Below are 72,089 nucleotides of genomic sequence, written 5' to 3' on the forward strand. Positions count from 1 at the left end.
TTCAGAGATCGAGCATCGCTGTCCACTCATCTAGCATAGTAGAAACAACCTGAACCTAGCTTCCTTACTAATAGTTCTATCAGGTTAGGTATTGATTATTTTTTTTTTCAGATCCCATAATTAGATCTTGTATATAATATGTAAATATTTATTAAATAAATAGTGTTAGAAAAATAAAAAAAATTTGCCGATAAAATACATTTGGACTAAGACTAATAATTATTTCCCCTTATTTCCTGATGGACGAATGTAAGTAAAAGTTATTAGCACAATTTTTCCCTTAATTTTTTGATCCCCTCTTCCTGCATTTTTTGGTTCACTTTGTGGTCTAACATTGGAGAAAAGGGTAATACTGATGATATTACAGCGGAGGGATAGGGGTGTAAAGTGTCTTTCTGCGGAAGTGAGATTTGGACCCCAGTCAACATCAAATCCACGTAGCAAAAAATCTAAATTATGATGAGGAGATTGCCCAATCTGGTCCCCATTGTGCCTATAAAGATTGGAACCAACGGAATGTTGAGAAAAAATCTACAGACTGTAACATTGAAGTCAATGGGAAAACAATTACTAGTTGCATCAGGTGGCGTGGTATTCCTCATGTGGCGGGATTCTAAGTAATGTGCTAAAATATTTCTTACTTATGTTTTTATGATAATTGCATGTGTTAAAAATTAAAAAGGCTATTGTAAGGAGTTTCTTTGTGTGGCGTTGTGCCTGGTGTTCCATTCACCGTAGTCATGTTCGATTGAGCGATTTCTACTGCAAAGAACATCGCTGAAGCGAATCGCATGGCACTGGCCCCCGAGTGCGGCAACCTCTGGCCGTGTGAAGCGCAATATGTCAGCTACGCGATTTCATGACTCTCAATGCAGAATATTCCAAATTTAATTTGCGCCCAGAGTTAGGACACATTTCTACGTATTTGTATGGAATTGGTGGAGGTAAAGTGTTAAATGGTCGCCATTGCAGGCGGGGGAGAAATCTAAATATGGATTTGGTACATGACATGGTAGGTAGGATGGTAGCCCTATTAAGCATGTGGGTGACACGTTACCGTTTGCAAAATATTACGTGTTGTAAATTAATGTCACGTTCATCGGTACGCCACATATTACAATTCCATGGTGCATGAATGCAATATCTATTTAAAGGAGTGCTTTACTGAATTTCCAACACCGCCAACACCCACCTACCTACCCAATCATTTGTTCTATGATGGAGTTCATTTCAATGATGTTGGTTAAAAGTTGTAGTATAGGTGTATTCGGGGTGCCATAATACGCATGTTAGCTTAGGTAAGCATCTACTGTTATTACATTGTTGAGATGAGTTTGGTAGTTGACTTACACTAGGTACATGTAATAAGGGTCCAGGTTGAGGTAAGTCAAAGTGAGTTTGGTGGCTTACTCACAGACACTGAAAGCGATTTTGGGGGGTGACTCACAAATAAAGGGAGTTTGGTGGTTGACGCGCACAGTTAATTGTGGTTAATTCGCATATAGTCTCGGTCACCCAGAACCTCCTAGTCTTCAACGTACGGAGTGTCTGGGACCGTTGTCAATATTTGACGTAAAGCCCATTGCCCATGCGTAACTGGAAGTTTGGTTTTTAATGTGGTTGATTATCCAGTACATTTGACCAAGTGAAGAAAGAGTTGCACCCTTCCCTAAATAAATCCCATAATTCTTGCATTAATATGTTATAAACAAACATGAATCGTGACGACGAATTAGGATTAATTAAAAAAAAAACAACATAGATATGGCCCATGAAAAGAGAAATTTTACAATACAAAAAAATTAAGATTGTTGGATATTGAACTGGCATGCAATCAAATGGATTTTTTGAAATGGCATTCTTAAATTAATTTCATGGGCGTCAACATCTTGTTTTTGGGTGAGTTGCCTCCCTTAGACGTTTTTTATGATAATGTAAAAGACTGGATAACCTAGTCAATGACCTATTATTCTCAAATGTTGACAACGCATCCAGATTAATATTCGTAGAATATTTTTTCTGGATGATAGAGACTGATTCACATATATAAAGCGAGTTTGGTGGTTGACCCATATATGCAAAGCAAGAGTGGTGGGTGATTCACACTAAACAGCAAAAAAAAAAAAACTTCAGTACGATTTCAAAATCAGAGAGGCACTTTAATAAAATCATTCTAGAAAACGACTTACTAAATGGATCAAAACATTTTTTGTGAACAGTATGTTGACACATTAGTGATTAATTCATCACAATTCCAAGACATTATGAGAAGGTTTAGAGTCTGTACACAGTCTATACATCGGTATCTTGTATGTCCACCGCGAGTGTCAATAACAGCAGCGCGGCGTCTGTTCATGGAGTGGACCAGAGGATTGATGAACGCCATTGGCACCTGGAACCACACTCTCAGAAAAGCCTGGCGCAATCCATTGGCTGTGTTTGGTCTCGGTACGGCGTTATTAAGTCTCCTCTGAATTTCATCCCAACGATGTTCAATCGGGTTTAAGTCCGGACTAAGGGCTGACCAGTGCATAACGTTGACACCATTCGGCTGTAGAAAGTCCCGAGTAACTCTGGTGGTGTGAGCACGGGCGTTGTCATGCTGGAAAATGTTGTTTCGATGACGTGCGAAATGTAGTATGACGTGGGGTCTGAGAGCTTGATCGGTGTAGCGCACTGTTGTGATGCTGCCTCCTCTCGCTGGACCAAGATTTTGGAACACCACAGGAACTCTCTTGTTCAGGCCGATTTCACCCCAAACCATTATGCTTGGACCTCCCCATGAGTCTCATTCCATGACACATTGGTCAGAATAACGCTAGCCACGTCGACGCCATATTCTGGTCCTGCCATCTGCAGTTGATACGCAATACCGACTCTAATCTATGAACAGAACAGTTCTCCATTGTCTGTGTCGCCAGTTCTGGTGTTGTTGGGCAAACTATAGACGTTCACGTCGATGGCGAGGGGTGAGGATCGGTCCACGGTAAGGTCTACGGCAATGGACGTTCTCTCTGGTGAGACGTCGGCGCACTGTATCGGTACTGATGGGTCTTCCGTGTGTTCTCACCTCACTGTCTGACGTGCTGTCTCAGATGCCTGTGTAAAGGGATTCTGCACGTTCTGTCGCACAACATACGTCTATTCAGAGTAACATACCAACCTGATGTTTCTTTTGCTGCTTAGTATATATAAAGCGAGATTGGTGGTTGACTCGCACAGTAAATTCTGGTCATTTCACATATATCAAGCGAATTTCGTGGTTGACTCGTAATGCAGAGTAAGAGTGGTGGGTGACTCACATATATAAAGATAATTATATCATACCCTCCTCAGTCAATATTGTAGCGTGTCTCATTCAGACAGCAGCGTCTCTAATTAACCAATACCAAATATTTGCAACCTGATAGATGTTGTCCTAGCATGGCGTGTTGTTGTAAGAGTGCTCTACCAGCAGATGCACTCCCTGCTATTGAAATTGGTACGTTATATATTTCGGAAATATATAGTAAATTTATTTCCATCGGTGACGCATTAGCGGAGGCAGTGCGAGTTGAAGTCTGTAAGCTACTGCATCAGATAGCCGTAAAATGTGATGGGGAAGATAACCTTGGGCCCGATGTCAAGGAAATGATAGCTTCTCTAAATAAAAAAAATCAACTTCGGAATTGAGCCCATTGGAATATAACTAATTGTAACCCCCGAATTCACATGCCAGTTGCAGAAATGGCATTGCGGTAAAAATGCTCTTCAGGAATATGACGCTATCGAGTTATCTCCCCGTCCACTGAACATTGGTAAATCAAGTATGTTTGATATTAAAAATTGGCAGAGACCCTTTATTAAAGTCATGTTAAATAACTTGGATTTTGTTATCGACATTTATGCACTATTTGCATGGATTACTGAGCTAGTTTAAATATTAAATACCGTGACTAGATTTCTATAGACATTATTTTTCAAATGTAGTAATGTGTTTTTATTTGGCAACATTTCTTTCGACTGTTTTGCCAGATTGGGACGCAAGGCTAAAACGTTAATAATACAACTATCTAGAATTAATCTTTTCATGTCGGAGTTCTTCAATATTGACGCCCACAAAGAAAATGTTTTTTTTTTAATTAATTGCTCTCTCTATTTGAGCACCTACGCTAACGGATCAATCAGAAAACACAACAACAGTTGGAGTTTTCTTTTATCGATACGATCTATTTTCAGATACAAAAACCAAACTGATTATGATAGTCCGGGTGGTGTGTACATGTGTTTTAACTATTGATTGTCACAAATGTAAAGGAAACGATTAAAGACAACAGGGTATTAATTGTATGCGGACTATAATACTTTGTCAATAGTTGGGCACGAGTAGGAATTAATAGTTATCGATTACAGCGATGATTTCCTTGAGATACAGGTCGTTAATTCGCCGTGAAGAACTACTTATCTGCTGATCATCGGAAATGTAATGTGATTATTGATATTTGATGACAATTCGATTTATTGCTTGTCATAGTTAGCACATTCCTTCCTATATTTGAAAAGAAAAAGAAAGTGTGTATACGTGTAGCCCATTTATAGTTATTATCAGTAATAACATTTAAGGGGGCGTTAGTACCATATACACATGTGGACATGGAATAAAATATATCGAAAACCTATAGCTGGTTCCTGTTATAGTTTGTCCGAAGCTATTATAGCAAAGGGACATTCTTCCGATCCTTTCTTATGATCAATAAAAATGATACGTATTCATTTATAGGTTACATAGGACCGATTCTTATATATCTTTGTTATATTTAATCTTGTGTTATTTAACAGCGATCAAGGCATAAGGTTATATCGGATATATCATAAGTTAGAAAAATAATGCAAAGTTGGTAAACGTCTTTGGATAACGGTTGATTATTTTAGGCCTGCATCACATAATGGCTAAAATCAACCAAGACACAGTAAATGAGAGAGAGAGAGAGAGAGAGAGAGAGAGATGGGGTTTAACGTCCACTCGATACAAACTAGGTCATTTCGGAACTAACATATGGTTTAATTTTATTTCAATAATTCGCTTGCGCGTAGGGGTCTTCAGCAGTGGGAGGAAACAGGAGGACCCGGAGAAAACCCACGAGGTTGGACAGGGGACCCTACTCCTTGTCACGTACAACCGGGGATTCGAAACCAAGTACGCCAGTTGACGCAATGACAAGCCTTGTGATACAGCGCGCACGTGCTAACCATTCGCCCCCCCCCCCTCTTTCGATGAATTTCGAGAAATGTTTTTGGAGAAATGTTATTGACGAAATGTTTTTGAAGAAATGTTTTGCAAGATTTGTATTTGGAGATTTGTATTTAGAAATTTATTGTTGAGATTTGTTTTTCGTTGTATGTCTATGATGAAATGTGAATGTAGATTATTTTTTTGATTTACTAAAATAAATGTTATCTTTATATTAAAATAAAATTAAATTAAACAAAAATACATTTTACAAATCTGATATGACAAATGTCTGATTTGTAAAACAAATATTGATTTTAAGCTACAAATGTTAATTTCAGTGTACAAATGTCGAAATACGACAACAAATGAAGAAATAAGAATTAAGGACTATGAATTAAGAACTAAGAATTAAGAACACTGAATAAAGAGCTGTTGGTCTTCCATACCGTTCTCGCTATATTATTTCAAAAATAGATATAGCAAAATGAATATATTTAAAATTTCATGTTGTAAATATACTTTATTTTGAGCGAAGTTATCAACGATTGTAGTTTTGGCAAGATGTGTGAATTGATCGTAACCACCGTACTGGTCATCCGAATCTTAGCCTCTCTTCTCCATTTTTAAATTAAATTATTAAATGGACGAACCGTTCTAATCTACTTAAAATCGGAGCTATCCGATGGCATCGATTAATAATTAATTATATAACATTTAAGGCCCAAAGAAAGACTTGCATAATACCTGTTTAAGTGACGATGAATGGCCCTTCTTTGATATAAGTGTAACCAGGAAATACCCAGTTTTCTAATAAAAACCAGAACAGATTTGTAAGTGGCTTTGTCAAACTGGCGTAACATGATTTAAGAATTTTGTGATTAATACAACTTAGTCCTAAAGCTGTACCTATGTTAAAATGGGTGGTGGGTCGTTTGACTTTTCCAAATTGGAATGCGTAGTAAAATAATCATCTCCAGCATTAGTCCTATAAACAGGCCCGTAACTAAGGGGGTGGGGGGGGGGGGGCTTTTTGCAGGAGTGAAAATTTTTTCGAACAATAAAAAAATAGATATCCATTGTCCGTCAATATTACAGCACCCCCGAGAACACTTCCCGCCCCCTAGTTGCTCTGAGCTAGTCACGGCCCTGCTTATAAATAATATCATATACCACCTTCTTAGCTGCTTCCTCATAAGGCGTTTCGTGCATGTTAAATTGTTTTTTTAGTTGTTTGGTATTTCAGGCATTTAGTGGAGCCATTACGTTGACTGTCTGTACAGTTTACGCATAATGTAGGGGCTGTACGATACTGTTCTGTATCTGGGCGGCTTTACGATCGCCGCATTTCCCACATACTGAGTCACCTCTTCCGCAGTGATTTGTTAGGTGTCCCACCCGTTGATGTTGAAATTGGCGCATCTTTTGACCGTACCGACCTACTGCCCTGCACCGCCTGGGATAATGAACACGGGCTACGACCTACGCTTATTTCGAATTGCAATTATCAAGGGTTCTTTTCCGTGCATGCAAATGTGTACACAGTACTTCAGTATTTACGTCCAACCCGACCGAGCCGGGTTAATCTTGTGGCGGGGGGGGGGGGGGGGTGGACAAGCCAGTGGGGTAGGGGGTTGAATTGAGAATAAAGCGTAGGGTCCAGTGCGACACGGAGCCCCCGACGGGGCAGAAAATTTGAAAAATACATTCGATTTGGTTCGTTTTGAGGGGTAATATAAATGTGATATGTATAGAAGAAAACTTCAATCAATGTACGCATTCATGCCAGTTCTTTTTCAAAACAAACAGTCACAAATAAAAGGCTATTTGAGAAACCGTTTGCCAAATTTAAAAATTCCAATGGTTCTTGTTCGTTCTCTGAGTGGAACAATAAATCAAATTTCAGAGCAAAGTTTGAAAAATTCGCATTTGCCCTATTAATTTACAGATGTCAAGCCAAAGTCAAAATTACCTACGGAACCCTTTCTGGTGGAAAAGTGGCCATCTCGCAAGCAACAGCCAGGAGGGCCCAAAGAATGACCATCATATTTTCAAATCTAAATAAAAATTCTTGGATATCCAATGTAACTTTTGAGCTTGTACTTAACCCAAAATGTGGGGGCCCCGGGGCGTCCCGCGTTGCCCTCCCTAGATCTGGTACTGCGTTTTTCAAATACTGAGTGGTGTTTAAAATTTCGTCCTTTTCATAATTTGTTGGTATATGGTGGAAATATATCTTTGCGTTTGACTTAAAGGACAATATTGGTGCATGTCATTATCACATGTGATAGAACTGGTTAAACACGTTCCAAATATTATTTTATCACTGAATGACTTATGTAAATAAAGTATATATTTCTAATTCATTTACACTTAATTGTATTATCAAAATCTGTAGTACGTTTGGCTGATTTCAAATTCTATGTTTGACTTTTGTTATTATTATTACTATTCGTTCTTAGTTTGAAATGTTTCATTCTGTTATGTTTATTATCATTGAACTTATACTTGGCAATTTAATTCACAATAACTTGTCTACGATATTACATGGATGTAAAACTCCGGGAACGAACGAATGATTCTCAGTAAAACTCTTGAACCTATGTATATATAAACGTCCGGTCTTCATTAATATAATTGTATCTAATTTGTTGTTAATAAATACGCACTTAGAATAATTTGAACTTCTCTCATGTAGGCTAACTCCTAACCTTGTCCGAGGAGTGCTACTTCCCTTTACAATTAACGATTTATGGGATTGGTCGATAAAAATAGCACAATCATTAAGGGCGGATAACTTGACCCCCCCCCACGCCCATAGATTAACCCAGGGGTTAGTGGAGTAGAACGGAATAACACACTACTGGGGATACCGAGGATGCCTGTTGACCATTATCGAAAAACATATTTTTCACCAAATCTCATTCACAAACACGTCACAGTGACAAATAATAATAATTATAATAATTTTTCTGTATCAAAGGCCTCCGGCCCAAAGTACACGTATAATATAATATAATTTAATAAAGTTAAAAGTTAATCATATAAAATAGTTTAAATAAGAATAAAGACATCAAATATCATCAATATAATACAAACAATCAGCGGTAATATAGGTTGTTAAATATAAATAATATACAGAAATTTTTGACATAACATTTGACATAACATATTTAAATTCACTAATATTATCTTTTCGGTTGTTGCAAATTTCTGGTAAAAGTTAAGTTCTTAGCTTTGAGTATAAAGGACAGTTAACAATATGGCAGTGACAAATATGGCTTAATACCCATTTGAGGGTCATAAACCCAGTGTAAATGAACTTAATGAGCACCATACTCTGTAGGGCTGCTATCCCCGAAAACAGCCATCGAAGTTCCAAATGTCTGTAACCATACACTTTGACCATTGATTGCTCTGGATGCAAAATATCATGCACGTTGCCTGTCTTCTTTCTATAACAGACATTCTACCCAGCAAGACAGAAAAAAGTGGCATGATATGCCCTGATATAGGGTTTGCAGAACTTGTGTCTTCCATAGAACATCCCCATGCACATGAAGACATAGCGCAAATCGTAAAGCACAGATATTTGAACTAAATTTACGCCACTGGTCTAGAGCAACAAACATCCGGAACCCACAGTACAAAAATAAAAATTCACAGATATGAGTGATTATAAAAAGAGCTGAGCTATACTATTAGCATTCAACAAGATCACCAGATTCGCATTGTAAGAATCACATAAGAGCTTCAGATGAACTCCAATTCAAAGGTTCCAAAGGCATTGTTGGCGTTCGTAGGCATGATCCTCAATGGCGTAGACATCAAAAGCTTGTCCGCTGGTACAATATATCCCAAGCGGAACCCAGCACAGTGTAACAGTCTCAGTTATACTACAGTATAACAGCCACATTTATACTACAGTATAACAGCCGACGCTGCACTTGCGAGGACGTATTCTTTGTGTATAGAAATGGTTATTATTATTATTATTATTATTATATATATAGCTATTAACTAATAATGAATATATCGACAATTGGCTGGCACCATTTGTATTTATGTACTTATAGAGAATAGTTTGGGATATCAAGTATTACGGGGTTATCCAAATTACCGGTAAATGCGCTAATTGCTTAGGTCGTCTTCAGTTGTCACGGGGCCTATTTAAACAATGGCACCTTAAATGGATCTACGGCATGATACGGCATTTTAAATTCACTCTAAAATATTCCAATCACAAATGTCTAATCTATAACAACGCAAAACGATAATTCGGTGATTATGATTATGCCAGTCACATGTTAATTGGACCGACACGTACACACTTGTCAACTGGTGGTGTGTATTGTATAGATAATGTATATAGTATGTGTAGTGCCTGTGACGTCACCAGCCTATCAACCTGATTAAGGTTGTTATTGGAAATTTGAAAACCGTTTTTGGCTTTCGGATACTTAAACCTCAATAGCTCAAAGAGGCTGATTGGGCTAACTTCCGTGTAGGCTGCCTTGGGTGGAAAGAAGAAGACATCATCGATGTCAACATCGACGTGTACGCAGCCAACATCACGAGTGCTATTATAGGTGCCGCAGACGACTCCATTCCCAAGACTTCTGGAGGGAAATCAAGGATTAGAAAACCTTGGTGGTCACCAGAATGTCAGAAGGCGGTTAACGAAAGAAAAAAGGCACTACGCCTACGGAAACGCCACTACAATGAAGTCAATCACCAAAACTACCTGAAGTAGAAATACGCCGCAAGAGACACCATCCGGAAGGCACAAAGCGGGCACTGGATGAATCAAAACACGCAAACAGGTGCCGTCTGGAAGAAGCTGAACGCCATGAACGGGAAGTGCAGATCATTCAACATACCAAACCTAAAGAATGGAGATGAGTACGTTACCAACGGCAATGAAAAGGCAGATCTACTTGCAAAAGCTTTCGCTGACGCAAGCAGGGACGAAAACCAATCACCAGAGTTTCTGAAGAGAAAGGAAATCTTTTACTCACAGCACCCTTCATTAGAAATTGAACCTAATGAAGGGGCTAAACCAATCAATCTACCCTTCTCTGAGGAGTAGTTAAATAAGGCTCAGTCCCTCAAGAAGGATAGTGCGGCTGGTGAGGACAAAGTAAAGTACTCGATGCTCAAACATCTGCCTAGAAATGCCAAAGGGATACTACTAAACTTCTTCAACACATCCTGGCTGGCAGGAAAGGTACCTAAAGAATGGCGGAAAGCCAACGTCATCCCTCTTCCAAAACCAGGTAAAGAGAGAACAAAGGCAGAGTCCTATCGACCAGTAAGTTTGACATCCACACTGTGCAAAACCTTGGAAACAATGGTTAACATACGACTACAGTTCTATCTGGAGAGCAACCGACTGATCGACGAAAATCAAAGCGGGTTCAGGAAAGGGCGTTCAACAACGGACCACTTGGTGAGACTACAGCAAGTCATGTTCCTCTTTGGGAACCTGTTATGTGTCGTGTTCGTAGATTTAATTAAGGCTTTCGATTTAGTCTGGCTAGACGGGCTGCTCTTCAAGTTAGGACGTATTGGTATAACGGGCATAATGTTTCGGTGGATCAAAAGCTTTCTGAGCGATAGAAGGATACAGGTGAATGTTGGCAGATTCCTGAGTGCCGAGCAAACATTAGAAAATGGCACGCCTCAGGGGTCGGTTATCAGTCCCACTCTCTTCAATATCATGATCAACGACATACAGAAATCTTCCTACCTCGACGCCAAAACTGAGTTAGCTAAATTTGCTGATGACAGTATCATATGGAGGAAAGGGAGGAACTTCTGTGAACTACAAAAGAAAATGCAGAAGGCCTTAGACAAATTCATGGCATGGGCAAACGATTGGGAATTCAAAGTCTCCGAGAAGAAAACAGTCGGCATGCTTGTAAGTAGGGATAGAGGGATAAGCAGAATGACTCTGTGTATGAACGGGAAAACCATCGAGTTTAAAGACCAAACCAAGTTCCTTGGCGTAATCTTTGACCGAAGGCTGACCTGGAAACCGCACATCGACGAGACTCTAGATAGATGCACCAAAATCCTAAACTTAATGAGGAAAATAACGGGCAGCACTTGGGGGGGCCAACAGAGTCACACTAATGATGGTGTATCGTGCTCTAATACGATCTGTATTAGACTACGGCTCTCTGGCCTTCATGAACTGCGCGCCATTACTCTTAAGGAAGCTTGACACCATCCAATACAAAGCTCTGTGTATTGCGACTGGCGTAGGGCAAGGGACTGAGAGAGAGGCACTACTACAGGAAGTCGGGGAGTTGCCCCTATCCCTAAGAAGAAAAGAACTAGCGACAAGGTACTGGGCTAAGATCTCGCAACTGGGCGAAAGATCCCCAACCTTTGTCAGTCTACAAAATACAAGATATGTGAGAGATCCTAGAAAGAAAAGCTTCGGCCAGGGTATCAGGGAAACAATCAAGGAACTGCGACTGGTTGAGCTCGTGATAAATGAACACGACCCCCCAGTGATCGCCCCTTGGACGCTCCCTATACCGCCGGTTAATCTAGATCTACTACAGAAAACCGACAAGAAAAAGAACCCCACTGCTGCACGTGCTTTCTCTCTAGAACACATGGAAGACAACTGGCCGTCTGATGACTGGGACCATGTGTACACGGATGGCTCACGCAATCCCGAAAGGGGCACCAGCTCGTTTGGAATATACCTGCCAAACGGGGTACAGGGAATAAGCAGGAAACTGCCCAATAACTGTTCGGTGTACACTGCAGAGCTTGTGGCCATTCGTGACGCTATATCATGGATTTCCCATCAAAAGACTAGTAAGTTCGTCATTCCAAGCGACTCTCTGAACAGTCTGATTTCAATCCAAAATGACAACTCGGACTCAAGACCAGAAGTCATTTTGGAAATCAGGCAGCTGTACCAGAGGGTTTTAGAGAAGGGAAGCAAAGAAGAACTCGTGTGGATTCCATCACATGTCAACATTAGAGGAAGCGAGGAGGCAGATCGACTCGCCAATGAAGGTCTCAAGGACACAGCACCACTCCGCACCATAGACTACAGCACCACGGAAATCTACAGTATGGTCAAAAGACAGGTCAATTCAATCTGGGAATTAAATCTCGTTGAACTTGACACATACAGATTCCGACTGGATGACAAGATCTACACAAAGACAACACTCAATCACCCTAGAAGAGATATTTGTACACTTATATCGAAGCTAAGGGTGAAAGAGCGGCTGCGAGACTACAAACACCTAGTCATCATCTGTGAGTGCGGAGAAGAATGTACCACCAACCATGTCCTGGTAGACTGCGAGGTATACAAGGAGGAGAGAAGGGAACTAGTGCGAACAATGGAGACCAACAACATACCATTCAACACTAAGAACCTACTCTTCCCGAGACCAGATCTGAAACTGCAAATCTTCGAACAAATCCACGCTCTAATGGACACAGTTGGACTAAGTAGAATAGTGAAGTAAGAGGGGGTCACGGTTAGACGGGCCCGGCATCTAAACTACATAGGGGATTTATACCAAACTGGCAGGATAGTGGAGTAAGGGGGAGTCACGATAAGACGGACTCGACATCTAAACACTATTCCACCAAAAACAGACACTAAACCTACAGAGTGGGATAGTGGAGTAAGGGGAGGTCACGATAAGACGGGCCTGGCACCTTAACACAAACCCCACAAAGATGACATCTACCAAACTAGCAGGATAGTGGAGTAAGGGGGAGTTACGGTCAGACGAACTTGGCACCTAAACACTATTCCGCAAATAAAACTGATACCAAACCCAGAGAGTGGGAAAGTGGAGTAAGGGGAGGCCACGATAAGACGGGCCCCAAACGATGACATCTACCAATCCAGAAGCAGACGAGATCATCTACCAAACGATATGTTTTATATTATATAAAGGGAAGAACTTCCCACTAAACCAAATCCATGGCCTAAGGCCAAATGGAAAGATTGCAAAATCATATTCTAAAAAACAGGAATCAGCTTCGGCTCTCCTATGTCTTGTCTGCGATATCACTTATGTGGAAGCAGAGGTTAAACACCAAGAACGAACGAACGAATTAATTTTAATCAGATTGGTTTGAACTTGCCGTAGAATGGATATAGTAACCATTGGCTATAAGTACATTCAATTAAGATTTTTAACCGTATGTGGTCTTTAAGTAATTCAGCTAGTTATTGTGGATAACAAATTTTAGGCTTTTAAAATCTTGTTCAAGCAAAAACTGATGTCAGATATTAAGACGGTCGCCTGCGCTTTTCTGACACCTTGCGCAAAGACTGTCTACATAAAATTGCAAAGAACACAATTCGTCAGCATCATACAGGGCACGAGTTGGATCCTTTCAATAATGGATTTACAGAAAAGAATAAGTATTATAAGCCACATTATCTTTTCCAGGAAGTGGGTCGAGAAGAAGAGAGTGTTTCGTGATACCTTTGCATTTCAGGTGTTGACAGCAGAATAATACAAGTCAGATAGAAGCCATGACACTACTTTAATAACTACTTGACTTATCGATTGCGTACAAAGTTACACAGGCCTACAGAAAATAATAACATAACAGGCAGCGCAGAGTATGTCGAGAGTGGCCATCCAGATGTTCGTACGGTGTTTATACAGCAGACAATTTGTCTGACATGGGGTATTTTTTACTCACAGGAGTTTAATTGTTCATTTTAACTTTGTTTCATGCGGCACCTCCAATCTTAAATCTAGCCTAAAATTTGGGACCCTTGTGTTCCGTCAAGCTCATTTCCAACACAATATCCTCGGGGCACAACATTTGGGGTGTCTAGTAGGACTTTTACAGCAGACAATGTCTCTGGCATTGTGTAGCGTCTGGGGATACATATATAAAGGAAAATTTGTCTGGCAGAGCCTGTTTTGTACTCAGGGAGATGTACCCAACAACCGGACCCCGGCAGACATACATATTTGAATAAGTTACGTTACACAGTAAACGTTTGGATGCTCAGATATAGATGAAAGTGCCCTGGGCTGCTGATCCAGTAGTCTACGTTGAGACAATTTAGACTTTGTAATTGTGACGAAATAAAAACGTCAATATTTCATCGCGATGAAGGAATGATTGAATTTCGATTTATTGTTCGAATAATAACATTTAAATTTTGTTCGCACATAATTTGCACCCACAGATTCGGTTTTAATTTACCATACCTCAAAGATAAATCGATGTTTTCGTTTTTATCTAAGTAACCTTGAATGCGACCCACAGAAATAAGATTATGAACAGTAGACATTAATAAGTAATTTATAACTATCGAACCCGATTACGATCTGTTATTATAGTGTTTTAATTTGGGCAATTATGACTCCATAATCATTCTCTGATGGTGAATCAGTAATATAGTTTTCTGATTATATAACTAACAAGCCAACAGTGAGGCTGATGTCCCCCGCCGAAATTGCAAAATAAATAGATGACACATATTAATTAATCGCACATTTATTTTTTTCACTAAGTTTCATCACTCTCTATCAGATAGAATCAAGATTATCTTGTCCCAAACCATCGACAAATGAAATCGATTAGCTCTGCTTAACTTCAGCTCGAAATGTTAATTATTGAACTCAGTCAAGACATTCACCTAATGAACATCTACATATACATCAAGTTTAAACATTCACCTAATAGACACCTATGCCAAGTTTGAACATTCTACCTCAATTAGAAGGAGAGTTATTGTGTTCCAAAGTTTCTACCAATCAAATTGCTTATCACTCTGCTTACCCTCAGCAAAAAATGTTCATTATCGAACTTAGTTAAGGTATTCATATAATAAATCTATACACCAAGTTTCATCAATCTCACTTAATTAGAACTAAAGTTATCGTGTCCCAAAGCATCAACCAATCAAATTGCTTATCTCTGCTTACCCTAAGCGGAAAATGCTCATCTTCGAACTCCATCAAGGCATTGACCTAATCAACACATACACCAGGTTTGAACATTCTAGCTCAATTAGGAAGAGAGTTATCGTGCCCCAAAGTATCAACCAATCAAATTGCTTATCTCTGCTTACCCTAAGCGGAAAATGCTCATCTTCGAACTCCATCAAGGCATTGACCTAATAAACACATACACCAAGTTTGAACATTCTAGCTCAATTAAAAGTTATCGTGTCCCAAAGTATCAACCAATCAAATTGCTTATCTCTGCTTACCCTAAGCGGAAAATGCTCATCTTCGAACTCCATCAAGGCATTGACCTAATCAACACATACACCAAGTTTGAACATTCTAGCCCAATTAGGAAGAGAGTTATCGTGTCCCAAAGCATCAACCAATCAAATTGCTTATCTCTGCTTACCCTAAGCGGAAAATGCTCATCTTCGAACTCCATCAAGGCATTGACCTAATAAACACATACACCAAGTTTGAACATTCTAGCTCAATTAGGAAGAGAGTTATTGTGTCCCAAAAAGTGTGACGGACAGACAGACGGACGGACGGACGGACAGACAGACGGACGAACCCATTTTAATAGTCCCCTGCTTTCTTCGAAAGGCGGGGGACAAAAAACAGTTCGTTCTGTAGCGGTAAGGGGGAAATTATGGACGACAATATACATCCATATCGACAGTGGGCGTATATAGAATATCTAACATTGAACGAGAACATCGGTTATTAAACTCTTCGGTATCCTAAACGGAAAATTGGTCGGTGAACTTAGCAATAATGTTGATATACTTCCAATTTACAACTACTTTGTTTTCAGATTTATTCTAAATATAATTTTGTAATTCCATTCAAGTTGACTTACGTGGTAATTATGCTGAATTTCTTCAGGATAGTGACTTTGGAATTCGCGTTATAAAGGGTGAAATAGCTAGTATTAAGCAATATTATCTCAATTAACTGTTTTGGTCGTCTAGATCTTTGAACCAAGCAATCATTACCCACATAAAAATATGAAATGAACTTATTTGTAATCGGAGAGTTAATCATAAAGGGTCATTAGACCGGCTTTTTGTGAAATAAAATCTCGGTTAGTTTTTTTTTTGTGTAAGCTAGGGTTCAATGTCAGTTATAGATTTAACTCATTTGCGCCCATTGTTTCCTGTGTATGCCAAACAAACACAAGATGTTCAAGGAAAGGTCTTGACATTTACGAGCAGAATTTATGTGTTCGTATTCGCCTTTAGTTGACTACTGCGGTTGGAGAACTGTAAACACAAAATTTCTCAAAAATATAACGCAAGCGAAGTGTTCGTATTGCCCTTTTCAATTACTTTCGGGTCTTTAATTAAAATCTGGTAAAAGCTTTTTTATATACTTTCGATGGCCTACACTACATGAAAATCTGACCAGTTGTAGTGGAAGGTCGCGTCAGGTGTCAAACGAGCGGCTTTTGACCTTATGACGTCAGACATTGATTAATCAATCAGCGTTGACTTTTCTAGTGGTTTACCCACAGTTCCGTGCACCTCATGTCAAAAACTCGCCATAACAGACCGTTTCATTGGCTAATCCCTTACATCACGCAGAATGCTGGTTATATAACAACTCTTCCAGATCCTAGTGTAGCAAAGACAAGTAAAACGGTTATTAAGGCAGAGCAACATTGACACTTCTTTCACTATCCCCACATCCCTAAAACAGATCTTAAAAGTCAAAGCAAAACGTCAACCAACCATTCCCACACAACCAAAAGGATCCATCTACGAAATCGACTGCTCCAGTGAAAAAAACCTATATCGGGGAAACCAAAAGACCAGTTGAAAAAAAAAAGAATCCTAGAACACAAGTCAAGAGCCCAACTAAAACATAAGCCATGGCAAAACGTGTGAAGGACCACCCACGGCCCAAAATTGAGAGAGAGAGAGAAAAAAATGGGGTTTAACGTCCACTCGACACAAACCAGGCCATTTTGGGACCAACATACGGTTCAATTATATTTCAATAATTCGCTTGCGCGTAGGGATGTTTAAAAGTGGGTGGAAAACGGGGGAACCTGACAAAAACCCACTAGGTTGGGAGGCCTGATAACGAGGATACTTATTGAAACTTCGTGCTCGTGTAAAATAAACCAGTGATTGATGTTCCATATAACCGTGTTAGTTCTCAAATAAAAGCAGCATGACAATTATGCAAAATGGCCGAACTAGCATTTTTGAAATACTTCCTACATCTCATAGCAGCACCGGTGCTGGTAATAAAGATTCATAACATAATCTATGTTTAGGAAAGTAGTCTTCCTAAACTTAACTCAGGCTAAGAATAATTTATTTTAATATTTTTGGAACAATATACTTTGCCTAAGTCCTTATTGCCTTTTCAGTCTATAATGTTTGGGATTTAATGGGCTACAATAGCAACATAGACCAGAATATGATATATTTTTACTAGTACACTACTTGAAATATAAAATAATGTAGTTAGCAGATATCCAAAGAAGTATACACAAAAGATTATATTATAAGAAAATATTAAGCTTTGACCCATTACCAGACAATAGAAACTCAAAATGAACAAATGTTACCCCAGTTGTTACTTGTATATTTTTTACTTACTAAAAACTGTCAAATGCCACTAGACAAGATCCTTGTATACAAATTTATGGCTTTGGGTGAGTTAAAGGTAAATTAATGATCATTCATACATGTAAATTGGAAAATTACAAAACTCTTTTTTTATTGGAAATAAAGAAAAAAAAAATCTTATGTATAAATTCTTTTATAAAGAATAAAATAGACAAAAAATCTAGGCGTGATGGACAAAAAGGTATAACAATTGAAAACATTAACAGACTTGAAAGACTTTGATATTTCAGTAAATTAGTGGTCATCAATGAATCGGAAAATAACAAAGCAACAAAGTAATTTTTATGAAAATACCCCCTCCCCAATGTATGAATTCTTTAATTTCGAATAAAATAGAAAAACCTAGACATGAATTGAAAAAGAAAATAAAAGCATAACAATTGGAAGCATTAACAAACTGTGCAAACTTTTGTAGTAACTTCTGTTTCATTAATTCAGAAAGCCCTTGGGCAGTCAAATAACATGTTAAGAATCTTCTTTAATTTCTAAAGCTCCTTAAATCAATATCTGGCTATCTTTACTTTACTAACTATATAGACATGTTCTTTGTGTTCTTTCAACGAAATTTTTATTAAACAATACTTTTGATTCATAAAAACTCCATATACTCTTCAAGTTGCATTTCTAAATGCCTTAAATCGGCCCTTCCTGTGTAGTCATCTTCTGGTTCCTCTCCAAGTAATTCTTTAAAAGGGTGACAATCTTCATAAAGAACCTGTGGACTTAATAAGCCTCCAGACAAAACCGTTCCACAACCCTGAAAAACAGAAATTGATTGACATGCCACTTGTAAAATACATCATGTCAGCTTTATATAGGATCGCTGTCAACCTGGTTCCAATAAAAAAAAAGGTGGCAATGACAGTGGGATGGGTTGAGTGGCAGTGGGGCTGTTGGAAAAGAAATGGGGTTTAATGTCAGGTCAACACTAAGAACTAGGTCATTTTGGCACAGTGGCTCAATGAGTAAGATGACAACTTGTTAACCGCTGTTCACAGAGAAAGTTCCTCAGGATTTTCCAGCGTGGTTTCCCCTTGTTAGTGGTGCGGCACAGAGGGCCTGGAAAGGACAGTTACTAATTGTTAGGATGGAACGGGAAAGCACCAAGGTCCTGTGTACACAGTGGCATGCATTTTAAAGAGCCCTAGACAATTGGAATTCGAAATAGAGTAGGCCGTAGACAGGGCTCTATAAAAGTTGAGTGTGCCTGCGCACACACTTGAAAATGTGCCTACAGGGTCATACTGAAACACAGGGATGTAGCCAGGATTTGGTGAGTGGTGTAAAAATATATTTGGCGAGCGGAGCGAGGCAAAAACAATTTTGGGAGGGGGGCGTGGTCTTTTATGAAAATTAAACCCTTCTTGGTGTATTTTCAGAGCATCTGCTGCCTTTTGTATTTGGTTCAGTGCAAATCAAATTTCCATTTATATATTCAAATTTTACCAAATTCACTTAATTTTCATCAATGATACAGGGATCTAAAAACTTTTTGACACCACCCGACCGAGCATAAAATTGTCCCGCCCCACTCTGTTTCTCTGGATAGATAAGTTGAGGACCTTTCGGTATTTGTTGTTTTGTTGGGTTTTTTTTTCAAATATTACTTTATTACTTTGAGATTAAAAATTAAAACGATTCTTAAAACGGTGTTTGTGTTTAATTTGAGTACAACGAATTATGACAACAGGTAGATATTGATAATTAAAACACGTTGTATTATTTGACTTGTTTGTAAAGTTGTTGTACGTGACTCACGAATATTATTATTATTACGGTGGAATGAGAATCAGGTCAGGCAGAAACTAAGAAAGCTCTCATCGTCCTCCTAGTCCTACTCTCGGGCCGTAGCAAATCCACGGTCAACACAGGTAAGAAATAAAATAAGAAACATCGTGAAAATTTGCAGGCACGTGTTGGACAATTACGACATTCAAACCTTTAACATTGGAGTGCCGTAAATTGGTCTGGGTGAACCATTTACGGCAAATAAACAAATATAAAGACCGTAGAATAATTGTAAAATGAATAGACCTAGGCCTACACATCTTCTAAGTATAAATAAACAAAATACCAATACATCTTTCTTTAAACTAATTTGGGATGATAGGATCTACTACGGCACACAAAAATAAATTATGCCGTGACAGACATGGTTTGCGTACGTCGACTTTTACCATGGCTTTGCCGTTTAATTCAAATAATTGCCGTGGTAAATTTCGAGCGCCGAGTTTGTGTACAGAGAAGGACGAAGGGGTTTAAATACGACTGGGCGGCTTTCTTCGTTTTTTTCTTTGTGCTGGGCGACAAAAAATAGTGCCGGGCGCAGGCGCCGCCGGTGTGGCTACATCTTTAAAAATGTGCCTGCAAAAAAGTTTTTTTAAAGCAAATGTGCCTGCACACGCCGTGCACATGTGCGCGGAAATATCGATGCCTAGCCGTAGAACAGCTTCCAGGCAAAATACCCCTCATAGCACACTGCATGGTGTATGGCTGTCTTTATTAGCACAGTCAGTGCAGAAAAATAGGACGTTAAACCCCATTTCATTTCAACACAAATATTTGGTGTATTTTTGTTTCGATAATTCCTTTGCACACTGGGATCTTTTTAAACTCTATGAAGGAAGCTGGAGTACGTGGAGACCTTACCCCTAGTCAGTATAAACCCGGGAACAAACCCATGACTTGTAATGAAAACAAGCCACCCCACACAACTCCTGTTGTTGTCATTCTAAACTGTAGCACAATTAGAAGTGGTATCAGGTTTCCAAAAGAGTTGACCAATACCATAATTACAAACCAGAGATTCCAAGTAAGTTAAAGTAATGTCTGGCAGTGAAAGTCATAGGTCTGAGTGTTTCTTACCAATTTAACAGTTTCTTTTTGTAAGGTGAAAACTTTTGGTTGAAATTCTGCTCCAGACACATGACATTTAAAGGGTGTTTTCTTTTCTTTTAGAACTTCACTTAATACAGGCGTTTCAAACTTCATCTAAATAAAATACAAAGTAAGTATTGAGCTATTGTACTTAAAGGGGCATTAGGTAAGATCAGATAATGAGCTGATAGTTCTCACTATAATAGTTAAAAAAAAACCAGATAATGAAAAGAGAACATGCTGAACATTTAAGTCAAATTGCTTTACTCTGAACCTAGATATTAGCGATACAAATTTTTGGCTAGCCTCGAGTGTCATTATTACCATTGTTATCCATTTGTACGGTTATTTCATCCAGCACAAAACGTATTCAAATCCACTAATCATCGCAGGTATCCGATGGCGTCAAGAGTTGATTATGGTCTTGGTAAGTATATTAATGTCTTATTAATAATTAGATAACATTTAAGACCTAAAGAAAGACCTGCAATAGGCAGATTTAGATCTTGGATAATGTATGTTTAATCAAATAACAGGTCACTAACACATGGTTGAATTTGTCACGAACAACCGGGGAATCGAAACCACGCCAGTTGACTCAATGACATCCAACGCCCCTCATTAGAAAAAATGAAACATGATAAGACTTCTAGTTCTTCCTCCTGCTAACATAAACAAAACATGTACCGATAATCAGATAATAATTTTATCTGTTAAATATAAATAAGAATTTTCGTCTAGTGAACAGAAACAATGTATAAATTTCAAATCAAAAGTGAAATGACATGAAATGGGGTTTAACGTGATACTGTTTTGCTCCTAACCTTTGCTAATGAAGACGGGCATACGCCATACAGTGTGCTATGAGGGAAATTTTGCCCGGGCAGCGGCACTACGGCCTTCTCTTATATCAAATTCCAACTGCCAAGGGATCATTTACATTCACGCCCATGTGTACACGGGACCTCGGTTTTTCGTCCCATCCAAACGACTAGACAGCTGTTTATGTCAGGCTATCCGTCCTGCATCACTGACAAGGGGAAACCACGCCGGAAAATCTGGATGAACTTTCTCGGCCAATGCAGGGATCGAACACCTGACCTCCAGGCCAGCAAACCAGCGTCTTACCCACTTAGCCACGTGATCCCCTCAAATCTAAAGGGGTGAACACAATACAATATAAAACCACAGTATAGTGAGGTTTATGTAAGTTGTTGGTTTTTTTATTGAAATTTTTTTTTTTTTGGTGGGGGGGGGGGGGTGTTCTCAAGTTTCAAGGTTTTTTTTATTATCAAATTTATTTTAAAATTTCTTATGATTACAATGGCGTAATTACATGTTACATTGCACTTACTCCTGATTCTTTGAGTATTTTAACAATAACTGGAGACAGTTGTAGAGCTTGTTTAGCTCGTGTTATGGCTACGTACAGTAGATTACTCTCATCATATGGTATAGGTCCTGGTCCTAGTACTACACCTTTAAATAAAACATATTATATGAAAGAAAAGTACAACACCTGATAATAGAACATTATATTATGACAAAAGAATACTCAAATCATTTTATCAGTAAAAGACCGAACTTAAAAATAAATGAACATAACATTGATATTTCAAAAATGACATTTTCAAAGTTCATTCACAAACTATTCAATCAGATCTGATCTACTTTTTCAGTTCCTGGTACAAAATATTGAAACATTACCATCATCATTAAAGGAACCTTGAAATAGACAAATGTGGTTCTAAAAGCACATAATAATGCAATATGAATGTATGTAAAGGGATTTATATTGAAATTTTGAAAAACATATTGTAATTTCTAATCAATTATTTTTGGTGAAATATGTGAACAGTTCAAATTGAATGACAGTAATTTACGCCTGCTTAGTCCATTCTACATGTTTTTTTTTTATTATTTCTTTGTCGTTTTTGAATCAGCCTTTACTAATTACCTCCACATAGTCTTGCAGTTTGTATTTGTTCATTAGAAAATAACACCTGAAACTACAGATTACACGACTCATGTACTGATTATACAAAAGCATCGCTACCGCTGCAATATACGTCCACATTCCTGCTTTGATTGATATGGTACTAGAGGCAAAGAAGGCTCCGCGTCGGATTTGTTTTACCAAGACTAAATATTAAAAAAAAGTGGGTGTGACACCACCCCTGTGGGTCGGGGCATGCACCAAAATAAATAGTTGTGGTTCTTAAATATGCCGAGTTTCAAGGTGATCCATTCAGAATTCAAGCCTATAGACAAAAACCACAAAAATTGGCGGTGGCTCTGCCCTTGAAGGTCGGGACATGCACCAAAATCAACAGTTGCTGTCCTTAGGCTACAAGGAATACATATTCCAAGTTTCAAGATGATCCATTCAGAATTGCGCTCTGTATACGATAAACCGAAAATAGGGCATGGCTCTGCCCCTGGGGCCGGGACATGCACTAAAATCAATAGTTGCCGTCATTAGCCTATAACCAATACATATAAGATGTTCCAAGATGATACATTAAGAAATGTGGCCGTGGGCAACACACCAAAAAAGGGTGCCTCTCTACACCTGGGGGTCGGGCATTCATCAAAAAACTTTAGCCTCTAGAGCGTCCACAATATATTTGAAACTGATTAAAGTTAAACATACATTATGGCAGATTCGATAACAAGTTGTCAGTTCTCACTATAATAGTTAAAAACTAGATAATGTAAAGCCAATTTGCTGAAAATTTCATTCAAATTGATCCACTATGAACCAAGAACAAAGTGTTTGAATTTCCGCCTTGCCTTGATCATTTTTACTAAAGTCAGTACGATAAAGAGCATAGTCTCGATTATACAATTAATCGTTAAATCGTGAAGGAAAGTTATGCAGTAAATCGGCTCACAATCCACTACAGATCGCAGGCTAGCGATGCCATCTAGAGTTGATTATGGTCTGGATAGGTTAATTAATGTCTAATTAATAATTTAGATAACATTTCAGGCCTAAAGAAAGACCTGCAACAGACAGATTTAGCTCTTGCATAATGTATGTTTAAAGGCCATAACTGTGGTAGGAATTATTGGAAATCATTGAAAATCAATAGGCTTCTTCGTCTCATGACCTTAAACACTGTGTATAAATTTAAAGTCTTTCGGATATTAAAGGATGGACGGATGGGGGCGATGACAATATACGACCACATTTCAATGTTGGTGTATAAAAATGTTACTTGTGTCTTAAATATTGGATATTAGGATCCTATATTGTCCCTGCAAGATAACAACATTAATATTGATTGAAATTGATCAAAATTGAGTTAGAGATTAAGCCTCCTTCAAGTGAATATATCGAGCCATTATCATCATCATAAAACGAATATATATAAACATTACATGTAGGTGTTCCTAAGTACTATCTAAGAAATTCTTATTCTCAATTTTCCCAGCTATAATAGATATAATTTGAATGACTTACTGGATCCGGGTCCTAGATAGGTATAATCATCCGTGACTTTAACTGTTGAAAATTCTAATCCTTTAGCTTTATGAGCTGTACTAAATACTACATCTGTAAAAGATCATATAATTATAAGCCATTTACTTTATGAGCTATAATACATGTATATACTACATCATTAAAAGAACATATAATTATAAACATTTAGCTCTATGAGCTGTGCTTAAACAATACATAAAAGTTACAGTATATCATCACAGTGCTTCACATATAAATAACCAGTTTTATTACATTAAAACTATGTGGTAAATTGTTTAAGCGACATTTAGTAACTGAATTAGAATAACACATAACACAATTATATTAAATACTGTAAACCATGATAATGACTAGAGAACCTTCATGGAAAAGGCACCAGAAATAAACTTTTAAAAAGTAACTTGTATTCCATATAACCGTGTCATGTGTTTATCAGGTAAAACTCTTTGATATATACTATTCAAAAAAAGTAGGGGATATTTGATTTTGGGGGCATAATACTAAAATATGCAAATGACTACGAAAAAAGTCACTATAGAACCTAACAGAAGAAACATTTCCAGTTACATGTGACGCCCAAACGCACCAATAGCTACCGCATGGAATGCAGGTGATGCTTGGGATCATCATGGGGGTCCAACCCAAGATTTGCACGACTCTGACTTTGAATGTTACAGTCATTGTGGCATTGAATTCCAGGGTGGAAACATCAGTTTAATTGTTTTAGTGACCAGAAAACAAATTTTGATATGCGTCGGCTTACCCAAAATGAAAGGTTTACGTGCCCTTGGCATGCTACAGATCGGCACAACACAGGCGGTTGTGGCGCGGACGATGAATGTTTCTCAGTCTGTCATTAGCAGGCTATGGTCCAGATACCGTGATACACAATCTGTACAGGACAGACCACGCTCAGGTCGACCAAGGGCGACAACTCAAGCCCAGGATCGATTTATCCGTACCTTGGCCTTGAGAAAAAGTCATCACAGCAAATCAGATCAGCGCTCGTCTTCAAACAGACACTGGTGTGAGAGTGAGTGGCCAGACGATTCGGAATCGACTGCATAGGGGTCACCTTCGCGCCCGACGTCCTCGCGTGATCCCTTGTTTGAGAGATCATCACATTCAGGCAAGACGTCGTTGGTGTAGGGATTGTCAACACTGGGATAATCGACGCTGGAGCAATGTGATGTTTTCAGATGAGTCAAGGTTCACTGTTGATTTTTTGGACAGACGTAGGAGGGTGTGGCGTCGTCGAAACGAGCGCTTCCAAGACGTTAATGTCATCAGACATGATCGATTTGGGGGTGGTTCTGTTATGGTGTGGGGAGGCATCACTGTTGCTGGAAGAACGGCTTTACATGTTGTTGCAGGGCGTGTTACAGGCCAGTACTACCGGGACAACATCTTGGCAGTCCATGTTGTGCCGTTCGCACGACGTCATGGCCGCCATTTCATCTTCCAGGATGACAACGCAAGATGTCACAGGGCCAGGATCGTTACAGGTTACCTCCAACAACAGAACATCACCACATTACCTTGGCCAGCACTGAGTCCCGACCTCTCCCCCATCGAGCATGTCTGGGACATGTTTGGACAGAGGTTACGTCAACGTCAACAACGACCTGCCAATGTCCAAGAACTTGCTGCTGCGTTGCAACAGGAATGGGACAATCTGGACCAAAATGACCTTAGACGTCTCATTAGGAGTATGCCACGTCGGATCAATGCTTGTTTGGCAAACAGAGGAGGATTTACCCGTTACTGACTTGGTTGTGATGCTGTGGTAACTTTGCTGTTTGACCCCGGGTATCATTTTACCCTTATAATGGTCAGTCTGTGCCTTACTTAGTCTAACGATCATTTGGAATAAATCGATGAACGTGAACTTCATTTCATTTTGTCATTTGTTTCTTCGTCAGTTTCATTAGGTGACTTTAATAACACTTAAAAATCAAATATCCCCTACTTTTTTTGAATAGTATAGAAATAACCAGTTTTATTCCATAGAATATATTATTATTATTTACCTGCAACAGAAATATCTTTAATAGTTTTACTTAGTATCTTATCTATATGACCAGGTAAATTGTGATTATACGTCTTCACTATCTTAATTTTTCCTAACAGTTCTGGATCCATAGCTTTAGTAGCATATTTCTCCAAATCCCCTATTGTTTTGAAGCGAGCAATAAAACTGTTTCTTATTTCTCGTTTTGCTGAAAGAAAAATAACAAATATTACAAGAATTTAAAGGAACAATCTCTGATTCCCCAGAGTATACCATACCTTGAAAAAAGTTAGTCTAAGTATGCCAATCGTCAATCAAATGCCAAAATGTAAATAAATAACCCAACAGCCGTCTGTCCAGAAATAATCACTAGATTTGCTTTAACAGGGTTACATAGCTCATAAGAATTTTGCATTGCTATAAATTCTGTTTGGAAAGTGAAAGTGTGTATTTTTTCAAAATGGTATCACCAAGCATTCAGAAGTTGAACAGGACTATAAAAAAGGTTTCCAATAGTACCGTAAGTGCAAACCAAGACATAATGTAAACCAAACCAAAAGACAAACCTGCAGACAAGACATAAACAACACAGAAATTGCAAGCAATACACAACAGTCATGGGCCTGTAATGATAAGGCTTCACCTAGTTTTTCACATTTAGAATTTATGGCTTTCACGCTCCTTTAAATGTCTCGTCAACATTTTAAAGTAGACAAGCATTACAAGAACTAAACTGGTCTTCAAGTTATGAAATCAATTCTAACCTGAACAAAAATTAATATTACCTGCTATTCTTTCATGGCTTGGCATCATCAAAGTATAGATATCTTGTATGATAGGAAAGCCAAACCCATCTGTTCCCTATATATTTAGTAGAAAATTAAACATAACTTAATTTGTTGTTTTGAAAAAAAAAACCCAAAAGAATATGATTTGTATTAAAAAAGTTTTTGTTTTCGTGGTCTTTAACTACATATTTTCCATTAATTGTGGAATAATGAGCCTTTAAACATACATTATGCAAGCTCTAAATCTGCCTATTGCAAGTCTTTCTTTAGTACTGAAATGTTATCTAAATTATTAATTAGACATTAATTAACTTATCCAGACCATAATCAACTCTCGATGTCAACACTAGCCTGCGATATTTATTGGATTAGGATTCGATTTGCTGCTCAACTTTCATTATGATTTAATCATAAACTAAAATCTGGGTTCAGAGTGGATCAATTTGACTGAAATTTTCAGCAATATATTTTCAAAATGGTTTACAAATCCGAAATCACCAAATTTTACGAACGAAGAAATTTACCTACATACTTATAAATTTGTGATTTTTGAACTATTTTACTAATTCTTTTTTCTTTGAGTACCTTGAAACATTTACTTCAAATCTGCTATTTCCGATTTTCGAATTTAAAAAAATTATGTCATTGACATTTCATCCCTGAAGTAAAACCAAATTGACGACTTCTTTAATATTAGTACGATTTTCATGAAATTTGGAATGTAAGTAAATCTCATTGACCCAACTACAACGATATCATTAGAAATATTCTAATTTAACTGCAGAAATTAAGGGACAAATTTTTGAAAAATTCGAAAAAAATAGGTCAGATTCGCTTGAAATTTTTTTTCTGTACTAGCTAAGACATTACTGATGCCTACACAAAATATGGAGCTTATTGATCGAACCGGAAGTGCCACCATCTTGAAATGTGAAAAATCCCTAAGGCTTTTGCGATATTTTATTTACAGACATTAGAGTTAGATTTTCTGAATCCTTGAAGAAATGACAAAAAAAGGTCAGAGCAGAATTTTGATTTAGGTCAACAGATGGTCACCATTTTGAATTGAATATGAAAAATAGTGAAAAATCTACATAAACGGGCTTGTAAATAAACACAATAGGCCATAGTTTGTTGAATTCCGTCTACTATTTCTGAAATTAATACATTTCTGGATAGCCTGGCTCAACGTCAAATTTTTGGTATTTGAAAATTTTGACATTTGACGTTTTTAGTACCGACAAAGTTGCTTACGAGGGAAAGATACGAATTAATGGTTTGGAAATACTTGGAATAGGCCGTTTCTGGTTAGCCTCCTTTCAAGAATGGTTGTTGGCTTTAGAAACAGTATAATTTCTTAATGTTTTATGAATCCAAAATCACCAAAATTTACTGATGAAGAAATTGAACTACATGTACATAGCTGTAATTTTTTGATCTATTTTACTAATTGTTTCTTCTATGAGTACCTTAGTACATTTACTTTAAATCTGCTATTTCTGATTTTCGAATATTATGTCATCGACATCTCATCCCGGAAGTAAAAACCAACATGACGATTTTCATGAAATTGGGAATGTAAATAGATCTGGTTGATCCAACTTTAACGATGTCATTAGAAATTTTCTAAGTTATCTCCCATTGGAGAAATAAAGGATCAAAGTTTTCAAAAAAATCGACAAAAAGTAGGTCAGATAGCCTTCAAAATTTATTTGTTCACATCTTGAAATGTGAAAAATCCCTAAGGCTTTTGTAATATTTTACTTACAGACATGAGAGTTACATTTTCTGAATACTTGCAGGAATGCCTAAAAATCATTCAGAGCAGAATTTTAATTTCGGTCAACTGATGGTGACCATTTTGAGTTGAATATAAAAAACATTTAAAAATCCACCTCAACGTATGTGAAAATAAACACAAAAGGCAGACACAATAGGCTGAATACATTTCTGGTTAGCCGGGATCAGGGTCAAATTTTGCTATTTGAAAATTTCAAAATTTCACCTTTGACCTTTTATGCCAACAAAGTTGTTTACAGGACAATTTATGTTCTTAATTTTCAAAATTTACAAATTTAACCTAAATATTCGAAAAGCTGAGGTCAGTCCGATATGATTCCAAAAATATAAGTTCCATTCAAAGTTATCTCATTTAATATTTCGATATTTTCCCTAATTTTTTAGTTCTTTCACGCCATTTTCATTTCATTTTTTCATCTGTCCCATTTTTAAATGGCTTGATCCATTTTTCTGAAACTTCTAGAACCGGAAGTCAATCCGATTACAGCAATACAAGTGTCAGTTATTTCCATTTATTTTTCAGCCCGGGTGCATTATTTCTCATTATATTTACACTTATAACTTCCCAAGTTTTTAACCAATGTTGATAATTACTTTTTCTTGTCCTTTTTTCTTTTAAAAATCTTGATATAATCCATGACATATGACTATGAATATGAAAGCTTTCATATCTGCATGGGACAGTAGCAGATCTATTTATCTTTATTTCTATTCTGGACTTTGTATGCAACTTAAAAATGGATTAATGCTTAAGACAACACCTTATCTATTATTCGTCAGTTCAGTGCTATTAATTTACATTTATCTTGTACTAAAATTATGCCGATCTGATTAAAACACTAGGATCTGGAAGAGTTGTTATATAACAGACCTTCTAGTTGTTGGAGGAATTAGTCAATGAAACAGTCTGTTACGGAATTGTGGGTAAAGCCCTAGAAAGTTAACACTGATTGATTAATCAATGTCTGACCTCATAGGGTCAAAAGCCGCTCTATAACCCCTGACACGACCTCCCAGTACAACTGGTCAGATCTTCATGTAGTGTAGGCCATCGAAAATATAAAAAAAACAAAACGAAATATAGATCTGTATTTTAATCAGATTTCAATTATCAGATTTCAATTTATTTACGTATAACAGTAGAATCACATTATATACGCATGTTGAAATGTATATATAAAGATCCACCCACAGCAGCTAAGACTTCCAAGTAGTCCACAAACGTGGCACATTCTTATTCTTTGGATATAATCAAAATATTAACAATACACTATAAAAACTGACCAAAGGCAATGATACATAAAGTAATTATCAGAAATAGGCACCTTCTTCTTCCTAAGAGCAACAAAGATAGATTGCCAGGCAACGAAACATACGCAGCAGCTAAATCGTCAAGCGATAGACAAGGGTTGTCGCATATTTTTTTCTTTTGTAAGTAATTGGTGGCATATACAAGACAATTTTTGTCATTTGAACGTTCACAAGGTTCAACATAGTAAAACAAGGGCCACAAATCTAGAAAGAATTGACGGAAATTGTTGAAATTCAATAGGCTTCTTCGTTTCAGTAATTTAAATGATGTATATAAATTTCATTCAGATCGGATGATAACTTTCGTCATTCGAGTGTTCACACGTTTCAACAAAGTGAAACAAGGACCATAACTCTAGAAATAATGATTGGAAATTGCTGAAATTCAACAGGCTTCTTTGTTTCACTAATTCAAATGATGCATATAAATTTCATACAGATCGGATGATAATTATTGTCGTTAGAGTGTTCTCAAGGTTCAACAAAGTTGAACAAGGGTGATAAGTGATAACTCTAGAAGTGATTATGATAAATGTAGTCTCGTGTGTTCACAAGAAATTGTGGAAGACAAAACATTTAATCAGATAATAACTTTAGGTGTTTGAGCTTGCCAGACAAGATACGCCCACATTTTGCAAGCGATGGATAGAGAACAAGCTAAAAACAAACGCGATTTTTTGTACAATCAGGGGCCATAATCCAGAAAGTTATGGTCTGAAATGCACAAATATCAAAAGAGACTCAGATCTTTGGAATATAAAGATATGTTTTAAGTTTCATCAAAATCGGATAAAAAATTGTGACCTCTAGAGGGTCCATACCCTTGGATTACATACTTATCTTATACTCTAGAAAATCCACAAGCTAAAAATATGATTTTTTGACAAATCAGGGGCCATAATCCAGGAAGTTATGTTCGGATATGTGTGATTATCAAAAGGAACCAAGATTTTTATGATAAAAACATATATTTAAAGTTTCATCCAAATCAGATAAAAACTGTGGTCTCCAGAACCTAGATATACCATATTTTTACACTATTTGCGTACAAGGGGTGGCCATTATGTCCGTGAGTTTTTGTCAGATTTTTACGAAAGTTTGGAACTCAACCATCATTAGTGTATAACTGTGATATATTCACACATTTTTTTTTTAATCAGATAAAAATTGTGACTAGGGACCACATTCTCAAAACATGATTTTTTGTACAATCAAGGGCCATAATTCAGGAAGTTACGATCTGATATGCGCGAATATCGAAAGAAAACAAGATCTTTGGGTTATAAACATGCATATCAAGGTTCATCAAAATCGGATCAAAATTGTGATCTCTAGGAGGTCCAAAACCTTGATATAACATATGTTTACCCTATTTGCTTACAAGGGGCGACCATTTTGTCCGAAGTTTTGGACCGATTTTCACGAAATTCGAACTCAACTATCATTAGTGTGTAACTGTTATATTCTAAAACATTTTTTTTAAATTGGATATAAATTGTGACCTCTAGAGGGACCACAAGCTAAAAACGCGATTTTTCGAACAATCAGGGGCCATAATTCAAAAAGTTATGATCCGATATGTGCGAATATCGAAAGGAAACAAGATATCTGGGTTATTAACATGCATTTCAAGTTTCATCAAAATCGGATCAAAATTGTGACCTCTAGAGTGTCCACAAGCTAAAAGCATGATTTTACGTACAATCAGGGGCCATAATCCATAAAGTTATCGTTCGATACATACCAATATTGAAAGGAACCAAAATCTTTGGGAGATAGACCTATATTTCAAGTTTCGTCAAAATTGGATAAATATTGTGACCTGTAGAGTGTCCACAAACATATTGTCGACGAACGTGGGCGTATAAAAACATGATTTTTCGTACAATCAGGGGTCATAATCCATGAAGTTATGGTCCGATACATGCCATTATCGAAAGGAACCAAGATCTTTGGGAGATAGACCTATATTTCAAGTTTCGTCAAAATCAGATAAAAATTGTGACCTGTAGAGTGTCCACAAACAAATTGTGGACAGACGGACGGAGGTACGGACGGACAGGGGCAATAGCATAATACATTAAAATGAAAATGTTGGCGTAATAAAATCAGAAGGCTTCTTGTCTCATGAATAGAAACATTGATGATTACTTTAGCCTCTACAGCGTCCAAAAGATTTTTTTAAACTCTAAAAGTAATTATCAATCGTTCTAAATTAATAGTCATCTGAATGAAAAGTATATATAATTTTCACAAGATTCTTCTGAGTGATTAAGGGCAATAATTTCAATATAATTATCAGCGTTCTCAAGTTTGAACAAGGGTGATAAGTGAAGTAATTATTGGAAATTACTGTAATTCAACAGTCTTCTTTGCTTCATTAATTTAAATGATTCATATAAATTTCATACAGATCGGATGATAACTTTTGTCGTTCGAGCATTCACACAGTTCATCAAAGTGAAACAAGGACCATACCACTAGACGTAATTAATGGAAATTGCTGAAATTCAATAGCCTTTTCCATCTCACTGACGTTAACAACACACATCAATTTCAAAACAATTATATGGTAAATGTAGTCTCTAGAGTGTTCAAAAGAAATTGTGGATGACGGATGGACTTATGAATGTATGGACAGGGGTGATGGCAATATAATATGTATAATTTTAACAAGATTCTTCTGAGGGATTAAGGGATATAATTTCAACAGTGATTATCAGAATTTGCCACATATAATATGTATAATTTTAACAAGATTCTTCTGAGGGATTAAGGGATATAATTCCAACAGTAATTATCAGAATTTGCCACGAAACAATAAGCTTTTTCTTCACATAAACACTCTGTATAAATTGTGGACAACTGTATCCAATAGTAGAGTGTCCATAAGCACTGGACTGCAGACAGATATAGGGTGCATAAAGTTTATGATTGACAAGGGAAGAACTGAAATGTTCTACAGACTATACTTTGAGCATGTAATATGTGGGTGAACTGCTGCTGCTAGTTTTAAAAATCTATCTGTACCTACCCCAACAAATCCTACTTTTTGATTTTCCATGTTTGAGTAGCAACATTTTTTAACAGCCTCAGCAAACAAAGTAAAATTACATCTAGCTATGATAGCCAACTGTCCAATAGTTTCACCAGTTATTTTGCCTACAGTATTAAATTACATAAGGTTACATAAATAACAAGCCAACAGTGAGGCTGATGTTCCCACCGAAATCACAAAATAAATAGATGACACATGTGACATATTAATTAATTAATTCCACATTTATCTTTTTCAAAGGTATAGAGAAATCAAACTGTCAGTGATGCAGGACGGAGGGCTTGACAAGGACAGCTGTCTAGTCGTTCGGATGGGACAAAAACCGAGGTAACGTGTACACATTGGTGTGCACGTCAAAGATCCCTTGGCAGTTGGAATTAGATATAAGAGTAGGCCGTAGCGCCGCTGCCCGGGCAAAATTTCCCTCATAGCACACTGTATGGCATATGCCCGTCTTCATTAGCCCAGTTTAGGAGCAGAACAGTAGGATGTTAAACCCCATTTCATTTCATCTATACTTAATCTAAGCATAAAATGTTCACAATCAAACTCAGTAAAGGTTTTGAAGTAGCTGGTAATGAAACTACACACTGAGTTTTATCACTCTCCATAAGTTAAAATCAAGGTTATCTTGTCCTAAAGCATCGGCCAATGAAATTGTTTAGCTTTGCTTAGCTTTAGCGTGAAATGTTAATCATTGAACTCAGTCAAGACATTCACCTAATGAACATCAAGTTTAAACATTCTACCTCAATTAAAAAGCCGGGGGTGGGTGGTTGGCCGAATGGTTAGTGCGTGCGCATTATATTGTATTATAAGGTCTGTCACTGAGTCTACCTTTGTGGTTTTGATTCCCCGGTTGTACGTGACAAGGGTAGGTTCGCCTGACCAACCTTTTCGGTTTTCTACAGATCTTTCAATTTCCTCCCACTACTAAAGACCCCTACACGCTAGAAATTGAACCATATGTTAGTCCTGAAATGACCTAGTTTGTGGCTAGTGGATGTTAAAACCCCAGTTCTTTCCAAACTCTAGACCAAATTGCTTATTGCTACTTAGCCAAAGTAGAAAATTCTCATCATGGAACCTAGTCAAGGTTCCAAAGTCTCAACCAATCAAACTGCTTATCTTTGTGTAAAATGTGCATGATAGAACTCTGCCAAGGCATTCACCTAATAGACACCTACACCAAGTTTGTACATTCTACCTCAATTTTGTGGCTAAGTGGGTAAGGCGCTGGCTCGCTAGCCTGGAGGTCGGGTGTTCGATCCCTGCATTGGCCGAGAGAGTTCATCTCGATTTTCCGGCGTGGTTCCCCCTTGTCAGTGATGCAGGACGGAGGGCCTGACAAGGACAGCTGTCTAGTCATTCGGATGAGATGAAAAACCGAGGTCCCGTGTACACATTGGCGTGCACGTAAAAGATCCCTTGACAGTTGGAATTCAATATAAGAGTAGTCCGTAGTGCCGATGTCCGGGCAAAATTTCCCTCATAGCACACTGTTTGGCGTATGCCCGTCTTCATTAGCCCAGTTCGGAGCAAAACAGTATTACGTTAAACCCCATTTCATTTCATTTCATCTACCTCAATTAGAAGGAGAGTTATTGTGTTCCAAAGTCTCGACCAATCAGATTGAAGTCTCTACTTTACCTAAGCAGAATATGGTCAGCATCGAACTTAGTCAAGGTATTGATGTAATGAAACTATACATGAAGTTTCACAACTATCACTCAATTAGAATCAAAGTTGTCGAGCTCCAAAGTCTCAAGCAATCAAATTGCTTATTGCTTGTGTCCAAAAGCATCAACCAAGCAATTTGCTTATCTCTGCTTACCCTAAGCAGAAAATTCTCATCTTCGAACTCCATCAAGACAACCAGTTTGAACATTATACCTCAATTAGAAGGAGAGATATTCTGTTCAAAAGTCTTGACTAATCAAATTGCTTATATTATCGATCTGCTTACCGTGAGTAAAAAATGCTCATTATAACACTTAGTCAAGGTATTGATGTCATGAAACTATACACCAAGTTTCATCACTCACATTTAAGTAGAACTAAAGTTATTGTGTCCCAAAGCATCAACCAATCAAATGCTTATCTCTGCTTACCCTAAGCAGAAAATACTCATCTTCAAACTCAATCAAGGCATTCACCTAATAAACACCTACACCAAGTTTGATTATTCTAGCTCAATTAGGAGAGTTATTGTGTCTCAATTAGGAGAGTTATTGTGTCCCAAAAAGTGTGACGGACAGACAGGCGGAGGACAGTGCAATCAACTGTGTCGAGTTGTATTCTTATCCTTTAAATAACAAACTGTGAAAATTTGAACTCAAATATATAAGAGAATATTGACACAATTGTGTTTCATAATGCAATTTGGCATATTGTCAGTTGTCAATGTTCCAATAACAGCATGTTCAAACATGGCAGCTGCATATGTTTTTCACACTTTATTTCACAAGTGATTTGTCCAAGTTCAGAACCTGGATAAATGAAACAACTTAATTAATTCTGGTGACTATCAACATGCAAGCATGTGTGCCTAATAGAATATTACCTGGTTTCCCATGTCCTACTATAGTTTTCTCTGTTACTTTCTTTAATAGTTGTAAACAACATGCAGCAACATGGGCTATTTCTGGTCCAAATCTGAAAGACTGTTTAACAACATAATTACACAACTTTCAATAATGATTAAATTGATGCTATGGAGTGTCACTATGTGTTGTAGATGTTTTTAGTTATATTTCACTAAGGCCCTGCTTGATTTGTCAATACCGGCTGACCACAGTTCGGCAGTTTTTGCGCGAGCTCACTTGATTTCACCGGAAGTCGACAAAAGTTTGTCTGTGGCGTACGCCGAATGCGCCGCTTTGGCGACAGCGGCGAACACCGGCGCAAGATGGTGAAATGAAATGAAATGGGGTTTAACGTCCTACTCCGAACTGGGCTAATGAAGACGGGCATACGCCATACAGTGTGCTATGAGAGAAATTTTGCCCGGACAGCGGCACTACGGCCTACTCTTATATCGAATTCCAACTGTCAAAGGATCTTTTACGTGCACGCCAATGTGTACACAGGGCCTCGGTTTTTCGTCCAATCCGAACGACTAGACAGCTGATGGTGAACATGTCAACGAGATAAAGTTCATGTTATTTAGGAATGCCATAAAACACTAATTTTAAAGCGTTAAAATTAAACCAAATGTTTTGAAGTTGAATTTGAGCTTGGTAAAACCAAAAGTTCATGTCATTTATTTTTTCTTAGTAATATTACTACTAATAATTTTCTGCTTATTTTGCGGGCACTTTCAAGTCATACTTTCAAGAAAACTTTTTTTGATTAAAACATGTCATGTAATCGGTTTAATATTATAACATTATCCGACGCCATATTGTTTATCAGCCGGTTCACTTGATTTGCTCCGATACGGTAACCTGACCGGCGTACGCCGCCGAAGTAACCGGCTCACCTATCGGCGGACAAATCAAGCAGACCCTATAGATGTTATATTATACAAAAGATGTTTTTTGTTATATTTCACTATGTGTTGTAGATGTTTTTAGTTACATTTCATTATCAATATGTGGTGTAGAGGTTTTTACTTCTATAGATGTTTTTAGCTATATTTTACTATAGATGTTTTTAGATTTAAATATAGATGTTTTTAGATTGATATATATATAAATTAAAAGGTTTTTAAAATCTGATAAAAATTGTGTCCTCAGCTAATAATGTGATTTTTTGTACAATCAGGGGCCATAATCCAGGAAGTTATGGTCTGATATGTGCAAATATCCACAGGAGCTGAGATTTTTGAGATATAAACAAAATCAGACAAAAATTGTGACCTTTAGCAGGTCCACAACCATGGTATTACATACTTCTACACAATTTGCGTTCAAGAAGCAGCCATTTTGGCGGGCAGTGATTGTCTGAGATCCTTGGGATATAAACCTGTTTTAAGTTTCATCAAAATAGGATAAAAATTGTAACCTCTAGATGGTCCACAGTCTTGATATTACATACATTCGAACTCAGCCATCATAATGGTGTAACGGTGATATATTTAAACGTTTATTAAAATCGGATAAAAATTGTGACCTTTAGAGGGACCACACACTAAAAACTAATTAAACAAAACTTTTGTTCAATTAGGGGCCATAATCCAGGAAGTTATGGTCCCATATGCGCGAATCTCGAAAGGAACTAAAATCGTTGGGTTATAATAAACATATATTTCAAGTTTCATCAAAATCGGATAAAAATTGTGACCTCTAGAGTGTCTACAAGCTAAAAACTTGATTTTTCGTACAATCAGGGGTCACAATCCATGAAGTTACGATCCGATACATGCCAATATCGAAATTTTTGGAGACAAACCTATATTTCAAGTTTTGTCAACATCGATAATAATTGTGACTTGAAGAGTGTTCACAAACAAATTGTGGACGGACACACAGGGGCGACGACAATATACATCCAAATAAAAATGTGGGCGTATAAAAAACAATGTATGGTCTAATTCTAATTAGACATTTACAGTGGCTATTAAAGATCTGTGTCCTGTAATTGGAAATTTAAGAAGAGGATATAGCAATATCAAAATGACATTAACTGCCATCAGCTAGTGCTCCTTAAAGTGAACAAACCGCTTGAATCATGTGGATAGCTGTGGTCCTTCAATACCCTGAGTTATTCACATGACTCTGATGCTGATGGTAAGATGTTGTCTAGAGAGCAGTAGTTTCTGATGGTTTGGGGCTGTCCAGGGATATACCGATTTGAAATATATCTCTTTTCTCTAATTCAAGCAACCAGGGTAGTCAATATCTACGCGTATTAACTGCTAACGGGTTAATAGGGTTGGAATGGCCTAGTGCTCTAGCTGGCCGGTCACCTTGGGTTTGCAGTCATGGTTTTGATCGCTCCTCTGAGAGTATGTGGCTTATTCCGGTTTACTCGGGTTTCCTCTCACAGGAGGAAACAAGACAAGTTGTCTGCAATATCACCATCAGTGGAAGCGGATGTTAAAGACCACCAACAATAAAAGCTAGCGGGTTCAATTGATTCACTTAATGAGATGATATATTTGCTTACCTGTGTAAGGTAGAATGTTTTCGTAGACGGTATGTGTTGCATTGCATTAACAGCACCACGGAAAGAATAAATCTGTTGATGAGGATCACCTACTAATATCTTTGTTTGACGTTGTTGTAACATAATATCAATAACAGCTGTAAGTATATCAACATCTATAACTGAGATATACATATAAAGACCTTACTTCCGAAATATGATAAATGTCAGGAAAATATCAACTTGATGACAAAATAAATGCCAACAACATAAAAGATCTCTATCATTGTTATTTCCTTGATTCAATCAAAAATATCATAAAGGCATTATGATCTGAGAAAAAAATAGCTCTATTTCTAAAAATGTGTTTATCTGATTGAGGTCAAATAATTCATTAAAATTTTGTACCAATGTATCCAACAAAATCAACAATTTCATGTCCCTATAAAACAAGAATGTATTTGTGCAAATCAAAATCGTTAAATCGTTCTCAGCTCTCAATGATTTACCCTCATACTTGTCAGGCAGATTACAGTCCAACAAATATACAATATGTATAATACTCAAATATACATGTACAATATCTATAAAACTCAAATATACAATATTAAATTTATACAATTCAAATATATAACTCAAATATATACAATATGTATACAACTTAGATATTTTGTTGTTTTTATCAAATTCTCTGATAGTCACCATATAATAGGTCTATCATCTTACTAATAATATAAAATAACATACAAGGTGTTAAGTCCTGGGCTTCATCTATCAATATTACATCATAATCAGACAGCTGGGGTTCCTGTAACTGATAAAGTTTAAGATAACCATCATGTGTCATTCCTATTTTCTTGTCATTATAATCTTTCATTCTTCTCCACAGGTAGGCAGCATCATTTACATAGATCTGAAAATATCAAGTGGTAAATGAAATGAAATGAAATGAAATGGGGTTTAACGTCCTACTGTTCTGCTCCTAACCTGGGCTAATGAAGACGGGCATACACCATACAGTGTGCTATGAGGGAAATTTTGCCTGGGCAGTGGCACTACGGCCTACTCTTATATCGAATTTCAACTGCCAAGGGATCTTTTACGTGCACACCAATGTGTACACGGGACCTCATTTTTTCGTCCCATCCGAACGACTAGACAGCTGTCCTTGTCAGGCCCTCCATCCTGCATCACTGACAAGAGGAAATCACGCCGGAAAATCTGAATGAACTTTCTCGGCCAATGCAGGGATCGAACACCCGACCTCCAGGCTAGCAAGCCAGTGTCTTACCCACTTAGCCACGAGATCCCCATATCAAGTGGTGAATACTTAAAGATGGGTTCCCGCATACAAACTCGGTGATTTAATGGTATATATGGACCAAAAACATATTCAAACTAATTAATTTGTCATAATTATGCTTCAAATCCTTCTCAAACATTGTAATTGCGAAGGAATGCCCTGCTATTAAAATTCGATCAAACCAGGTCATGTTTACGTCACGTCTTGGGAGTCAGAGGAGAATTCATTGCACACATAAGACGATGTTGTCTTTAATCGCTTACTATTTATTACAAATATTGAACCCTAATTAAATTCTCGGATTATCCACTACCCCCGTCTTTTTCGGTCATTTTTATCTCAGAAAGTATTGTACGTTTAACTCTTCATAAAGTTTATCTACTTGTACATCAAGTGCTCAATGTTCGCTTGTGACCTTTGACATCACGTGTGCAGAAGTTCTTAATCGTCGGGCTGTTGATTAGGGAAACCCTTACATTTTTGTCCTGTATACGCTTCATGAGTGTTTTTCGGGGAATCCAGTATTTTTCTAGTAAGATTGGATATCTCTACTTTCCATATATACCAAAATTTCCATACTTTTATTGGAAATAAACACCCGACAAATACTTTTCTGGGAACCCATCTTTAATCAAATGGACAATATCAATATCAATATCAATAGCATCCTATTCAAATTAATCCTATTCCTATCCTCACCTTATGTAAAGATAGGTTGCCAGGCAATGAAACATACACCCACATTTCTATAAATTTAGAGTCAATCGGATATTAACTCTAGTCTATAGAGTGTCCACAAGATTGTGATCAAGGGTCATAACTCTGGCAGTAATTATTGGAAATTGTTGAAAATCAAAATAGGATTCCTTGTCTCATGACCTTAAACACTGTGTATCGATTTAAAGTCAATCGGGTATTAACTTTAGCCTATAGAGGATGGGCGGGTCGACGGCAATATACAACCACATTTCAATGTAGGCATATAAAAACAACAATGTCTTTCCAGAATGAAATCTTTATACCGGTATTGGTTTCTTACCAGTGAAACTAGAAGGGACCATAGGTTTTCTCACGGTTTGTCTTGTCATTTTTGTTTTCCAATTCTTTTCATTTGATTAAACTTTTGAGATATTTTGATTGATCAATTTTGCATTTCATGGGATTCCGTTAATTTTTACTGAATTATGGCCCATATCCTTATCAGTTGACATAAAGTCAATATAAATTATGTTTTTCAGTATTTATGTAGGTTTAACTTCAAAGTATTTGAATTGATCGAAGAATTGGTGCATGTACAGATAGTAGTGTTACAAATGAAGTAGGCGTTTATAGAATTCTGTTAATCTTTGACAGAATTATGACCCTTTGTTGACTTAAAAAGTCAATGAAAATTCTTTTTATTGTCCTCATGATGAAAAGTTAAAATCAACAGAAATGTTACCATACAACTTCTGTGTAAAATCAATTTGCCTGTTTTATCCCCAAAATCTGGACAGACCAAAAGACACAGGTGAAGACAATAAATGTGGGTGTATAAAACGTTCTTAAAAAGAGATGCATAACCTTGTTAGGTTATATAAAATTTTAGGACTATGCAATTTAATCACACACAGTAAGCCATCATTTGAACAAAACAGGTTTTAAATATGCTTACACAGTAGAAAATTGCTATCAAAGGAAATCTAAATTAACTAAACTTAGCTAGGAAGATTAGCAATTCAAGTAATGTACCGATATATTCCCAAATATAGTTATAATAACACATTTAAAGGAATAGCAGGACCACTCACAAAGTGTTACTCTTTTTAAACAATAACTGTTAAGTCCTTCAGGCAGGTGAAACAATACTTAAATCAAACATTATATTCAGAGTGTTACTCTGACATTCCAGAAATCAGAATATATCTTAAAAAGAGTTCTTATCTTGACAAATAAAATCTACCAAATTATTGCCCTCAGGCCAAGTTTGAACTACATGATCTGATGAGAGGCATGGAAGTAATTACTTCTGTATTTGAGTTAAATACAACGAATCTGGAAGAATTCATGAAATTCATACAATTAATATAATCATATGTTCATGTACATGGTACAGTATATTTAACAAGCATTCTGAAAGTACCCTAAAGGCTCATACAAATTTTGCAATGCATGCTGATACCGTGAATACATTTTGCGAAAATATTAACCAGATAAATAATTTTTAAGTATAGATGAAATAAATTCTGTAAAACTCATTTTTCCCTTTATTAGTCTATATCTCTATTATGTAAAACAGTACAATAAATTTCAATCAAATACTTCAAAGTTTAACCTAAAATATTTCTTAACCAATGGTTACCAGATAAGACACGTACACATTTTGCAAGAGATGGACTGAGAAGTGAGAACAAGCTAAACAAAAACACGATTTTTTGTACAATCATGGGACATTATAATCAAGTTACAGTACGATATGCATGAATATAGAAAGGAACCAAGATCTTTTTCATTGAAACTGGATAGAAATTATGACCTCTAGCGAGTCCACAACCTTGGTATTACATACTTTTAGACTATTTGCGTACAAGGAGTGGCCATTTTGGCCGGATTTTTATGACATTTATACTCAATATTCATTGAGGTGTAACGGTGATATACTTGAACAGTTTTTAAAATTTAATGCAAATTGTGACTTCTAGAGGGTCAACAAGCTAAAAACGTGATTATTTTAACAATCAGGGGTCATAATCCAGCAAGTTACGTTCCAATATGTGTGATTATGAACCAAGATTTTTGGAATATAAAGATATGCTTTAAGTTTCATCAAAATTGGATCATAATTGTGACCTCTAGAGGGTCCACAACCTTGATATGACATACTTTTACACTTTTTGTGTTCGAGGAGCGGTCATTTTATCCTGCATTTTCGGTCTCATTTTCACGAAATTTGAACTCAATTTTCATTATGGTGTAACATAAACGTTTTTTTAAAATCAGATAAAGATAGGTTGCCAGGCAACAAAACAAACGCCCACAGCAGCTAAATCGGTCGACAAGGGTTGTCACATATTATTCTTTTGTAGGTAATTAGGGGCATTTAATAGACAATTTCATACAGATGACATTATAATTTTCGTCGTTTGAGGGTTCACAAGGTTCTAAAAACTAAAACAAGGGCCGTAACTCTGGAAGTAATCTACAGAAATTGTTGAAATTCGACAGGCTTTTTCGTTTTACTAATTCAAATAATGCATGAAAATTTCATACAGATCGGATAACTTTTGTCATTCAAATGTTCACAAGGTTCAACAAAGTAAAACAAGGGCCATAACTCTAGAAGTAATTGACGGAAATTGCTGACATTCAATAGGCTTCCTCATTTCACTAATTTAAATGGTGCATATGAATTTCAAACAGATCGGATGATAACTGTTGTCATTAGAGCATTCACAAGATTCAACAAAGTGAAACAAGGGCAATAACTCTAGTTGTAATTAACGGAAATTGCTGAAATTCAATAGGCTTCTTTGTTTTAATAATTTAAATGATGCATATAAATTTCATACAGATAGGTTGATAACTTTTGTCGTTAGAGCGTTCACAAGGTACAACAAAGTGAAACAAGGGCCATAACTCCAAAAGAAATTAATGAAAGTTATTGAAATTAAATAGGCTTCTTATCTCACTAATGCAAACAACATATATCAATTTTAAAACAATCAGATGATAAATGTAGTCTGTAGAGTGTTACAAAAAATTGTGGATGACGGACCGACAGGCGGACGGACGGACAGGGGCGACAGCAATATACGATCACATTTCTATGTGGGCGTATAAAAATTGTGACCTCTAGTGGGACCATAAGCTAAAAACATGATTTTTCGTACAATCAGGGGCCATAACCCAGGAAGTTATAGTCTGATATGCGCGAATATCTAAAGGAACCAAAATCTTTGGGTGATAAACATACATTTCAAGTTTCATCAAAATCGGATAAAAATTGTGACCTCTAGAATGTCCACAAGCTAAAAATGTGATTTTTCATACAATAAGGGGCCATAATCCATGAAGTGACGGTCCGATACATGCCAATTTCGAAAGGAACGAGATCTTTGGGAGATATACCTATATTTCAAGTTTCGTTAAAAATCAGATAAAAATTGTGACCTGTAGAGTGTCCACAAATTAAATGTGAACGGACAGACGTACAGGGGCGATGACAATATACATTCACATTAAAGTGTGGGCGTATAAAAAAAAAAAAGTAATTTTCATTTGAACTGAAGTCAATACACGGCCATAATTTACTAAAAAATCAACTGGAATCCCATGAAACGCAAACTTGATCAGTGTGTCAACCAGGGAAGTCGTTCTACCAGGATTGTCAAGCGTTCGACAGAGAATATGCCCAATCGGACATCAAGATATGGTAATTCATATTCAACAAAAATATTGACTGTACTGAGCGTATAACTATTATTAATCTTGATTATTGTTGATAATGGGAGAGATTACATGTATTTAAGTGATCAAACCTTTCACATGTATGACGTGGTACATCTACCTTGATTAATTACTTAATCTGCATTGATTGATTTACTTAATCTCCATGATTTTTCTATCTTAACCTGTCTTCATTAGTCCAGTCAGTGCATAAAAATAGGGCATTAAACCCCCACTTCATGTCATCTCTATATCTTAATCTGGAAAACATTTTGGTGTTTCTCCTTTGTCAAACAATTTAATCCCCTTGATGTCGGTCAATGAAATGTAAAAATCAGTCAAAGATTATTACTTGTTGATTAGGAAGCCAATCAACTTGTCAGCTAATCTCGATCCAAGTAAATTGTAGAAACAGTGATTTTGATAATCTCGTAAACATACAAGCTTCATAATTATTTATAGCATTACATCCAGTAAGAAACCTACTGATAGCGCAAATTATTTTCTATAATCAGGGAAATAAAATATTGCTGATGTCAATTGTGAGCACACAATAATTTTTATCTGTAACCATTTACCATAGCCATAAGAAACACCAGTTAACTTATTTTCCATAATGAACAACTTCTGTGTCCACGCTCGCGCATGGAAATCATCGCTTTGGTTAATTTTGCAGAAGAATGTCTCAGTTGTTACATGCATGAATAACAAACAATAAGACCTGATAAAAAGAAGATTAAACCCTGTTTAGACATCATTGAATATTCTTATCATGGACATTTCGCTCAAAGTTTTTATTGTATAAACGAAGACACATAATTGTTGAGAAATATTACTTACTTGGAACTTAAAGCAAGTATGTGAATTAAATATGAACGTTAGCCACACAAATGCAAATACATCCACAAAACAGCTATGTCTCAACAGCGGCTTATCCGATAGGAAAACTTAGATGTTGACCAATTTTAATAGGTCTAGGATCCTTCAAGTAATCTAATCTCAATTGTATTCACAAACTTTTCAGGACAAATAATATATCCCTGTGACAGAATATCTGAATATCAGTATAGGGTTCATTGGATGAACTTTATCCTATCATAAGCCTAACTCTTCAAACAAAATTTGAAAAAAAACTATAGCATATATACATGTATCGCATTAAAAGGATTTCGGACAAGGGGGATGAATCAATAGGGTTCTTCCTCCCATGAACCTAGCTCTTCAAAAAAAAATTTGCAAAAAATCTGTTAAAATATGTAGCCTTTATCGAATTAACAAGGGGAGATAACTCAGGAACAAAAGGTTGCTAACCTGTGTATCACACCCCTCACAAATAGAAGCATGATACCAAATATAGACACAGTTTATCAGGACATCAATGCAATTAGAATGCATAGTATCATCTGCTAATAAAAGGATAATAAAGAATATATGAAAATGGATTTAACGTCCTACTTTTCTGCTTCATCTGAGCTAATTAAGACAGAGATATGCTATGCAGTTTTATATTAGGAAAATTTTGGCAATACAGCAGTGCTATGGCCTACTCTTATATAAAATTCCAACTGTCAAGGATTCTTTAACGTGCATGCCAGGGACTTCATTTTTTTGTCCCATCTGAATGACCAGACACTGTTCCTTGCAAGGCCCTCTATCCTGGACCACGACCAAGGGGAAACCCAGAATATCACGAGGAACTTTCTGTGCCACCACTGGGATTGAACCCAGGACCTCCAAGTTTATGCACCAGAACCTTACTCACTAAGCCAGTATACATAAGGAGAAACAACAAGTTTACAGTATTTATAAGTTCAGAAACTTTAATTACCAATTTTGAAGAGTCTTCTATAACTTTTATGACACCATCATCATTTCTATGGAAACTAGGAGCATGGTCTATGTTAACTGTCTTATCAGATGAAGAAAGAAAGTTGTTGAGAGTTTCTAAGACAAACTTGGCTCTGACATACAGATTTTCTCCTTTAATATTCTGAAGCTCCATGGCGACACTATAGACTTTCAAGCCATACGAATTGAGTTTATTGGCTGCTTTATATCTGTAATTAAAATAAAATTGGTTTGATTCATGTCAAAATAAAGCATTGATATTATTCGATTTTATGTGTTATTCTGATTAGTGATAACGCAGAAGTGTTTACTGATTTTAGTTTATAAACTTGGGCTTACTGTGTTGACAGTGGAATACCAAATCAGTTATATCTCAACACTGGTTGGAATGAAACGAAAAACAAAGATAGGTTGCCAGGTAACGAAACATACGCCCACAGCAGCTAAATCATCTGGTGGTGGGTCGACAAGGGTTGTCGCATATTTATCATGAAATTTGACAGGCTGTTTCGTTTTACAAATTTAAATAATGAATATAAATTTCATACAGATCGGATGATAACTTTTGTCATTCGAACATTCACAAAGTAAAACAAAGGCCATAACTTTAGAAATAATTGACGGAAATTGCTGAAATTCAATAAACCTCCGTTCCACAAATTTAAATGATGCATATAAATTTCATACATATCACATGATTACTTTCATCAATCGAGCATTAACAAGGTTGAACACAGTGAAACAAGGACCATTATTGTAAGATTTCTGAAATTCAAAAGGCTTTGTGGTTTCACTAATCTAAATGATGCATATAAATTTCATACAGATCAGATGATAACTTTTGGCATTCAACAAGGTTCAACAAAGTGAAACAAGACATAATAAACAGAAATTGCTGAAATTCAACAGGCTTCTTCGTTTCACTAATCTAAATAATGCATATAAATTTGGAGTCCAACACTGAAACTATTCAATTGTTTTTCAGATAACTAGTATCATTATGTATAACAATTGTTGTGAAAATAAATCGGAGAGATTTCGATTTGACAGTTTTTACGTATTTTTGAAACAGGTTTCAAAGTGTGTTGGTTCTGTTATGCAAGATCATTTTCGATGTTCCAAAGTAAAAGTTTGGTGCTAAGACCACCTAAAGATAAATTTTAAATGTTCCCATTATTAATTAGAACAGATTTCGCTTTAGTTTATATATTTTACGTTGACATTTAATCGCTTTAAATCTTCCTAGTGCAAAAACGGTAAATTTCACCTTTTGACCTCCAGGGTCACTAAGACTAAAAGTGAATTTTGCAAGTTTACATTTTTATTGAAAGTGTGATTACTTTCAATAATTTTCAGCATATTTTCATGATACATGAATGACTGGCATTTCCTTTCAGTGCAAATGAACTCATTTGACCTTTGCTCCCGAATATCTTTGTTAATGTGAACACATTGAACACAACGCGCGAAAATGTCCAAAAATATTACAAACTTGAAAAAAGTCGCGTTTTAACATCTTTCCAGGGCAGATTGCAGAACCTTGGCGTTTGTTTATAACATGCTCAAAAACAAACGCTGTGACTCGTCGATCATTTGCGATCATGGAGACCACAGCGCGATATCTGGCGTTTCCACCAATGAACCAGCCACTATTGGCCATGGCTACGATAGCCCTTCAAAACTATAAAATTGTACAACCAGTGCAGAATAATGCGCACGTAGAGAAGCCACATAATCTCATGATTGATGTTATAGAGTTGAATCCAACCAACTGTCATATTAAATAAAAACAGCATAGAAATTACGTAAATCCTCAATGTACCTGTTGGGAGAAAAATGCATTCTAATTTTTTTATAGCGGTGTTACGGCCTCGTGGGAATTGTAGAAATAAAACCTAGAGATTGCAACTCGATTATCACAGGTAGACATTTTAGCTTGAAAGCGCGAGACTTGGTATTCGCGACAATCAAGGAATCTGATAGGCTCACAAGTTGGGCTTGTACCCAATCGAAATTAGTGCCGCAAGATGTACGTAGTTAAAGCGAGATCAAGCCTTCTATTGAAGATGGTGGGTCCACAACCTTGGTATTACATACTTTTACACTATTTACGTACAAGGAGCGGCAGCTTGGGTCAGATTTTTATGAAATTTGAACTCGACCTCCATTGAGGTGTAACGGTGATATATTTAAACATCTATTAAAACTGAATACAAATTGTGACTTCTAGTGGGTACACAAGCTAACCAGTGGCTGCCAGGCAGGATACGCCCACATTTTGCAAGAGAACAAGCTAAAAACAAAAATGTTTTTTTGTACAATCAGGGACCATAATCCAGAAAGTTATGGTCTGAAATGTGCAAATATCAAAAGGGACAGAGATTTTTGGAATATAAAGATATGTTTAAAGTTTCATCAAAATCAGATAAAAATTGTGACATCTAGAGGGGCTATAACCTTTGTATTACAAACTTATACACAATTTGCGTACAAAGAATGGCCATTTTGTCCAGCAGTTTCATTTCGATTTTCCCGAAATTCCAATTCAACCTTCATTATGGTGGAATGGTGATATATCTAAACAGATTTTAAAATCTGAAAAAAATTTGTGACCAATCAGGGGTCATAATCCAGGAAGTTATGTTTGGATATGTGTGATTATCAAAAGGAACAAAGATCTTTATGACAAAAACATATATTTAAAGTTTCATCCAAATTGGATAAAAACTGTGACCTTTAGAGGGCCCACAACCTTGATATGCCATATTTTTACACTATTTGAGTACAAGGGGCGACCATTTTTGTCCGGCAGTTTTGGTCTGATTTTCACGAATTCCCAACTCAACCATCATTAGGGTGTAACGGTGATATATAAGAACGTTTTTTTAAATCGGATAATAATTGTGACCTCTTGTGACAAGCTAAAAACGTGTTTTTTCGTACAATCAGAGGACACAATTCACAAAGTTACGATCTGTAATGCGCAAATATCGAAAGACACCAAGAAATTTGGGTTATAAATATGCATTTCAAGTTTTATCAAAATCAGATGAAAATTGTGACCTCTCGAGTGTCCACAAGCTAAAGACATGATTTTTCGAACAATCAAGGCCCATAAACTATGAAGTTATGGTCCGACACATGGTAATATAGAAAGGAACCGAGATCTTTGGGAGATAGATCTATAATTAAAGTTTCGTCAAAATAGCATAAAAATGTGACTTGTAGAGTGTCAACAAACAAATTGCGGACCGATGGACAGGGGCGATGGCATAATACGTCCATGTGAAATTGTGGGCGTATAAAAATCTGTGCACAGCTTCGTCTCAACTACTTCACAATATAAATAATGATTAATGATAACAATAACACATGACACAATTATATGGAATACAAGTTACTTGAAAGGTTTATTTCTGGAGACGTTTTGACGAGAGACAAGAGAACCCTTGGCGAAACATAGCCAGAAATAAATCTTTTGAGTAACTTGTATTCCATATAATCGTGTCATGTGTTATTCAATCCAGTTACTAAATGCCGCTCAAACAAATGAATGAAATAAAATGGAGTTTAATGCCCTACCGTTCGGCTCTGAACTGGGCTAATGAAGACAGGCATACACCATACAGTGTGCTACGAGGGAAATTTTGCCCAGACAGCAGCACTACGGTCTCTCTTATATCGAATTCCAACTGTCAAGGGATCTTTTAAGTGCACACCAATGTGTACACAAGACCTTGGTTTTTCTTCCCATCCGAACGACTAGACAGCTGTCCTTCTCAGGCCCTCCGTCCTGCATCACTGACAAGGGGGAACCACGTCGGAGTATCTGGATGAACTTTCTCGGCCAATGCAGTGATCAAACACCCAACCTCAAACAATTTATGCTGATAACAATGATGGGCATAAAGAACACATTTTTTCAGATTTTTAATATTAAAAGAACACAATGTGAAGCCATACTGTTCACTTTGAAGCCGTAGATATATTATTGTGAACAAAGGAATAGTGTTACATATTTCTGTAAATATTTTTGAAAAGTTTACTTGATTTAATATCAGTGTAACATCTGATCATCACTGATTGTTGTTGATTAAGTATTCAGTTTAATGTCTTGTTGTTTGTTCACCTATTTCTTGAATATAATACCCATATTCATTCTCTTCTTTCGGAGAGAGGTCATAATACAAGCCTTTATCCCTGTCAATTTTTGAATAAAATATTTATTAAAAAAACAATATATTACCTTCTTCCTGTAACTCCAAATGCCAACCCATGCCCTGTTTTAATAGTGACGTTGGACGGAAATTTAGTCTTTGCATGTTCACAAACAGATCTGAAAACGATATAAAATTGAATTAAGAAATCTAAACTAGACTACATGTATGTAAAAAGAGGCAAAAAACAACATTTTTAGACTACATGTATGTAAAAAGAGGCAAAAAACAACATTTTTAAAAACACAATTTCCATCACAGATATATTTTTATCAATATATTTTATAGTGAATCTTGTTGATATTAAAGAGGAAATTACAGATATATTTTGGTAAATAAAATTGGTTAATTCTATGTGGAAGACTCCCAGAATCCTTTATTCTAGTCTAGTCCTGAAACCCTATTATATTTTTCAAAAGCCAACATCGAGATGTCAAGGGGGAGTTGAAGAATTTGATTTGTGTACTTAAACAATCTGTCTTTTTTTAGTTACAGTGAAATCCTGTTTCACAACCAACTCAGTATTACGGCCAACTCACATATACGACCACATATTAAAAGAATCAATTTTTTTCTTCTTATAAATTGTGCTCAGTAATATGGGCAACTTACTATTACGGATTACGACCACTGAAGCCAGCCCCAGTCAATTTCATTGTTTTTGTCACTCGCGATAACAATCAAACAGTCAAGGTTGATTGATTTAATTGCAGCTGCTAATCTTTCTTTGTTGGTTTCATTTTTTTTTAAACAAAGAAATTAATAATGGTTAAGTAGAGCTGGGTGATATTTTGTTTAATGATGAATAAATACTGTTATAAACTCCCGAGTGTTCATTTCAAGCCATCACGTGACTTCTTGCTCAATTTTCCAAATGATCGGTACTGTTAGAATTATCCCCGCTTTTGTTCAATTTCTATTTTTCTTGATGAATAGATTATATCGATACTTTGATTTTTCAAAGGAATCATTGATTTTGTGATTGAAATAAATGTTAATAAAGCAGAAATGTAAATAATGCGAATTATATTGAGAGTACCGCCAGGTGATTATCGATGTGTCACGGCGGTCTGTGATCCGAAAAAACGCTCTTTGACTTTATTAATGGACGCCTTTTGAGACAGCACTGATGTTTTATAGTTTAAATAAGTATTCTTGAATTTAAAATTCATTTTCAAGAATGCATACGCCTAAATGAGGAAAATGAGTTTTCAAGGGTAAATGAATATCCTATCGGACCCGTACTGCCGTAGCTATAAAGACACACACACAGCCGATAGTATAACACAAACTTTTTTATGCTTTTTCCTTTTATATGCCTCCATCATATGTAAATAATCTTAACCCTTGTCCTGCGGTACACAGATTATTCTGGGTTGGCACGAGGCCTCCATATACGGCACCCAGAATATTACGGGATTACCGATTGTATTTATTTCCGGACGTTTTTATAGAGTTAACTCCCATGTTTGATAGGTGGCGTTTCACTAAACGAGGAAGCGCAGTCTGCTGCTATTCTTGTTGCTTTATTTACATTTTTTTGCTAATTTTCCGAAGATTTGGGGGCCGTATGTGATGATACATGTCCAAAAAAAACAAAAAAACGTGGCTTATGTCACGACTAACTGCCTAGGAAGTGTTGAACTGCCTAGGAAGTGTTGGACGTATTATTCAACGATGAAGATAGTGAACTCTGTGAAAATTTGATCACAGTTGTTGATGCTAAAAATCTGATTTGCAGATTCTGGCAGCTATATCAGTTTTAGTAGAAGCATCCAACACTGACGACACTGGGTCAAGTGAATACTCACACATCTAACTTTTTATGCATGTTAATTTACAGCTAAAAGGTGATAAACTGAAATTAATTTGAGTTGATATAATACTTTTTACTCACTTATTATAGACAACCAATAAAAATCTTAAGTTAGGTCGCAGTTGTGTATATCTAACTAATGTTGTAGTTTTACCTGTGCCTGCAAATAAGAGAACAACAATCTTGTAGAAGGGTGTATGCTTTTCCAGACACTGATACTGAAATATATACTTTGAGCACAGAATTATTCAACACCTAAATCTCAAGCCCAGTCCTTGTCTGTTAACAGTACTGATAGAAAAACATGCAAAAACAACGTTTTTTAAAGATCTGTAAATCAAATGTGAACGGTGATAGCAAAATGAATCATAAGTCGCACAAGTAGATTTTAAATTATATGCTAATTTGTGTTCGAGTGCAAAAATTTTACAAATTTGGTTTTGACCATTTTCAAATACTTTTATATGTTAAAATTCAGCCCGGCACACTTTACTAACAAAAGAACCTTGATAAAGGGTAGAAATGGAGCAATTAGTGAAGAGTAGTTTACTCAAAGTAGGTCAACTTACTCAAAGCCATAATTGACCAATTTTGCCAATGATGTAACCCATCTATCGCGATGTCTGATTGGTTGAACTTTAGCGATGTCGTCGTAACCAAGATGACGGTTGCCTTTCGAGTCATCGTCAACAGACAGTAAATTATAAAGTTATGAATTAAAAGTGTAGTTAATTTTAAAAAATGTGTAGTTTTAGTAAACAAACTTCCCTTGTTTAAATTACGCTTTTTTGCGAAAGTGCAAACCGTGGCGAAATGTATGAAATTACGTTTGTTATGTTGAAATCTGATTTGTTAAAAATTGTGCCAGGTTTGATGGCAGTTTGTCATTTTTAACCATCTGGTTACTAAGGACTTATGTCATGCATAGTAAAAGCAAAAATTTTGAACGTAATCTTTAAACAAAGTTTTCTGGTCTCACTGACTTTGAACTTGAATATTTTAACAATGGAGTAAGTCAGGTTATGACATTTTCTTTAAGATGACACATATAACTCATTTTTGAATGACTCATTTTGCTGTCACCGGTCACAAATATCAATATATGTTTTTTCATTGCTTTGAAGAAGTGAAACATGTTTGTAACTGAAGAAGACTATAAATGATTTATATAATATATTGACTTATGAAAGGTTACATGTAATGGTCAATTTCTATTATATCAATTTTGTCATTATTTGTATTCATAATTAGAAAAAAAGCAAAGCTGACATAACTAATGTCATTTTCTACTGAAATAATCTACTTCAGCATCCTATTTCTGGAGACCTTTGTACAGGTAATTTTAACCAGCGGCTGCCAGGCAAGATACGCCGACATTTTGCAAGAGATGGATAGAGAACAAGCTAAAAAAACAAAGCAATTTTTCGTACAATCAGGGGCCATAATCCAGAAAGCTATGGTCTGAAATGCACAAATATCAAAAGGGACTGAGATGTTTGGGATATAAAGATATATTTTAAGTTTCATAAAAATCCGATAAAAATTGTGACCTCTAGAGGGTCCAAAATCTTTGTATTACATACTTTTACACAATTTGCGTAAAAAGAGCAAACATTTTGTTGTGCGGTTTTATTTCAACCTTCATAAAGGTGGAATGGTGATAAATTTAAACGTTTTTTTAAAATCGGATAAAAAATTGTGACCTCTAGAGAATCCACAAGATAAAAACATGATTTTTCGTACAATCAGGGGCCATAATTCAGGAAGTTAAGATACGATATGCGCGAATATCGAAAGCAACCAATCTATTTGGGTTATAAACATGCACTTCAAGTTTCATCAAAATCGGATCAAACTTGTGAGCTCTAGAGGGTCCACAACCTTGATATACCAGATGTTTACACTATTTGCATGCAAGGGGCGGCCATTTTGTCTGGCAGTTTTGGTCCGATTTTCACGAAATTCGAATTCAACCAACATTACGGTGTAACGGTGATATATTTGAATGTTTTTTTAAATCAGATAATTATTGTGACGTCTAGAGGGATCACAAGCTAAAAACATGATTTTTTGTCCAATCAGGGGCCATAATTCGGGAAGTTAGAATCCGATATGCGCGAATATCGAAAGGAACCAAGGTCTTTGGGTTGTAAACGTGAATTTCAAGTTTCATCAAAATCGAGTTAAAATTGTGACCTCTAGAGGGTCCACAACCTTGATATACCATATTTTTACACTATTAGCATACCAGGGGCAGCCATTTTGTCCAGCAGTTTTGGTCCAATTTTCACGAAATTCAAACTCAACCATCATTAGGGTATAACAGTGATATAGTCAAACATTGTTTTAAATTGGATAAAAATTGTTACCTCTAGAAGGACCACAAGGTTAAAACACATATTTACATACAATCAAGGGCCATGATTAAGGAATTTATGATCCGATATGCGCGAATATTGAAAGCAACCACGGTCTTTGGGTTATAAACACGTATTTAAAGTTCCATCAAAATCAGATGGAAATTGTGACCTCTAGATTGTCCACAAGCTAAAAACGTGATTTCTCGTACAATCAGGGGCCATAATCCATGAAGTTATGGTCTGATATATGCCAATATTGAAAGCAACCAAGATCTTTTGGAGATAAACCTATAGTTCAAGTTTTCGTCAAAATCGCATAAGAATTGTGACCTGTAGAGTGTTCACATACAATTGTGGACGGACAGGGGCGACGACAATATACGTCCACATGAAAATGTAGGCGTATACAAATTCAATAAATGAGTTTCCTAGCATGCAAAGAAAGTGGCAGGGAGATTTCCTTACAAAAATATCTCAAATGAAAGCTGAACATATATCTAAAGGGAGAAAACTCCAAATGTATTTGGTTGACTAAACGGAAATAAAAATGTAGGTACGTAGTAATTATAGAAAATGACCTGCAAATGCAACAATTTTGATGATTTCTTTTTCCATTGGAGTATATTTAACAATTCTTAACTGTTCATGTGTTAATCTCACACTTGTATCACCAGTTCTACAATATAAATAAAATATCTATAAATAAAAGAGCCCAGTCATTGCAGAAAAGTATCTTTTTTAATTTCATTTGTTTAACCTTGAATCATTAACAAAATTGAGTTGTTCATTGTATATGTAATCAGGTCACCATTAATATTTTACAAAATGCTTTAATTTATTGTAATTCTAATTCAACATGTAACTTATAAAAAAGGAAACCCTCCTTTCATTTACATTGTGTGTATTCAAATCAAATTCAACACGCTAGAAAATGATAATGATGTTTATGTCACTAACAAATGCTTGTCCACCTACAAACGCTTGTCCACTCAGGTAGCATTATCAGAATAATCATAATAAATAATATGAGAGCAATGTAAATCTGGTGTATTTTATTGTAAATGACTTAAACCTACCCATATTTAATCAATGTTTGTTGACCTGTAGAACCTTTAATAGCATCTTGTAGCATACCATGATCGGATATTGAAGTATTCTCAAACAAATATACAGCATAAAACAGACGATAATGCATACTGAAATAACAATACATGTAATTAATTGTGGCTGAGTGAGTAGGGTGTTGGCTCGCTAACCTGTAGGTCTCGTGTTCGATCCCTGCGTTGGCCAAGAAAGTGCATCTGTACTTTCCGGCATGACTCCCCCTTGTCAGTGATGTAGGATAGAGGGCCTGGCAAGGGACAACATATAGTCATTTGGTTGGGATGAAACAACCGAGGTCCCTGTATACATTGGTGTTCACGTAAAAGAACACTGACAGTTGGAATTCGAAAATTTCCCTCATGGCATTCAGTAGCCCAGTAGGCAATCTGATTAAAACACAAATCCTATTTCGTTCAAAATTTGTTATATAACCCGCATTCTGGTTGATGGGAGAGATTAGCCGATGAAACGGTCTGTTGCTGCAAGTTCTTGTATGTATGCAGAAACATCAAAGCTGATTGGTTAATCAAATGCCTGATGTCATACAGTCAAAAGTCTCTTGTAAGACCCCTGACACGACCTCCCACTACAACCGGACAAATCTTCATGTAGTGGAGGCCATCGAAAGTATAAAAGATAGGTTGCCAGACAACAAAACATACGCCCACAGCAGCTAAATCGTCCGAGTGGTAAACAAGAATTAACACATACATGTATATATTCTTTTGTAGGTAATTGGGGGCATTTACAAGACAATTTCATACAGATCAGATTATAATTTTTGTTGTTTGAAGGTTCACAAGGTTCAACAAACTGAAAAAAGAGCCTTAACTCTGGAAGTAATTTACAGAAAATTTTGCAATTTGACAGGCTTTTTCGTTTTGCTAATTTAAATAATGCATATAAATTTCATTTTCATACAGATCGGATGATAACTTTTGTCATATGAACGTTCACAAGGTTCACAAAGTAAAACAAGGGCCATAACTCTAGAAATAATTGACGGAAATTGTTGAAATTAAATAGACCTCCATTTCACAAATTTAAATGATGCATATAAATTTCATACATATCGGATGATAACTTTCATCAATCGAGCATTAACATGGTTGAATAAAGTGAAACAAGGGCCATAACTCTAGAAGTAATTATTGTAAATTGCTGAAATTCAATAGGCTTTGTGGTTTCACTAATCTAATATGCATATAAATTTCATACAGATTGGATGATAACTTTTAGCGTTAGAGCGTTCACATCAAGGTCCAACAAAGTGAAACAAGGGTCATAACTCTAGATGTAATAAACGGAAATAATTGAAATTAAATAGGCTTCTTCATCTCACTAATGTCAACAACATATATTAATTTTAAAACAATCGGATATATACTCTTATATATCAAATTCCAACTGCCAAGGGATCTGTTACGTGCACGCCAATGTATACACAGGTCCTCTGTTTTTCATGCCATCAGAATGACTAAACAGCTGTCCTTGTCACAGTCCCTCTTGATAACACCTCTTACTGCAAACAAACACTATTCTGGTTGCCAACTATTTTAATAAACTGGTTTTAAAATGCTGTGTGCATTTAAGAGCTTACCCATTCCATACACTAGGTGGTTTTCTTTTCATCATAGCATTCATCAATGTAGCCATACAATAGAAACATTCTAATACATCTGTAACTGGACACTGAGATGTTGTTTTTAATAAACAGTTTAATATGTTTTGTACATCTAAAACACTTTCCGATATCACTACTAAACATGCTATTATACTCCATGGATTACACGTCTGAAATCATTAAAAGTTTGAAAATGAACCACTTAAATACAATATACGAGTCTGGATACACAAATTTGAATAAACTGGCGGGGAACCCCCAAAATAAAGGTGCACTCTAGCTAACCCCCTCCCACCCCCAACCCCTTCATACTTTACGATAAAAAATGTAGCTGACCTGCAATTCAATTTAAATGATACAATGACCAATTCCAATTCCAGTCAATTTTAAAATAATTTGCAAAACTATCTGACATGAATGGCAAAGAATAAATTGTAGCTGGATGCCGGACCAAAGTAACAATATCCACATTAAATGCTGTTGTAAACAATTACCTTGACTTTAATACAATCTGTTGCTTTTTCTTTAATAAGTTCACAAGCCCAGTTATATTTTGGATGAGTTTTCAAACAATCTGTCATATTACCACCGATGTAAGTTACAGGTTTAAAATCTTTTATGTACCTACAAGTATAAAGATAGGTCAATGTCCAGTAAACTACATGTAACAGAGAGGGTGATGTCAACGCTTTAATCACAAAATTACTAGCACATTCATCTTTCTATAAAGCATTACATAATCATATTACATGTCACTCTGCAAAAAATTTTCATTATCAAATTAAGTCAAGCTATTGCTGAAATGAACGTAAACATTAAGTTTCATCACTCTCACTTAAAACTAGAGTTATCGTGTTTCAAAGCTTCCAAAAAACATTTGATAATCTCTGCCTGTGAAAAAAAAAATGCTTATCATTGAAGTCAGTCAAGACATTCATCTAACGAACATCTACATGTGCACTAAGTTCAAAAGGCTGGAGATAACAAAAAATAAAAAAAACACTTTTGCAATTCAACAACTCTGTTGTTCTGGAAATAAGAGTTGTCATTTTATTTTGTGCTACAATGTTACACATCTTGTGCACTTCTCACACATCAACAAGTTTGGGTTACATACATGTAGTTGTCATGCCCGGTGAACATTATATTTGCTGATGACAAATAAATAGAAAGCAAAAAAAAATAAATACAAATGTGACGTCCTCCTTTTATATACTGTATTGTGCATGATTTTACTCACCTGATAAATGAAAGTAAAAATTGACTAGATGTTAACATGTTTCCTGATGTTAACATTTGTTTAATATTAAAGCCACCAGTTACACCCTTTAACTGTTTAAAATATTGCTTCTTCCACGCTAAAAACTGAAGGAAAAAACATACAACTTTGCAGGTTTAGCAGTTAATATATGAAATTTAACTAGCCAGTATTGAATTGAGAGATCTTTTTTGTGGAAATAATGTGCTACTGAGTCAAATTGGATCAGTCACCAGGAACTAAATTGAATACCATTATTTTATATTTTTAACATCTGATTTAGTTGACTAAGTATTTATTACATGTATATCAGAAATAGGAATTGTTTTATATTACCTTTTCATCACTTATAATATCATTCCATTGTTTACATACTCTGTTACAATTCAAACACAGATCTAAAATGGGCAACCGGCAGAAAATATTCATTGTGACTTCTATGGGTAATATTTCAAAATAGTTTGTCTCACAACACGTTCTTTCAATTTCAGGCTCTGCTAGGTCCAGCAATTCTTTTGATTCTACTAAGCCAAATGCCTTATTAATTACATCTTTTGATTCTACATTTTCAAAGTCATCATCATCAGAATCCATAAAATTTTGTACGGTAGGTGAAAAAACAACTGCTGATTTTGCTTGCAAGGTTCTTATAGGTTTTGGGTTTATTTTTCTCTTTTTACTATTTGCTTGTTCCTTAGTGGTGGAATACAGACTCTCCCGGCCATGAAATAGTTTCTTGGCAACATCTGTTGTTTGTTTGATTTCAGTAGCCTTCTTCCCTGGAGGACTTTCAATAAAAATTGAGGGTGATATTTGTTTAAGTGGAGAATATAATTTAGAAGGTGTGGTTGGTAATGGAGGAGGTTTATTCATTCCTTTGTATTCTGACATACTCAATTCATTTAAATCAGATTTCTCAGATTTTGTTTTTACAGTTGTTGAAGTAAAGAAATTTGTAATTGGTTTTTGGTTCTTTCCAATTTTATGCTTTCTGGGCCTCTTAATTTTACTTTGACTTATTGAAGAATTATTCCCTTGCGATAGGTTCACAAATGAATGATTGAATTGAATGTATGTTTCATTGAGTTCTAATCTACTTCCAGTGAAAGAATTATCCTTATACAGTGAGGCAGCTGTTTTAAACCCTGTTTCTTTTGAAAAACTTGATGTCTTCTCACCAAACTGACCAGCAGAAAATGTATCACAAGTATTGTGAATCTGTGTTTTCACATCAATCTGTTTCTTTCTCAGCCTTAATGTCTTTGGGTACAACCCCTTGTTTACATCTGTGTCTTGGCTCCTTTTATACAAATTAGTTTTTAATGGACAGGATAAATTTTGGGCACTGAACTCTTTTCTAGCATATTCAAAACATGTATTGACATCTGCTTTTATTCTTCGTTTCTTCTCACTTGATTGTCTGTGATCTGCCTGTAGGGTAAATGCTGAATTAGATGCAGTATATTGCTCAACTGTGTGGTGAGACTGGTTCACAATTTTGCCTGAAATCGAAAGTAAAGAACTAGCTGCTCTGAACTTTTGCTGACCCCGACCCTGTGTTTTTTCTTTCGGTATGCGATTTAGACAGTTGTCTTCGACAGAACTGAGTTTCTTAATTGTCCTTTTGTTAAGTTTTGTGTCTTCGTCATCTTCTCCGGGAAAAGAAGAATCTACAGATTTACAAGACTTGCTGGAACACTGTTTTACTGTTCTTCTCATGACATTTCTTCACATGGATCCATGTCCGTGGCTCGGTTTTGTTTACAAACTTTAGAGAAATTCAAATAACAGAATTGTTAGATACGAAACGAATATAATTATGACGGGAGTACACAATAATATTATATTATTTTACACTACAAAAAAAAACTTGCATAATTTAAATATCTTGTTTTATACGATAATTTATAACTTTGAAACTTTAGATAATAAAAAAAATTAGCCTACCATGTTATATTTCTAAGATATTCGTTTTATATACTAGAATTAATTTTTTAATATTCCACAGAAGGGAAGTAACTATATTGGGTTTCATATGGAATCAACCCACTAATTCTATGATTCCAAATGCTCGCAGGTACAAAATTTATGATATTTAAATATAACCATTGACATAACGTATCAGACGGAAGGGCGGACATCTTTATCTTTTGCCTTCTAGTATAGGCAATAAAATGCCTGAAATCCCATAGCCTTTTTGGTATGGAGACAGTAGGCATTGGATGAACAAATACTATAATGAATATATTTTTTGTAGAAAACCTTTGTCTTCTAGTCAACAAAATAAAGTGCTCGAAATCCCATGACATTTTGGTCTAGAGTCACGGTTTTCAGGCAACGATCATTATTTGTGTCGTAAATATTTCGGGAAGCAAAATTTTTACAAAATAATAAATAATGGATAAAAATTAAAATCAGTGTAATAAACACTGTCTAGTGGCACTCATGAGTAATGCGTTTTATGCGAGATTATTTGTTTCATCAGTTTTTCTGGAAGTGACATTTTATGTCCTGTGAATAATGCAGCGGCAACAGTCTGAATGATTGCTTGTCTTGAGATCAGATGGTCCTTTGTAGGGATTACGATTACAAAAACATATATAATGGTATACTGGGCCACTTTCAAGTTGCTGTATTCTCGGGCTGAAATAGCGGGAAAGCGCGTCTAATACCCCCCCCCCCCCCCAAAAAAAAAAACCACAAAAAAAACAACAACAAAACAACAAACACACAGACCTCCCAGAGAGTTCAGAACTCATTGGTGCCATCGCTGCTTCGAGGGATCTAAACATTAAATTTTCAACCGTTTCTCCAATTTTTTTAATTTCGGATGGATGCAGAGTGGGATTTCTGTCGCACATAAGGCTATGTGCTAAAACCAGCGGCTGCCAGGCAAGATACGCCCACATTTAGCAAGAGATGGATAGAAAACAAGCTAAAAACAAAAAGCAATTTTTTTGTACAATCAAGGGTCATAATTCAGGAATTTACGATCCAATATGCACGAATATCGAAAGGAACCATGATCTTTGGGTTAGAAACATGTATTTCAAGCTTCATCAAAATCGAATCAAAATTGTGGCCTCTAGAGGGTCCACATCCTTGATATACCATATATATACACTATTTGCGTACGACTACGAGTGGTGATCATTTTGTCTGGTAGTTTTGGTCCAATTTTCACGAACTCGGCTATCATTAGGGTGTAACGGCGATACTTTCAAACGGTTTTTTAAATCGGATAAAAATTGTTACCTCCAGGTGAACCACAAAATGAAATGGGGTTTAACGTCCTACTGTTTTGCTCCGAACTGGGCTAATGAAGACGGGGGTAACCACAAGCTAAAAACGCTATTTTTCGTACAATCAAGGGCCATAATTCAGGAAGTTACGATCCGATATGCGCGAATATCGAAAGGAACCAAGATCTTTGGGTTATAAACATATATTTCAAGGCAATCGGATCAAAATTGTGACCTCTATCCATATATTTACACTATTTACGTACGAGGGGCGGTCATTTTGTCCGGTAGTTGGTCTGATTTTCACGAAATTCTAACTCCGCTGTTATTAGGGTGTAACGATGATATTCGAACTGTTTTTTAAATCGGATAATATTTGTGACCTCTAGAAGAGGGACCACAAGCTAAAAACGTGATTTTTCGTACAATCAGGGGTCATAATTCAGGAAGTTATAATACGGTCAGATATGCGCAAATATCGAAAGGAACGAAGATATTTGGGTTATAAACATGCATTTCAAGTTTCATCAAAATCAGGTGATATTGTGACCTCTATAAAGTCTCAACAAGCTAAAACCGTGATTTCTCGTACAATCAGGGGCCAAGTTATGGTCCGATATATGCTAATATCGACAGGAATCGAGATCTTTATTGGGAGATAGACCTACATGTATATTTTAAGTTTCGTCAAAATCGAATAAAAATTGTGACCTGTAGACGCCCGGACGGACAGGGGCGACGACAATATTATACGTCCACTTGAACATGTGGGCGTATAAAAACACAACATAATTTATATGGAAAGCAATCACTGGTTTATGCACATATAATACGACGTTTCGACAAGTTCTCTCTTATCAAGTACCATGTTCCTGAAGCAACGACTGTCGACCCTATAGAGGTCACAATTTTTATCCGATTTCAACGAAACTTGAAATATAGGTTTATCTCCCTAAGATCTCGGTTTCTTTCGATTATGGCCCCTGATTGTACGAAAAATCGCGTTTTTAGCTTGTGGACCCTATAGAGGTCACAATTTTTATCCGATTTTGTTGAAACTTGAAATGCACGTTTATAACCCAATGATCTCGGTTACTTTCGATATTCGGCCTATATCGAACCGTAACTTCCTGAATTATGGCCCCTGATTGTACGAAAAATCGCGTTTTTAGCTTGTGGACCCCATAGAGGTCACAATTTTTATCCGATTTTGTTGAAACTTGAAATGTACGTTTATAACCCAAAGATCTTGGTTGCAATCAATATTATCGGATAGTAACTTCCTGAATTATGGCCCTTGAATGTACAAAAAATCATGTTTTTAGCTTGCCGTCCATGTAGAGGTCACAATTTTTATCCGATTTAAAAAAAACAACATGTGAATATATCACCATTACACACTAAGATCTTGGTCCCTTTTGATAATCGCGTATATCCGAAACTTCCTGGATTATGGCTCCTGATTGTTCGAAAAATCGCATTTGTAGCTTGCGGATTCTCTAGAGGTCACCATTCCACGATAATGAAGGTTGAATTCGAATTTCGAGAAAATCGAAATGAAACTGCCCGACAAAATGGCCGCTCTTTGTACGCAAATTGTGTAAAAGTATGCAATACGAAGGTTGTGGACCCTCTAGAGGTCACAATTTTTATCCAATTCTGATGAAACTTTTGATATTTGCTCATTTCAGACCATAACTTTTTGGATTATTGCCCCTGATTGTACAAAAAATCCCGTTTGTTTTTAGCTTTTTCTCTATCCATCTCCATCCATAAAACATTATATTATTCTATTCCCTGGGAGAATTTTTATAAATTGCCCTAATCCCTTTGTAAATTATTTGCAATAAAATATGTTTAAACTATCTCTTGTAAAATGTGGGCGTATCCTGCCTGGCAGCCGCAGGTTTAAATATGACCACATCATGACCATTTAAAAAAAAAAAAACCAGATGGTTGTTTATCAGATTCAAGGTAACTGTTGTAAATAACTTTCTTCCCATTCACCATCAGCCCAGGTGATGCGTCGTTCGTGGGGATTATCGAACAGTGACACTTGGGGAAGATTGTTTGAATGACATGTCCCATTCACACATCACTACAGCAAAATATATTCCATGCATATCACATGTACATACAATAATGGAGGCCATGTCAACAAACAAGGAACCCTATGGACCAAACCAATCATCTTTTGGAACTTGTCGTCATCCATCTATTTCTTGTGCTTCTAGTAGTGTTAACACCAATATTCGGGTACATCAAAGGCAGAGGAGTTGCAAAAGAAGATTCTCTGTCATACTAAGATACGACATGTAGTCATCTCCCCGGAATGATACAAGTACAGACTAAGTAGCTGTCATAGTGCAAGGTATGTGCCCCTCATAATCAAGAGAGAGAGAGAGAGAGGGGGGGGGGGAAGGGGCTATAACATTTATTCGACAGAAACTATGTCATTTCAGGACTAACATCATACATACATGTACACGTTACTGTACTTCGTTACCATGGTTAAGTGTAGGATCGAAACCATGCCACTTGACTCAATATAGAATAGAACAGAATAAAATTTTATTGCATCCAGAAGCCCTTTGAGGGCAGCCTAGCCTGGAAATAACTTTCAAATTTGTGTCTGACACCTTGTTGTAACATTATCCTGTGTCGCGGTACCAAATAAAAATGACTGTGTCACTTTGGGGACACATGTGACACTTTCTTCTATCCCTCTCTTCGACTTCACGTTGTGATAACTATTTCCAGTGACCAATTAAGTCTGAAACACTGTTTCTGTTATTACTATGTTTATTATATTAAATACAGCAAACTACAAAGGTTAAATACAGAAAACTACAATATCTATGATAGTACTTTTCGAGTTATTAAAATATCCATGCTCTGAGTTTAATATCCTTTCTAACTCAGACCTAACGGCTTAAACGTGGCAATAGCCACATACTTCTAGATAATAAGGCTCGCGCTAGGATGATATGTTCAACCTAGCCTCTAAGCCGAGGAAGCTATGGGTGTAATGTTCCCCTGAGCTCCGAATGATGTCTTCCCTACAGTCTCATCATGATATCTGAGGGTAAAGCAAACCAGCTATCTCCTATAAAGAAAGTATAATGCGTCATCTATTAGGGCGGGACAATTACCATTTTTTGGGTACGTGTTTCCTATAGACACCGTTTTACGTCAACACTATTCTAGTTAATTGTACTAATCCGTGCACGAGATCAACGCCGGATTAACCATGGTGGGGGCCCTGGGGCCTGGAACATGTGGGGGCCCCTGAACACCGATCGCGGAGTTGTGGGCGGCAAAGCCGACCACCGCGAGCGCCGAAGGCGCAAAGCCCCGCAAAGGGGTTCTTGGGGGTTCTCCCCCCAGGAAATTGGAGGCCGGAAACGTAATTTCCTGGCATTTTTGGCACTTGTGTCGGAGCCATTTAGAAGTACCTCCCCAAGAAAAAAATAAAATTCTGCCACAAAATTAGCGCATTCTGGCGTTATTTCAGTGGACCAATCCATGCGAGTGCTATGGAATGATGGCATTTCTAGAGGAGGGGGCTGGAGCACGTTAAATCCGCCACTGTAAGTGAGCAGAGCTACATCAAACCTAATTTTGAAGTCGCTCAGTGATAAATAACGGGGTCACTTGATTCGGAATCGTATTATATCCCCCACGATGATTTGAGGAATGGAGGCCGCAACGTTACGTTACGGCCAAGCCGGACTCAATTTTTGACGAACGTCAACACTGTAAGTACCAAATGGTAATACGAGATTTAATCAAGAAATCTGAATATTTCGTGTGATCATGATGTGCATCTCATCAAATTCAGCTTATACCCAAAACAAATATCAACAACAACTACAGCTTATATACAATCGTACGTCAATCTGAGGCAAAATTCGCGCTACTCGAAATGATGGGGACGGGTAATTTGCTCGAGTTATACGATAATTCGAGTTAGACGATGTTCGGTCCGATAGAAGATCTCACGACAATAAAAGACCATGTGTTACACCCTTAGATAAAGCCACAAAAAGCGTTTATTTTTCAATACGAGTGCAGCAACCGTACAACTTCGGTACAACGTACCACGAATCACCGGCACCAAAAATAAAAAAAACGTTCAGTTCGGAGATTAAAGAACATTAACAGATTCTGCGTTCAAAACTGGAATATAAATGGGTTCAAACTTACCTTGATTCCACCTCCTTAGTAGCACAACAAGTTGTAACCAAAATATTACCGCTGAAGAGGATTTTGGTGCGTTTACTCGATTGACGTTTCCAGTAAATAAACAAAAAAGAAACACGGATACCAGTCGAAAATATGACGCGGCATCACCGGATTACACCGAATTCTCGGATGTCGATCGCGACACACCATGGATTGAGGGGGCCCCAGAAACTTCCGATGGGGGCCCTCGGAGCATCGGAGGGGCCCCGTCACTAGGTCACCGGCCGTTGGTGTCCTCGGTCCGACCATGCTCGAGGCGCGCAACTGAGATTTTTGTGGGGGCCCTCTAATGTGGGGGGCGTTAATCCGGCGTTGCACGAGATGACTGGACTATAGTAGCCTACTTCCAGCAATGGATGCTGGCATAACTGTCGGTGAGTTAGTCTAAGATAGTAGTAGAATAATGCAAGCTTCTTCATTACCCTAGTTTTCGTCACACACCATGTAAGTACCGATTTCTATATTAAACAAAACACCTTTCTTAGAACTAAAATAACCCTTATAGTATTACAACGTCATTCTGCCTGACATTTTAAATTTTCGGTCGGACGTAATATTCTAACATTTGGGTTGGCACAAAGTCTATCAAGATCTATTCTAATGACTAATATCTTTTGCGATCCACGTGACTTGAGCCAGGGCAGTTTTGCTTAGTTTTCGTTTGTTGGACGAAATTGGTTTTGATTTGTCACGGATATAGAAATGTTACCCATTAAAATGCCTCGAAGGTCATGATACTTGGGTTAGATACATGTCGATCGGGAAATACAGGGTGCTATTTTATCTCGGAAATGAAACACGACACAATGTTTAAGGAATGAATAAATGGGTCACGCCTCCTGCAGATTTAAAATACACACCACCCATTGAGAAATTAAAGCGCGAATTTCAAATTTTCTAAGAAAGTCAAAACATAATTATTTTTGTCTTTTGAAATCACTATTATACGATCATGGGCATTATTTCCCATCCTTAAAAACCTATGACACAGGAAATAACAACACAATTACCTCCCCTGTTTTGCTATTGACAACATGGGGCAGCCATTTTCCAACGTTGGAATTTGAAGTTAAAAATGATATTTTTGCCAATTTCTCAGCTGGCAATAGCGAATTATAGGATTAATAGGATTATTCTTAAACAAGGTAGGACTGTTTATGGATACCATCTATTTTAAGGCTTTATTTTAATACATTTTAAAAATATAACTTATTGAGAAGATATCACATCTCTAAAGCGTGACATTGTATAAATTCCACAACAATGCATGTTTTATCTCGTAAGATTCCCTTGAATATATGTGACAAAAATCGGTAAGTTTTAGTATTCGGCACCTACGATAAATTTACTACGCCCGTTTTCGATACATTGTTAACCTTTAGTCATGGGTTGAACCATGATATCAAAAATATTTGATTGCGCAACGGGCAGGACCCTGTCAATATTTACCTTCCCGTAGTTTTTTTCCTGATTATGGCTCTGTATCCGTTGGGTGTTAGAATAGTTAGATTTTAAATTTTAGGGCTACTCTCACTCGCCAACATTATCTTTATGTCTGGGAATGGAATTCCGAGATTACGGCCATGGCCATAGAAGCAAGCCCGTGTGGTTGATTGACTAGACTGTGACATGTTTCAGATAAAAATGTAATATTATGGATTAATAGACTTTTATGTGCATTTTCAAATTGTGGGTTGTGACATAGCCTACAAGTTATAGAATATGGAGCTACGATAGAAAGTAAAGTTAGAAATTCAGGAAAGGTAGCAGTCTACCGTACTTTCATTTTCCGAAAATGGCGATAATCTGCCGATAAAATTTCCCTCGGACAAAATGACAGACTGTTTGGAAGTTTCACCTGACAAGTCGCGGAATCCGATCTGACTTTGTACGTATCCGACCAGTTTTTTCAAGGCAAGAAAATAGAAGTATAAAAATTATATAATGATGGACCTAATGTCATAAGTTTACTTTTATGATACCCTTGATCCCCACTTTACACCCCTCCTCATAATCAAGAAAATCAGACCATGTCATGCTGATATTTAGCTCTTGAGGTGGTCCCTTACCGAATGAACTGGTTAGCTATGGAAGGGTATACGATCATGGGCATTATTTCCCACCCTTAAAAACCTATGACACAGGAAATAACAACACAATTACCTCCCCTGTTTTGCTATTGACAACATGGGGCAGCCATTTTCCAACGTTGGAATTTGAAGTTAATAATGATATTTTTTGGCAATTTCTCAGCTGGCAATAGCGAATTATAGGATTAATAGGATTATTCTTAAACAAGGTAGGACTGTTTATGGATACCATCTATTTTAAGGCTTTATTTTAATACATTTTAAAAATACAACTTGAAAATGTGCAGTTGCAACTTTAACTATTTGTTGTATGATTAAATAAAGTATGACCGAGACTTTGAGTTATTGTTGATTACAATATAAATCCCAAATTTCATCGGCACACATCATCCGATAATATAGCTTCCCGTCTTTGACAATGTTGGCCTAACCACGCGACAATTTCCCGCCTTTTCTATAAAGGGTTGAAAATACGATCTTCTTTTGGGAACCTATTTGTTTGTTGTATTAATTGATAAAGTAATATTTAGATTATCAGTTAAATGTCGAAAACCATACAAATCTTGAACTATCTCCCATTTAATTTTGACTTCGCAAATCTTAAAACATTAAATCCCTTTATAAACTGTAGTGGCTACGCAATCTATCTACACGTTACCGTGACAACATGTAGCGATTACTAGGCCGTAAATACATCTGAATAATAATATAATATGGAACTTCTTGAGTATGGATGATAATTTTACTATAGTTTACGAACTTGTAAGAAATTTTAAACAGGAAGCCCATTTTGTAAATATGCAGGAATACGTTTCATCAAAATTTGCAATAAAAGGTCCTGTGCTGAAATACATACAACCGAATTACACCATTCGACTGACGACTGCTCAGTGTGCATCGGCATTGGATTTATTGAGAAAATATCACATCTCTAAAGCGTGACATTGTATAAATTCCACAATAATGCATGTTTTATCTCGTAAGATTCCCTTGAATATATGTGACAAAACTCGGTAAATTTTAGTATTCGGCACCTACGATAAATTTACTACGCCCGTTTTCGATACATTGTTAAATGAGCTAAATCGCTAACATCTGGGACCTAGAAATTGACAAAAGTGGGTCGCAACGCATATAATACTGTAATGTGAATGTATATAAACTGATTTACATTCAATGGTTTCCGTTTTTACTCCAATTTCAAATCAGTTATGTTCGGCGAAATAAGCCAGCAGTCTCAAGCGAGTGCAAATTTCTAGCGTCTGGTAATTCCGGTCTACATACGCCGTTTGATTTGGTGCAATGTGTCTAGCCTCGTCCCTCGAGTCTCTTGATACAACTGGGGCTGAAGCGCATTATGGTACACGATTCGTGTACCAATGGTAAAATGTTTATTTTGTCTTAAATATTGGATATCAAAAGCCCATCTTTTTCCGGTAAGATCACAACATGAATGTTGATTTAATTTGACAAATAAATCGTGTTTTCAATGTTGAAGATTTTGGATGATATTGAGTTAGAGACTTGGCTACTTTAACCTTCAGTCATGGGTTGAACCATGATATCAAAAATATTTGATTGCGCAACGGGCATGACCCTGTCAATATTTACCTTCCCGTAGTTTTTTCCTGATTATGGCTCTGTATCCGTTGGGTGTTAGAATAGTTAGATTTTAAATTTTACTATTTAGGGCTACTCTCACTCGCCAACATTATCTTTATGTCTGGGAATGGAATTCCGAGATTACGGCCATTGCCATAGAAGCAAGCCCGTGTGGTTGATTGACTAGACAGTGACATGTTTTAGACAAAAATGTAATATTATGGATTAATAGACTTTTATGTGCATTTTCCGACTGTGGGTTGTGACATAGCCTACAAGTTATAGAATATGGAGCTACGATAGAAAGTAAAGTTAGAAATTCAGGAAAGGTAGCAGTCTACCGTACTTTCATTTCCGAAAATGGCGATAATTTGCCGATAAATTTTCCCTCTGACAAAATGACAGACTGTATGGAGGTTTCACCTGACAAGTCGTGGAATTCGATCGGACTTTGTACGTATCCGACGAGTTTTTCAAGGCATGAAAAATAGAAGTATAAAAATTTCATAATGATGGACCTAATGTCATAAGTTTACTTTTATGATACCCTTGATCCTCACTTTACACCCCTCCTCATAATCAAGAAAATCAGACCATGTCATGCTGATATTTAGCTCTTGAGCACAGGCACTTGAAGGGATTAAAATAAAACTTCTTACTACTCTTTGACTATATATTACTTATTACTGTAATATATAGTCAAAGAGTAGTAAGAAGTTTTATGTAATATATAGTCAAAGAGTAGTAAGAAGTTTTATTTTAATCCCTTCAAGTGCCTGTGCTCTTGAGGTGGTCCCTATTACGGAATGAAGTGGTTAGCTATGGAAGGGTATCGCTGCCAATATTAAATGCTCTGCTAAAATGTCTTTTCCATTGATTACGTGTAAAAAGTACAATGTACAAAGTCTTAATACCAGTAATGATAAAGTCAAAATACCTCGAAGAACAACGTTAAATGTAAAACGTCAAATGCAATGTGTCTAGTCAAATGTCAAATGGAAAATGCTGTTTTTGACGTGTCTACATTTTACATTTCCATCATTACATTTTACATTTGAGCTCTGTCGCATCTCATAATTTGTCCTTCTCGCTTTCTACATAGCATCTTACGCAGAGCACTAAGTTTGATATGCAAAGGTATGATATCACGTGAATTCACATATACGGAAACGAGGCCGAGCTCAACCTGGCACACAAAAAACCAGCACACTGTAAGATATTTACCATACGATATTGAGGCAATCAACCACACTGATCAGCAGTAAATATTCGATTGGCCGCTACAATCACTGATAAGAGAGAGAGAGAGAGAGAGAGAGAGAGAGAGAGAGAGAGAGAGAGAGAAAAAAATGGGTTTAAACGTCCACTCGACACAAACTAGGTCATTTCTGGACTAACACATGGTTCAATTTTATTTCAATCATTCGCTTGCACGTAGGGGTCTTTAGTAGTGGGAGGAATCCGGAGGACTCGGAGAAAACCCACGACGTTGGACAGGCGACCCTACTCCTTGCCATGTACAACCGGGGAATCGAAACCCCGCCAGTTGACTCAATGACAGACGTATGATACAGCGCGCACGTGCTTACCATTCGGCCATTCCCCCCCCCCCCACTTATAAGAATGAGATCGATGCGACTTAATGAGTCACAAATATTAATTTTTTTCCACCGACAAATTAAATTCTAAAACATTTTTTTTATGTATAAGAAAAATAAATAAAGACGTTTGAAGTATTTGTAGGTAAAAATTATTAAAACGAGTACAAGGCACCATTCTGCCCGAACTAGTAACGTCATATATATACAATGCATTGCTAAAGACCCCTACGCGCAAGCCAATTATTAAAATAAAATTAAACCATATATGTTAGTCCCGAAATGACCTAGTTTGTGTCGAGTGGACGTTAAACCCCATTTCTCTCTCTATCTCTCTCTGGTTGTCGGTTATATAGTTGGTTCTTCTATTTGCTGCTTTGATCAATGACAATGGCTTTGTTGGAGGCAGACCATCATGTCGGTAGTTCGTCTATTTATAGCAATTCTGTCTCTTTTCCCCCATTTTGCATGTCCATTTTTGTTGATTTTTTGGTCTAGAATTAACATTTTCTGCCAGTTTTTGGTAAAGATTCATGATTTTGGGGTGGAAGGATAACGGGGTTATCCAGGCCCGTAGCCAGCTTGCTAGCAGCGGAGGGGCAGTGAAGTTTTTAGGGGAAGGGGGGCTCACCCGGCACAGTCTACAGTAGGTATTTTAGAGCTATGGTCGGCACAGTCTACAGTAGTTGGAGGTGGGCAAAGAGGCCAGAATTAACATTGAAGTCAATGGGGAAATTAATGGTGGTCTGCCTCAATTCGAGACTAATTTTTTTGGACGAATGTAGGGCGAAAGTTATTTTTAGTCTTTCTCTCCCTTTCCCTTTTTCCCCTTTTTGCATGGCGATTTTTGTTGACTTTTTGGTGTAGAATCGAAGAAAAAGGTTTGCAAATACATTTTGTACCAGGTTTTGGTGAATATTCATGATTTTGAGGCGGAAGGATACAAGAGTTGAGAGGTTGAAATGTAGGGTCCAAAATTGCATGTTTTTTTATCTCTACTTCCAGCTTGTGTATCTCAAGTTTTCCATGGTGAACCTCATACGTGCTTTTGGGCAAGAGGTTGCCACATGTTGCTCCATCTGTGGTAGAAAGCGTTCTACCCAACGAAAATTTGGGAA

General features: G+C 36.6%; 1 protein-coding gene across 1 annotated transcript; it reads right to left on the minus strand.

The window, feature by feature from the left end:
• Window positions 1-17,600: 17,600 nt before the first annotated feature.
• LOC126828698 (F-box DNA helicase 1) lies at window positions 17,601-59,957 on the minus strand. Its single transcript, XM_050558639.2, has 19 exons — window positions 58,531-59,957; window positions 58,177-58,301; window positions 57,431-57,560; window positions 56,913-57,106; window positions 55,285-55,404; window positions 54,787-54,884; window positions 51,930-52,008; window positions 50,062-50,151; window positions 45,796-46,024; window positions 38,987-39,152; window positions 38,261-38,397; window positions 35,715-35,814; window positions 33,128-33,255; window positions 26,980-27,055; window positions 26,214-26,402; window positions 24,163-24,255; window positions 22,051-22,175; window positions 20,685-20,810; window positions 17,601-18,576 (listed from the first exon to the last, which is right to left on the minus strand). Exons 1-19 carry the CDS (start codon window positions 59,911-59,913, stop codon window positions 18,409-18,411), a joined length of 3,756 nt encoding a protein of 1,251 aa, XP_050414596.2. The 5' UTR covers window positions 59,914-59,957; the 3' UTR covers window positions 17,601-18,408.
• Window positions 59,958-72,089: the final 12,132 nt, after the last annotated feature.

Source organism: Patella vulgata, chromosome 7 (genome assembly GCF_932274485.2).
Source record: "Patella vulgata chromosome 7, xgPatVulg1.2, whole genome shotgun sequence".
In the NCBI taxonomy this organism is placed as follows: domain Eukaryota; kingdom Metazoa; phylum Mollusca; class Gastropoda; family Patellidae; genus Patella; species Patella vulgata.

Coding starts and splice junctions, on each gene's coding strand:
- LOC126828698 (XM_050558639.2), bottom strand. CDS start 59,913: ATGAGAAGAACAGTAAAACAGTGTTCCAGCAAGTCTTGTAAATCTGTA. Junction 52,009..54,786: donor CAAAATTGTTGCATTTGCAG/GTCATTTTCTAT, acceptor TCTTATTTGCAG/GCACAGGTAAAACTACAACA. Junction 22,176..24,162: donor CTATCTAGGACCCGGATCCA/GTAAGTCATTCA, acceptor TTTTATTTAAAG/GTGTAGTACTAGGACCAGGA.